At 52.0% G+C, this 71,310-nt stretch overlaps 1 protein-coding gene across 1 annotated transcript; it reads right to left on the bottom strand.

Moving 5' to 3' along the window:
- Nucleotides 1–14,146: 14,146 nt before the first annotated feature.
- On the bottom strand, nucleotides 14,147–70,655 carry LOC309806871 (death-inducer obliterator 1-like). Its single transcript, XM_082625885.1, is given in 22 exon segments — nucleotides 14,147–15,226; nucleotides 15,229–15,317; nucleotides 15,529–15,573; nucleotides 15,575–16,047; nucleotides 16,049–16,486; nucleotides 16,489–17,627; nucleotides 23,806–24,001; nucleotides 24,808–24,897; nucleotides 25,625–25,778; nucleotides 26,222–26,750; nucleotides 26,974–27,109; nucleotides 27,373–27,477; nucleotides 27,637–27,753; nucleotides 28,283–28,442; nucleotides 28,690–29,167; nucleotides 39,650–39,863; nucleotides 40,652–40,864; nucleotides 42,800–43,121; nucleotides 43,785–44,622; nucleotides 45,425–45,537; nucleotides 46,056–46,230; nucleotides 69,890–70,655. Coding segments are annotated over 19 exon segments (6,561 nt in total). The 5' UTR covers nucleotides 44,621–44,622; nucleotides 45,425–45,537; nucleotides 46,056–46,230; nucleotides 69,890–70,655; the 3' UTR covers nucleotides 14,147–14,399.
- Nucleotides 70,656–71,310: the final 655 nt, after the last annotated feature.

Below are 71,310 nucleotides of genomic sequence, written 5' to 3'. Positions count from 1 at the left end.
AACCCTCTACGGTGAAAGAATCACTTAACACACATTTCAGAATGGTGATAACTTCTCAAAAGACATAGAGAGGAATTCACAAGTATTGGTAATATTTTGGTTCCTCAGCTGAGTAGTCAGTACAGGGACTATTTTAATTTTAACCTTTATACCTTACAAATGCTCACATATACTTTCACGAGCAATGTCATAAGAACAATGGAAAATTAATCACTGGCGTGGGAGAAAGAAGGAGAGCTCCATCCCTACCCTGTCTTTATCAGCTCTTGAAAAGCTGAGTGTAAGCTGTGTTATTGTTGGATAACTCGAAAAAGAATGTTTTCCAGGAAAAACGGATTGAGGGTTAACATCAGGGGTAAGCAAAGTTTGCCTTCAGAAGTTTCTTTCTTTCTAAGACTTTCTGTATCACCTTGTGGCCTCTTGCTCCCAACTCAATCCTTTGCCCATCTGCAGATGGTCCCCTAAAGCTCTGAGCGGATTTCAGACTCCTGCCTCACTCATGAAGTATGAAATAAGAAACAAACAAACAAAAAAACCCTAAATTTGCTGTCAGTATCGAAAATGTACCTAAGTCTATCATGTTTCTGTTTAAGGAGGTTACTGTTAAGAAAAAGCAGCCCCTAAACTCAACGTTTCCAGGCCAAGGATAAAAGTGATGTTCAAACTTCGCAAGGATGTTCCAAGTGAGGTGACTGGGCAGAGGGACAGAAGGATTCCTAAGATGCAAGCAGGCTTCCCAGGTCCTTTCATTGGTTTATAAACCACCGCTCTCCCCTCCCCAACCAGTGGCCAAAAAAAAAAAAGGGGGGGGGGCAGAGACATCAGGCAGGAGGAGAAAGCACCTGCCAGCTTCTGTTTTATCGCTTACCTCCTACTTTAATCCGAACCTGCTCAGGCAAAGCTTTGTTTCTACTACCCAAAGTCTGTTTAGTGGATTCAATTTACTTCTGATAACAGAAAGAAAATGCTCTCGGCAATCCAATATCCTGATGCTTGGTAGCTTCAAGTACACAACGTGAGTTACTAGAACTCTGGAAAACAATGAAGCAACAGCAACGTTATCAACAGGTGACAATCTCCTCTCTACGCGCAAATAAAAGGCACTTAAACAGAAGTAACGTCAAAGTTATTCACATGAACTTGAAGAACTTTAGGTGCACGAAGGATTTTTAAATATCCCCGAACCACATAAATACTCTCGATTTTAACAAGTTATCGAGCTCAATGAAAGAAAGAAACATCCTTGGGACCTAACTAAAATACAATTTCTCCATTTAACACAAAAGAGCAAAGCTTCGCAAATCTTTCTCCCTACCTGTGTTTGTGAAAGATTACAATTTCCACTAGTAGAGCAACTCTTTGCAGTAAACAGAGGGCATGTAGATTGAAGAGCAGTAGCTGCAGCAGCGGTTTTGTTGTTCACTAATGTTCTACAGTTGTTTTGTGGCTGATGAAGTGGAACATTCATTAATTCGGAGGGATGGCGAGTAAGAGTTACCAAACTGCCAAGACAAGAGAAACCCAGAAACACATGAAGAGTATGTGGCAGGTAAGTTTCCTGAAACACCACAATCACTAACACTTGATTTTCTGGAATGGAACTCGAAGCTGTTACCACGAATGCCCCCCATCACGGAAATCTCTACAAAACAATTATCAGCTAGTGTTGTAGGGGACAAGTTCAAACTTTCTTCCTCACATTGGAAGGTGTGGCTGTGTGTCATCTTTTAGTTACACCTCCCTTCCCATTACACTTCTGACACCCATCTCTGCTTTTTTTTGGCCATCCTCCAAAATCTGACGACTATGGGCAAAGTGGGGAAAACTACAGGGTGGGGACACACAGAAAGCTGAGGAGACACCCTAGCAGACAGGCTCCTCCTCCCCGATAGTTGTTGCTGCGAGATCACTTATGGGCTGGCAGTCTGGCTCAAGGATGAAGCTGCATTTTACACTCAAAGCCTCACAACATGACGTCTGTCCTCCCAGGGGATGCATCTGTGCAAGATCAGGTCAGCCTCAACCTGAGTCAACAGACGGGGAAGCAGAGGTCTCTCCTGACATTTAGGTGGGTGATTTGGGGACAAAACCTTTCTTCCTCAGGAACATGTGTGCACTCACCTCAACTCCTCTCTCTTCCACATGCACACGCAGAGCGCACGCCGCAAAGGTAATGCTGCAGGCTGTGCACTTGATATCTGCTTGCTGTGCCTGCACAGAGCACACAAACTTTCAGCTCAGCCTCCAGACCCACTGAGGTCTGCTCCCTGTTAAGATGCAAGCTGCAGTGAGGCCGCTGGCCTCTGCAGAAAACCCTGGTCTACATCCACACCGAGGCTGGTGCTTCTCTGCACAGGACCCTGGTCTACACCCTGATCCAGCCGGGCTCGCTCCCTGGGGGATGCACCCACTGGTTGAGCGCCATGCCAGGCTCGGGGGGATCCGCACCGCGCGGGGCTGGCGGGGGCTCGGCTGCTATGCTGTTGAAGCCGTCCTCCAGGCGGACGCGCACCGCCGACTTGGCCCGCACCTCGGTCGCGCCCTCCACGTTCTCCTTGCCGGCGCCGTCGGGCGCCTTGGGCCGGGGTGCGCCGGCGCCCGGCCCGTCGGCGCCCGGCGTCTTCTCGGCGGCGCGGGGCGCGCCCGCCTCGCTCAGCAGCATCATGCGCAGCTCCTGGAAGTCGATGTGGCCCAGGCACTGGTTGGCGCCCGCGAAGCCACCATCGGCCAGCGCAGGCGGCACAGCACCGGGTACACGGGCGGCGCGACCCCGCCGCCGCGCCCACGGCCGCAGCGAAGCCCCCCGCCGCTGCGCCCGGCGCCGCCGCCGCCAGGAAGCAAGAGTTGACGCGCGTCTCAGGCTCGCCGGCGGCCGCCGCCGCCTCCATGTGCGAGTAGAGGATGTGCTGCAGCTGCATGTACTCGATCTCCGTCATCTCCACAAGGCTCAGGTCGCTGGTCCTGAAACTCAGCCCCGCCTCGCCGAGCGCCGCGTCCGCGCCCTCGGGGCCCGCCGGCCCGCCCGCCTGCGGCGCCTCCTGCTGCCCGGGGCCCGACAGGCCTGCGCCAAAGGCGTGTGGCGCGCGGGCGGGCCGGCTGGGCCAGGCCGGGCCAGGCCGGGCGGCCGGGTACGCAGACACCGACGGCCGCGGCGGGCCTGCGCCGCCCGCCCGCAATGGCGGACCCTCCCCGGCCCCACCTCGCCCCGCCCCGCCCCGCCCGGAGGCCCCACCCCGAGGGCGGCCCACACCCACCGCCCGCCCCGCCCCCGCCGCGGCGCCCCGTCCCGAGCTGCGCGCACATGTAGGGGGCGCGGCGTTCTGCTGGCGGGGGCGCGGCGCGCGGGTCCAGGCCGTCCAAGTCCAGTGCCTGAGGGGCCAGACCACCCGGGTCGAGTGTCCGCAGGGCCGGGCCGCCCGGATCCCAATGTCCAAGGGGCCAGACGCCCGAGTCCAGTGTCCGAGGGTCAGACACACCTGGGTCGAGTGTCCGCGGGGCCGCCCGGGGCCTGGCCGGGTATCAGGGCGCACGCAAGAGACACCTCTCTAGGTAACGCTTCACCACCAGTCCACGTATCCACGGGGTGCCCTGCGGTCCCCCCCTTCTCGGGACACGAGGCCTGCAGTAAGCCCGAACAGTAGACAGCTGAGACAGCGGCCCCAAATACAGGTGTGACAAGGCAGGCTGTACGGAGGTGAAAACTCAGGCAGGTAAATCAATACACGTGGTGCACGGTTCCTCCTAGAACCGGCAGGGCTCGTGTAATCAATGCACTGGACAAACACTGGCCACTGATGAGCTGGAATGCACGTGCCATGTGGGTTCATCCTTTTAAAGTGCGCTCTTCAGTGGTAGTGTGTTCACATGCCATCACCACAACCAGTTTTCGAACATTTTCATCACCCCAAAGAATCCCATACCCATTAGCACTCCCTAAACACTAACCTTCTTTTTGTCCCTATGGGTTTGCCAACCCTGGGTACATCCTATAAATGGTAGCATAGAAGAGGTGGTCTTTAGAAGAATTATTTTTGCAGGCTCAAAATGATGACTGTACCCACCTCTCACCCTTACCCCCATCTCAACCACTGGCTGTTTTCTGTATGGGAACCACGTGCTTTAAAGAAAGGCCTGTGATTTAGGCACAGTTTTCTTCCATCAGGCTCTGAATCGCTCATTCTGTCAGAGCTCAGACATCTATGGAGTGCTATTCATTTCTTCTGCAGTATCTTTTCTTTGAACAATGTAAGATCATCCTGCACTTCCCTGGAGGACCAGTGGTTAAGACTCCGTGCTTCCGCTGCAGGGGGTGCAGGTTCAATCCCTGGTAGGGGAACGAAGATCTCACGTGCCACGTGGCACAGCCAAAAAACTTTCAAAAAAAAAAAAGTAAAAAGACAAAATATATATAAATTTGCTTTTCTTTTTGTCGACTTAATATGTCCCCAGTAGGATAACGATGGACCACTTACTCAAGAAAAGGTATCAGGTGTGGGGGTGGAAAAAAGAGCACTTTTTCTCACACCTAACATAAAAAGTAGTTTCAGATCATCGAAATACCTACATTTAAAAAGAAAATTATACAACTACTAAATATATAGGATGATATCGATAAAATCTTTGAGAAGATTCTAAGCGTGACATCAACACAGACCGTAATGTGCACAGGCTCGCCCTGGGGATCTTGTTTAAAAGCAGATTCTAATTCAGCAGGCCTAGGTGGGACCCGGAATGCCACCTTTCTAAGGAGGCCCCAGCTGACGTGTGTGCAGCTGATCAGTTGACCCCACTTTGAGCAGCAAAATCACGCAGTATGGTGAAATTTACAATGTTTCCAAAAGAAAATAAAATCAAGATTATATGCGACTTGGTTTTTCGCTTATTGGAAATAAAGACCTTTGGCACCTACATTGTTTTCTGTGTTTCTTGATTTGGGCGGATCCCTTGCAGATAACAGTTTTTGAGCCCTCTTTTATTTAGACATGAAACGTGAGAATGATCTGGCTTTAGTGGGACTTATTTTATAAATAAAATGTGAAGAAAATATAAAACATGTTTTTTTCAAACTCTAAACGTGGCTCCAAGTGGTTCTGGTGTAGCCCTCCAGGGGTAGCCCTCCTTAGCTGAGGACCCTGGCTGTAGGGTCAGGCAGAGCCCGGCGGAGCAGGTCAGGGCGGGAGAAAGGCCCCACCGGGGCTCCCCTGAGCTAAGAACTAAACATGCAAAACAATAAATCAATGAATAAGTAAACAGCATCATGGACCGATGCGAAGGGCTGGCTTTCGAGAACAGGAGGAGCTGCTCTGTGGACAGGCCATCGTGCAGGGGGAGACCCCCAGTGGGTGGCAAAGTCAGTTTAGTGGCTCCGGACTAACGGCCAGAGACCCAAGCACAGCATCCATGTGAGCCTCAAGGAATGTGGGCAAGCATCGGACATGACACCGCTGTACAAATATATGCATTCGGTGGAACCAGCAGGGCTGGATAGCAAAACCAGATAGAGAATAGAGACATTACAGGAAATTAAAACTACAAAGCAATATTGGACATGAACAGATAGGCAGACATTCTTAACAAAAGCTTAGCAAATTGAATCCAACAAGATTTCTTAAAAGGAATAACTCATCGTAACCAAGTGGTGTTTATTCCAGGGATGCAAGTTTTGTTTACATTTGAAAATCAACCAATGTAAATTACGATATTCATAGAGCAAAGTGGAAAACCATATGATTACCTCAAAAATGCAAAAAAAAAAAGTGGCTGGCAAATCTAACATCCATTCCCGATAAAAATTCGGCAAACCAAGCATGGAGGGCAAGTTCCTCAACCTGATAAAGGGCGTACATGAAATTACCACACTTCACATCATACTTAAATGGCAAAAGACGGAATGTTTTCCCTCTCGATGAGGAAAAAGGAAAGATACCCACTGTCGCCACTTCTATTCAGCATTGTGCTGGAGGGTCTGCTCGGCGTGACAGGGCAAGAGAAAGAAGAGCATGCAGGTGGGAAGACCAGAAGTGGAACTGTCAACTTTCTCCCTAGGCAGCACGGTGACCTAGGGAGAAACTCCTACAGAACCTACACAAAAGCCAGTGAGTTCAGCGAGGTCGGAGAACATAACAACATCCTAATACCAGTCATGTTCCTATACAATAGCGGTGGACATGCAGACCCTGCAATTAAAGTACAGTAGCGCCTACCATCACTCAAGCGCACACCGAGGTGTGAGTTTCACAGAATACGTATAGGACATGCATGTTGAATAGCATACGGGGTGCTTTCACTGCCCTAAAAATCCCGTGCTCTGCCTACCCAACCCTCTGCCCCTTTGCCCCCTGGCAGCTACCGATCCTCTTACTGTCTCCATAGTTCTGCCTTTTCCAGAGTGTCATAGAGGTGGCATCATGAGGCCTTTTCTGATTGGCTTCTTTCACTTAGTTAAATGCATTTCAGGTTCCTCTGTGTCTTTTCGTGGTTTGATAGCTGATTTCACTTAGTGCTGAATCACATTCCATTGTCTGTGTGGGACACCGTTTATTTATCCGTCACCTGCTGAAGGACATCTTGGTTGCTTCCAAGTTTTGGCAACTATGAATACAGCTGCTGTAAACATCCCTGTGCAGGCTTTTGTGTGGACATGGGTTTTAGCTCCTTTGGGTAGGTACCAGGGAGTGTGCTCCTGGAGCGTATGGTAAGCGGATGCTTAGTTTTGTAAGAAATAATCAAACCATCTTCCAAAGAGGCTGCACCATTCTGAATTCCCACTGGCGTGAACGAGAGCTCCTGTCATTCCGCATCCCCAGCCCCATCTGGTGTTGTCAGGGCTGCATGCTTTGGGCAGTCTACGAGGTGTGCTTGACGGCCTTTGGAAGACTCAGTTACTGTGCCGGCTAGGTGGCAACCCCGTGCGGGCCAGGGCGGGGGCGATGTCTCCCGGGACACGGTCTGGGCTCCGCAACCAGTGGTGCTCTTGCTCCAGGATTGCTGGATCTGGAATCAAGGGGTGCGAAGGGGGTGGCCCCTCTCCCTATTACCTCTCCTGATGCCCCGCAGAATCTGTGCTTCCTGTCCTGGGACTCTCGGTTCTAGAGGGCTCAGTCCCGAGGGGAAGAGAGCTTCCTCGCGGGCACGCAGTGAGGCTTCCTGGGGCCGTTGGTGGAGGCTGTGGCCTGGCCACTTGGGACTCTTCAGGCCCAAAGCTGGGGTGGCAGGGACCGACTATGCAGGGTGAGGAGCCAGAGAACCCAGGTCCTCTTCATCCTCCAGGCCGGTGGACAGCCACAGCGATGCCCACGGGCCTGAGGGATGAGGCTCAGACCCGTTAGAAGCAAAGGTTTGGGTCACCCACCAGGCCACGAACCCCCAGCACCTGCTCGGGGCCCCAGGGAGCGTGGACGGGTTCATGGAGGAGGGTCGTTGTCGGTACCAGCGCCGCGGCTGCAACCAGGAGTGACGGCTGTGACAGCCGCCCCTCCTCCTCCTTCTGATGGAAATGTGCCTGCGTGTTTATCCACCGCACGCTTTTGTTTTCTCCTCCTTGCTCATCCGTGGTCGAGTAGGATGCGACGAGAATGGCCGGCCTTATTCCCATGGTCTGCAGGACCGGGCAGCCCACCCTGAAGTGACGGGAGGTCCGGTCCCCTCTTCTGGGGGCGGGGACAGTGGCGATGGGGGCGCCGCGTTGGGTGGGAGGTGAGTTTGTGCCTGTCTTCCTTTAGGAATTTGGCTCAAAGGGCGGCTGTAAGCAAGGCATGCAGGCGCGCGGGGGCCGAGATGATGGGCGCGGGGCGGCTAACTGGGCCCCTTTTGTGAGAAGCCCCTCTGCTGTGTGTTCGCGGTTGAGGGGATCAGCAGAGACAGTTCTGCACGAGATCTGGAGACCAGAAGGGGAGGAACAGCCACACCGATATTTCAACTCGGACGGTCGACCTGGGGTCACACGCGTAGCATTCGCCTTGTTGGGGGCAGTGTCCCCACTGGCCACGCCACCTCCCGGGCCCGCTCAGCCTCCCTCGGGCCAGGTGTGCCTGTAACCTCTATGACAGATTGTGCCAGCTTCTCAGGCCGGCTGTCTGCATCGTCCAGGCTGGAGGTAGAGAGAAACACGTGAGAGTGGCTAGTCCATCCTCGTGGGGCCCGGCCTGGCCTCACCTCGCCCTCCACGCCCTCCCCTCTGCCCATCCTTCCCGTCCAGCTCTGGCTGCAGCATCTCCCACAGCTGGGGCTAAGCCTGCAGACCAGGCCCTGATGCGTCCCCCCATCCCTGTCTCCCTCTTCTCTCCCTCACTCTCCTCTTCTCTCCCTCCCTCTCCTCTTCTCTCTGTCTCTCTCTGATCCAGATAACGAAGAGACGGTGAAACCCACGGCACCGGCGTCTCTAAACCATTTGCTGCGCATCGTGTTATTGCTGTGATTTGTGAGTTTTGTTCGCTCCTTAAGGAGTAAAAGAAACGGAGAAACCTTTGTTAGAGATGTGATTTCAATCAGCGGCTTAGGAGAATTCGATAAAATACCTTTGTGACCGATTTCTAAATATTTGGAAAAATTGTTCAGTATTTAATTTGGTGTTTAAGTGTTCGATATTGTGTTTAAATATCTCTAAAAGTATTGTTTAATAGATTTATAGGACTGAGAAATAGGACATTGAACAAAATACAAGTTTCCTGCTGCTTGCTCGAAAGTTCCTCAGCTAATAAAGTATTGATTAATCACACACACACACACTCACGCAACGCACAGAAGGAAAGACAAACTAAAGGAAAGTTTGAGCAACTGCTTTTGAACTCCAAAGGAAATTAACGTGAGTTTGAGCTCGCGGGGTCAAGAGATGAACACTCCAGCGACGAGGGGCAGGGCAGCAGGAGTCAGAGGCCAGCAGAGGCAGGGAAGGGTCGAGTCTTCAGTTAAAACTGCAAAATCACAACACAGTAAGAGCAGCAAGTGGTGGAGCCTGTGCTGGAGAGAATCGGGTCCGAATGCCCAGCAGGGTAGAGGGATTCCAGGACTGGCCTAGAATAAGGCACGATGCAGCAGGACGCCAGAGCCAGGGATGCACAGGGCCGTCCTGACGGGGGTGATAGCGTGGCTGAGAAAAGCAGCGGCAGAGGGACCCGAGGCCGCTGCATGGGGCTCCTCTCCTTCCCTCTGCCCTCCTCCTCCCTCCCCACTCCTTGTTTTCCAAACAAAAGGAAAGCTTTCCTTTACCACTTGATTACACGGGTGGGGATCTTTTCTGAAATCCAAGAGTGCGCCACTACAGACGAAAGGTGCACATCGTCCAGGGAGAGAAGCGTGACCGCGGCCGGTTCGCCTTCCACACTTGAGCTGCTTTCTTTTCGTTCCTGACACGTGTGTGCGTGTGTGCCAGTGTGTGCACACGTGTGTGCGTATCCGTGTGCATGTGTGTGCACGGGGGCTGGGGCTTATCCCTGGGAGCTGCACTTGGTCTCCGTGTGCATCTGGGTGTTGCTCACGGTCAAAGTCACAAGTGCAAACAGCTGTGCCTGCGGCGCTGCCATCGGGCAGGACGCCCCCGTCCCCCAGATGCCTCCCTTGTGCTGCCCCTTAGAGGCCCCGCCACCCCCCCCATCTGCAACCTGCCCCCTCCAGCATGTCCCTCAGGGGGTCCTGCGGCCAGTGGCCTTGGTCTGGGGCCTCTCTCACTGGATGCACTTCCCTCCTCCCCGTGGCTGGGCCACGATCCACCCCTGTGTTGACTGAAGGGCATCAGGGTGGTTTCCTGGTGTAGGCAACTGTGAATAAATCACTCTAAGTACTTGGGTTCTCATCTCCTTGGGGTGACATTGCCCTCACTGATGATGCGTGCTTTGGGGTGAATGTCTAGCGGGGGGTGGCCGGCTTGTGTGGAATTTAATGACAAGTCACGGATTGGAAACCCGCAGCTCTTCTCCAGGGCGGTGCCACCTTCCCTCCCCGCCACCCCGCATCCTCGCCAGCGCTTGCTACAGTCACTTTTCTGACCCTTTACGTAAAGGGACACCCTGGGGTGGGGTCCACAGTGGCTGTATTCCTCTTCTTTTTCTCTGGCAGACCCCGATACCCTGATTTGCTGCCTTGTAGCCAGAGGTGGCCGTGTGCCAACCTGGCCAATGAGGTCAAACCAGACATTTCAAAGGGGAACAGAGGCTCTGTCCCTCCTGCTGGCTTCCTCCTATAACACTGAGGTGATGACGTGATGGCTGCAGGGGCAGCCTCCTTGCAAACACGAGGACAAGAGTCATGAGCTGAGGTTGGCAGAGCACGGGGGACCCTCAGTGACATTGCAAGCCGCTCCAGCCACCAGGGCTGCCTGCCTCACCCTCGTGTGAAGCTCGAAGATGGAAAAAGTCTCTGTGCTTCCTTGGTGACCCCCTCACCTGAACACCAGCAACATGGGTACAGGAAAAGTGGGCCAGAAACACCATTAAGAACAGTTGTCTCCAGATGGCGGCATTTGGGAGATCTTGATTTTCTTCGTACACCTCTTTCATTTCCCACATTCTGGGAACACACAGGACCCCACAAATCTCCAGGGAGCCCACATTCTCTGGAAAGTAGAAGTTAGAAACTTTTGAACGATGTGAAAAATGTAAATGATGCCTTTTTTAATATACAAATATATTTATATATTTTTATTTTTGGCCGCGTTGGGTCTTCGTTGCTGTGCACGGGCTTTCTCTAGTTGCGGAGAGTGGGGGCTACTCTTCGTTGCGGTGCGCGGGCTTCTCATTGCGGTGGCTCCTCTTGTTGCGGAGCACGGGCTCTAGGGCTCTAGAGCGCAGCCTCAGTAGTTGTGGCTCGCGGGCTTCGTTGCTCTGCGGCACATGGGATCTTCCTGGACCAGGGCTCGAAACCGTATTCCCTACACTGGCAGGTGGATTCTTTCCTTTTTTCTTTCTTTTTGTTTTTTTTTGCGGTACGCGGGCCTCTCACTGTTGTGGCCTCTCCCGCTGCGGAGCACAGGCTCCGGACGCGCAGGCTCAGCGGCCATAGCTCACGGGCCCAGCCACTCCACGGCATGTGGGATCATCCCAGACCGGGGCACGAACCTATGTCCCCTGCATCGGCAGGCGGACTCTCAACCACTGTGCCACCGGGGAAGCCCGGCAGGGGGATTCTCAACCACTGAAACACGAAGGAAGTCCTAAATGATGCTCTTGATGAATACTTGATAACTTTGGGAATTGCCCAGGTTATAAGAAGTGAAGAAAAGATACAAGAATGTATAGAATCCCAATTTTGTAAAAGAAAAATAGAGGGGAAAAAAGATTAAGGGAAAAGATACAGATGACTGCCCTTGGTGACCGCTGGGTGGAAAGCGTGGGTGGTGTTGGAGGGCCTCCCCTGTCCTAAATGTCTGATGGGAAGCAGGCGTCAGAGCCATCCCAAGCCAGGAGCTCCCACCCCCACCCTGAGGGGCCTCCCCAAGCCTTGCTCAGGCCCCTTCAAGGGCACAGCCAGTTGGTCCCCGTCGCCGTGCCCTCGCCCTGCTGTCTCCCTGGCCCTGGCCCTGCTGGTGCGCCGGTGGGGAGGGTCCGGCCCCTGGGGTGTGATCCTCCCTTGGAGGCTGCTTTCATCCTCCCCGACCGTTGCCTCTGCGGAGCTGGATGGGATACGGGGCCCTGCCAGGCACCGCGGCCCTCGAGGCCTCCAGCGGGAGGGAGTCCTCACGCCAGGTTTCCGGACAGCCAAGCTCTGCACGGCGCACCTGATTGCGTGTGAGTGACTTTGGCTAAACGGGGTCACGGGTTGGAGCCGTCAGGGCTGGTCCTGGAGGAGAGCAGGGGAAGCTGGCAGCGTGAGGACAGAGCTGCGGGTGCCGCGGGAGTATATTCTCTGCAGCAGATAAAGCAGGGGTTGGGGAGGATGCAAATGTCCCAGCTGTACTCCAGGGATGGAGGATTTTAAAACTTGGGTATATTTTCCCCGACGTTTTGGGAAAACTGCTTGGACATCAGCCCGCAGGCCGGAGGGACTCACGCGTTTTGGAGCCGGGCACCGTGCCCAGCCCTGCTCGGCGTCTATCCTGCAGGATTCGGGATTTCCTCTTTCGCAGGACCTCGCCGTAGGGCGGTCTTCGCCAAGGTCAGGCTAGCGCGGTGGGTTCTCCGTAGATGAGCGGCCACCCTCCAGGCCTCGCCTGGCCCGACGCCTTTCTGAGATGGCAGTGATGGCGGCGTCCCCTCGCGGGACCCCTGCTTTGCGACACTTGCCCCTGGTTTGTGCGCTCAGCCGAGTAAACCAGACCGTAAGTTACTGACTCTCCAGCCCACAGGGGTAGAGCCTGTCCTGCCCGAGGGATGTTTTCTGGCTGTCTGGGCTCACGGTGGGCATTGGGTGCACAAACTTGTTGAGAAGCTAAATGCTGGCACAAGGGCCACCACGTTGGGGCCAGTCACCGGTGGCCCTGAAGTTCAAGGGCAAGGCCCACACCTTTCTTCTCTTCTCCTCCCAGCGGCGGCCGCTTCCCTGACCTGAAGGCACCGCATCTGCTGGTCCAGCCCCTGCCCCTTATTCCACCCGCCAAGGCGCCTGGGCCACCAGCTCTGCCTCACCACACGCTCGTGACCAGCCTGGTGCTCCTTTAAGGCCCGAGTCAGCGGCCGGGACTTTTGGGTGCCTGCCTACCCTGTCGGTACCTTTGTCGACCGCCAGCCCCACCCCCACCCGGGACCACGTCTCTGTCATCCCCTGACCGTGCGCTTCTCCGTCCTTCCCTTCGTGGCCTCGGGCTTCCTGCTCGACATGGGGTCCTGTGCTGGAACCATCCCGGGAACGGGGTGCATCCGGCAGGCGTCTTCAGGCCAAAGGGCACCGATGCCCACACCACGCCGACTGCCAAGAAGCGGGAGCTGAGGCATCCCTCTCCAGACCCGACTTTCCAACGCGATGCCACACGAGACAGAAAACCTTCTGTAGGTGCTTATTCTACTTCAAGTAACAAAGCTATGAAGCTCCAGGTTTTAATGTACAGTGATATAATACTTTGCAATATAAAATACAATTTACAGAAATTTCTATCAAGTAAACCTAAACAAACACACTTGATTTTTTACATTTGTTGTATTTAAATTAGAAAAATTTTGTTTTACACCTAAAAAAGCCTTCACATGTCGTTAGATGTCGGAACTCGTCGCCACTTTAACGTAACCTAATGACAGGGTCTCTAACACCAATCACTCCAAATTGCTAAGTTCTCGATGTTCTCATAACTTAAACGTTTGTGCTAGAAACTGAAAAATCTGTAGTGATGTTCAATGGAACAGACTCCAAAGAAAAAATGGAATTCTCTAATTTTATGTTTGCAAAAGTAACTTTATGAAAATATAAAAAAATTATCAAAGTTTCTTGTACAGTCAAATAAATGAGCAAGTTTTTTCTCTCTTTCGCACTTCAGAAGTACTTGGAAAATACACATGACGAGAAGCGGTATCCTGTGTCTCACAGAGAAAAGCTTTCTAGTTGGCAGTTCTTAAGCTAGTATCACTATTTTCATCTCAGGCTTTACACAAATATTGTTCCGTTTCAACGACAAACGTCGAGATTTGTCACCTGACAAGTACCACAGTGCAGAGCTCGTGCACCTTTCCCGGGACAGAGAACGAACCGCTCAGATGGTAAAGTTCAACAAACAAAAACGTTTGTTCCTCATTATCCAAATCAAAGAAACCTACTCCCTCCACCCACCCTGCCTTTTAAAGTACACTTAATTGCTTTCTTTTCTCACTTTCTTTAGGCTGGTAAAATTTACACCTTTCAAAATAAATTGTTCTTTAAAATTCCACAATTTCTATTCAGATGTTGCTTTTAATCCTGTTTGGGGCTGGGGGGAACATGTAAGGCGATACCTAAACACTGAGCAAAACCAAGAAATGTGTTTTTGTTTCCTGGTTGAAATTTGTATTTCAAATTTCTTCATGACAACAGAAAGATGCACCTGTAAGTCTGGTGTTTCTCAACATTCCAGAGACGAGCCGACACAGCCATGCACAGAAACACGCGGCCGCCTGCCCCGAACCCTGTGAAGTTAGCTTCTGGAAACAGGTATCACAGATGAGAAGATGTCAGGAAAGGTATGGCTCTGAGGTCCACTAAACTCCCTTAAAATTTACAACAGTCAAGTTATGAGAAAACATAACTTTATAATCTGAAAAGCAATATGCTCTTGTAGGTACTTTCCCATTTCAGTACATTCAAATGGACATGTTAAAGAGTTCTTAGTTTTTTGTTTTTACTTAAAAAGCGTCAGAATTGTAAAGGTGTGAAATTTGCTAAGAAATAATCACACACAAAATTACAGTAATTTCTCAAGTCCAGAAGGTTCTGTCCTGTGCGTCAGCTCCCAGCTCTTTCCAAGACCACCTACTTAGCACGTGAGCGCGGCTTCACGGGCGGCCCTAGGTCTGGGTGGCGGGGGCGGCGCCCCGCAGGGCCGCGGCCTTGGGGTCCCGGGGTCGCTCCGGGCTCCGACTGCGGTCCCTCCGGCGCTCCTGCTCGCGGACCTTGTCGCTTTCGTGGTCCCTGCTGCAGGACCTCTCCCGGTCACGTCTGCGGTCGCGGTGGCAGCTCCATCCTCGGGCCCAGTGCCACTCGCGCCGCTCGCCCCTGCCCGCGTTGCGCTCGCGGCCGCGGTCCCACTCGCGGCCAGTGTCCTTGTCGCGGGGTTGGTCCCACTCTCGGCCTCGGTCCCAGTCCTGCTCGCGGCTCCAGGTCCGGCCGCGTTCCCCCTCCCATGGCTTCCCACGCTCCCGCTCGCGCCGCCGGTCCTCGAGGGCCTGGCCCAGGCGGCTGTCGGGCGGTGGGGCCTCGGGCTCCTCCGGGGCCTTGTCCCGGGGCCGCCCCTTGCAGCCTGGGCCTCTGTACTCGTGGCCCCTGACCTCGCCGAATTCGGCCTCGGGGCCTGGGGCCGGCGCGGTGGGTGGCGCGGGCGGGTGGCTGGGCAGCTCCAGCAGCGCCCGGGGCGCCGGCTTGGCTCCGGGGGTGGCCGGGCCCTGGCAGTGGAAGTGTGGAAGCACCGATTCGCTCTTCTCGGGGAAGGGAGTGGCCCCCCGGGGACCCCCTAAGGGCAAGGGCGCCGGTGCCCTCTGGCCGGTGAACCTGGGCGGCGAGTGGACCCTCTGCTCTTCGAACCGCTGAGGCTGCCTCCCCCTGGGTCCCGGCACGGATCCAGGAGCTTGACCCCGGGGGCCTTCAAACTGCCCAGGGTGTGGCCCCCTCGGCCCACAAAGTGGCCCGCGGGGGGGCCTCTCTGACCTCTGAACTGAGGGGGAGGAGGGCCACCTCGGGGTCCTTTAAACTGGGACAGCAGGGCCTCCCTGGTGGCGCAGTGGTTGAGAGTCCGCCTGCCGATGCAGGGGATGCGGGTTCGTTCCCCGGTCTGGGAGGATCCCATATGCCGCGGAGCGGCTGGGCCCGTGAGCCATGGCCGCTGAGCCTGCGCGTCCAGAGCCTGTGCTCCGCAACGGGAAAGGCCACAACAGTGAGAGGCCCGCATACGGAAAAAAAAAAAAAAAAAAAAACTGGGACAGCAGAGGCCTCCTCTGGCCCCCGAACTGCAAAGGCGTGGTGCCCGCTTCCCAGGAACGGGGCCTGCTCGGGCCCCTCGCTCTGGCCAGGGGGGCCCGAGGCCTCACCGTACGGGGCCTCCGGGAACTCCCTCTTCTCCCCGTGGGGGTCCTTGCGGTCTCCAAATGGAGGCGGCCCTGCTCCCCTGGGCCCGTCCACGTGGGAAACGGATGGGCCCCTCCCATCCCTGTAGGGAGGTGGCCCGTGTGGCCCTGAGAACAAAGAAGGGATGGGCCCGTTTGGGGGCCCGAATCTGCCTGGTGGAGGCCCCCCTCTCGGCCCATCGTTATTAGAATTCTCTTCCGAGAACGGAGGGACTGGCCCCCGTGGGCCTGTGAAATTGGGGCCGTGAAGGCCCGACATCCCGAGAACGCGCGGTGAAGGCTCCCGCTGGCCTTGGAACTGGGGCACAGGCCCCCCTTTCTCTGCTGCGGTGGGGAACGTGCCGGCCCCCTCACCCGGCCTGGGCTGTGGCTCTCTTGTCTCCTGCGGTTTCAGCTGCCAGGGAGTCACGTTTTTCGGGAAACTGCGCATTTCTCTGATCCTCGTACTGGCAAGAGCCCAGAGGTTTTTCCTGAGAGGCGTACACTGGACCCGAGAAAGAATCCCTTCTTCCGGGAGGGTGGAAGGTCTGGCCGTCGTGCTGCCAAGGGAAGAGGGGCTGGAAGGAGGCGCCCTGCAGCGTGGGCAGCAGCACCTTCCGGGCAGGCCTGGCCGCGCCCTCCACGCCGGCCGCGCCCTCAGGCCCCGGGCTTTCTGTGGGCTCGCGCAGGGGGCCGTCCTGCTTGGCCGGCAGTGGGGCCTCTTCGCCCGGAGCCCACGGTGGAGGGGCTGACTCTGGCTCCGCCTGGGCTGGAAGTGGCCCCGGGGGAGCAGCGGCCCCTCCGGGCGCTACTCCGGCCGGCGGGGGCCTCGGGGCGCGGCCTCACTCTCGTTGCCCTCCGTGGCCAGCCGCCTGGCCTGCCGCGGGTCCCGGCTCAGCCGCGCCTCGGCGCTCGGGCCCGGGGCCTGGCTGCCAGCGGGGAGCGCGGGCTTGGGCGGCGGCGGCGACATGAGCGCGTCCGACACGGAGAAGTGGGCCATGGAGGCCCCGATGGCCGCCCTCTGCTGCCTGAGCGCCTCCTCCTGCTCCTCCACCTGCTTCTGCTGCTCCTCGATCTGCTTGGTGAGCTCCTCTATCATCTGCTGCCGCTCGGCCAGGGAGGGCGCCTGCAGGCCAGGCCCGCCGTGCGCGTCCACACACATTCTGGTGGGCAGGTCGTCGACGGTCACTTTGGCTTCTTCTAGGATCGTCTCGTCCTCCGGGTCATAGGCCACCTCCTCCCGCTCAGCTGCCTCCGCGGCCTTGTCCGTGTCCTGGCGTCTCCCGCGGTCTCCGAGCTGAGTGTCCAAGGCTCTCTCAGGACCGTACTCTTCCTCGGGGTCATACGGCCTGTCGTCTTCCTCCTCCTCCAGAGCTCTGTCTTTTGAGAGCTGACCAAACTGCTGGACAATTGGGTCCAGCAGAAGCGCCGACGGCACCCCGCCGCCGGCTTTGGCTCTCGAGTCTTGGTGGGGGGCTGGGGCCGACTCGGCAGGCTCTTTGGTGGGGGTGTCAAACGCCTTCTTCTTCCCAAAGAGAGTCTGCAGGATATATTCTAGGGGTGAAGCTGTTTTTGAAGAAGAAGTAGTGACAGAGGGAGCGGCCACCGCAACCGTCACTGACGCGGGTGATGCTGTGACAGTGTTCGTGGCTCCTGGTTTGAGCGACGACAGTATCCGTAACCCGGAAGATGAGGCCGGCGCACCTGGTGCTTCTGGAGGAGGGGATGGGGGTGGGGGAGACCCCGGGGGTGTGCTGCTGACAGCCGCGTCCCCTGGGCGCAGCGGGTACTTGCGGGGCTTCTTCTCAGGGAGCAGGGCTGCTGGCATTCTGGGGTGGACGGCATCCATTTCTTCTTGTGTCTGAATACGGGGCCGCTTCTCCTCTGTCTTGTCTGATTCGCCAGCATTTGAAGGCCGCTGTATTTTTTGGCAGATTACTAACCCCAGTATTATGTTTGGACGCGGTGACTCAAGACCTAAAAAGCAAAACAGTTGCGCAAATTTTAGAATCGAATTGTAGCTTTTGTCCTTCAGGGGTCAACTCTGGGTGTGAAGGGCAGCGGGGGGATGGTTTCCAGAGGGAGGAGGAGGGGGAAATTCTGTGGCAAAATAGAACCAAGTGTTCGAAGACCGGCTGCAAAAGATGCAGACTGCGCCGCGCACCTGCCCAGCCTGACGGGCCCACAAACCACAAAACCAAGGGCCCAATGCACACGTGCGTTTGCCCAGTGCTAAAATTATTACAGATTTTCAATTATACACAACGCTAGGGTAGAGGCGCGCTGGGGGAGGTGGGGAAGGCCAGCACGCACACACTCCAGGACGTTCACCTACTGGGAAGGAAGCCTGTATGTACCAGGATGTTTTCTAAACAAACTCTTAGCTGTGTTCCTTCATTTGCCTCTTGCTACAAATCAGGAAGGCAGCACCCCCTTTCGACTTTAACTTATGAGCTGCAATATGTAAATTAAGCTATTCATACTAAAATTAAAGGTTCAATTAAGGACCAATTCTACAACTCAATTATAATGATCAACAAAATTATACGGATCGATATAGCACACGCCCTTCGATAAATTCATGAGTCACTGGTGTCAAAATGACAATTGATGGGAAAAGTGATGCTGACCAAAATGCCTAAAACAAATGTTCTTGCAGGTTTAGAAAGACATTCAATGACCAGTAACTTCTCAAAAGCTACCGAACGCTCAGGTCTCTGTCAACACAGGACGTGCGGCTTAAAGCCCAAAGGTGTTCAGGACAGGGGCAACAGAGGTCAGATCTCGCGCACAACACGCTGGGAATTTCAGAACATTGCACAGTTCTTAAAACATCATGATTTCTTAACACATTCTTGGTCCACACATTCTGGATTGTGGTGCACTGGACCAGGAATGCTACTGTTTCTGTACGGCTCCGCCACCCTCACAGTAATAACAAACCTGGAATACCAACAGGGGAACAGAGAAGCCCACGTCACAGATCAGTAAGTTAGGGAGAAACGATAAACACGGCACCAAAATTTTGTTTCAACAGCATATTTTGAATTAATCAAATTGTATAAACTCAATTTACACATAAATCACTATTGTGTAAAAGACATTCATGCTATATATTTTTGGTTGACTCACTAAAAAAGAAAATCAGCACTGTTTTTCCTATTCTTTCTGTGATTTGAAGTTGATCACAGATCAAAGAGTTGTCCCTAGACACCCATTGTGTAGTTCTGAGCGCCTGTCACCCTTCCTAAATTCCAACAGAGATGGGGTGACATGCCGAGCACGAGGGTGGCGGATGTCCCATCCCGCCCCCGAGGAGGAGGAAGACCTGGCATGCCAGAGTGAGCTGGGCTGGCCCAGCATCCGCATGGATCGGCGAGGTACTGCTGGCCCCCCTCCCCACTGTGCTCAGCGCCTCGTTTCACAGGCTGACATTCAAGGGCTGAGGTGCCCATGAAGACACCCACTCATGATAAGAGGAATGGCTTCCAGAATGTCCTCTGCCTGCCCTTCTAATGACAGTGGTGACTCAGGGGAAGGAGGAGCTGGGCAAAGGAGGGCGTGGACACAGGAAGGCCAGGCCCACTGCACTGAGCATGGCATCCAGATGGTTCTGCTCAGATGTGAAAGATACTCTATCAAGTTCGCTTTCTAATCAAAATGAATTATTTTAACTTAAAATAGTAAATCTCTCACTCGCTGTAACAGCCACTTACTGAATAATTCACAGCTCACTAATATCCAGTCTGGGGCATAGTCAATAGCTCAACTAGCTCTCGTGGCCCTCTCTGGACCGACTCTCACCGACACGGCCCCAGAGCTGGCAGAACAGGTCCCCAGCCGAGCCACAAGCTGGAGCGTTGGCCAGCCCCGTGAGCAGGAGCAGCAGAGGAATGTGCTCGGCCACGCGGGCGGGGGCGGGGAGGGCTGGGGAGCCCTGGCCGGGGGCGTCCTCTCAGCAGCCCAGGGCCCACGACTGTCCTCACTGTCCTCAATGCAGATGGGCTATGCTACCTGTGAAGAGCTTAACCTCTAAGGTGCCAACACCAGGGCTTGCGGCATGAATCACGTTTCAGGTCAAAGATGCTGTGTGTGGAGGCTAAGGCACTGCGTTAAATCCAGGGAGATGGGGTCCTGTCCTCGGGAGGTGTGCCAGCCCTACAACTTGCAACAGCTTTATATGCCTCCTAACAAAAATGATACACCCCCGACTTGGCAAAATTCTCTAGACTCTACCCTTTGCGGTCACAGGCATCACAGGTGAGGGTAGGATTCAATTACTTAACATTTACATTTGTTTCGAAAACAGTAAACTCCCTGGAGACCAGCATCTAACTAAGCAGCTAGTATTTTTAAATGCTTTCAGCTCTCAACTACTTCATCTACACACACCCGTAAGCGATCTAATAAAGCTCCAGAGTTGGAGGAGTGTTAGTTATGCATTTCCCCACTAATCTTCCCCAGGATTTTACATTTGAATTGGGCTGTTTTTGAAGCAGTCAAACCTTCTCTACTTCACCTGTGCACGTTATGGCTGCATGGAGACCTGAAATGTAACTAGCACCGTGGAGATGACTTACTCGTGGAAGAATATGATTCACTGTGCTACCGGGGTCTCGGCAGTGACCTTTAGGGAGGTGAGGGCACGTCTGGCTCCACCCCACTCCGCAACCTCACGACAGGCGCCTGGCAACGGCACGCTGGACACAGTCAAAGGGCTACTACCACTGGGGCGGTGGCAGGGGCAGCTTTCCCCCGAAGGCCCCATTTTCTGCCTGGGGCCCCTGTGGGCGCGCCCACTGTTGAGTGTGACCCCTGGAGAGGAAAGGGCGCCCCGAGACGGCGCAGCAGCAGTGAGCACGCTGCCTGCGTGCAGAGACAGGGCTCCCTCCGGGGGCCCGGGGCGCCCCCCCGGCTCCGCACAGGGCCTCTGTCCCATGGTTACAAGGGGGGTGCTTACTTACCGACCTCCCTTTGAGGGCAGTGGTGAGGCTTATGACTCATCAAGTAGATGAGAACTAGGTGGAAGGCCACTGAACTATCATTTCCAGACAAGGGGTACTGGTCAGACTGAGCACCGGGGCGTCAGCACCCCTGCCCGACCCCCTCCAAATTGCGGGAGCAAACGTGTCCACAATGTCCCGTGTGGATGAAACGAGCCTTCCTAGCTGCATGTAGGTCCCCGAGTCTTCACGGTGAAAGAAAGGGTCAGCCCCAGACCACCCGTACAAAGAGAGAAGTGGACAAACCCAGGGACGAGGGACAGCTGAAAAGGTGTGTGTGGATTTCCTGAGCCAAGACCCAAACCAGGATCTGTGTCCGGGTGTGTCAGCAACAGGGCCGCGGGGGAAGCAGCCCCCATGCACCTTGGACGTGGCACGGCGGGAGACGAGGTTTACTTTTAATTAAGAAACCAGCTGAAAGCTGCCCAACTATCAAATGAGGCTTTTACCCCTAAATCAACCTGGCATGCTCCACTATTCAGTATTTACAGTGAACACCTTCTTATGGTCTGAGTCTGACAAGACAAAACGTCCACCTCTGCGGGGACAGAAACTGTGCTGGAGTTAGCAGCAACCATCCTCAAAGAGGACTTGGGCAGAGACCCAGCAAATACAGGGAGAAGCAGCTGCCCGCCCGCCACACTCGGCTCCCATGCAGACTTCGCCCGCTCCCACTCTTGGGTCCCTAAGACCTGAGCAAAGCCAGGGCTCCGCGTCCCAGTGAGGAGAGCGTCGTCCATCCGTCCGTCCGTCCGCCCGCCCGTGTCCAGGTGCCCCCAGCGCAGCACCGCCGCCTGCACAGCCAGAAGCACACTGGCGTCGGCTGAGGCAAAGCCAGGTGGAGACACTCCTCCGTCACAGTGCACCTGGATGGGCACCAAGAGCTACCAAATGGTTCAAATTCAGACAAACGATGGCCAGTTTCCATGAAATATTCATTGATTTCAAAGGAGAGAGAAGCACTTTCCATTCAGCACCATTTTGCCTTTGATTACAACATCTGTACACAGCTACGCAGGAAGACACGCAGAAACTGAAGACGTGCTTTTATCTGACAATACTGCAAGTCACGGAAACGGTCTGCTATTCAGGAAGCAGTTAAGAGTGAGGACAGAAGGCAGACACCACGGATGGAGCCAGCCTAAGAGAATGGCCCTCTCCCGGCAGTGCCTCGGAAGGCAGGTCCCTGTCCTCTGCTCAGGGTGGTCCACACCTTAGATGCCCGAGGGCCCTCGACAGGCGCCCCCCACCCCCTCGGGAGGGCCGGGCACCCTGGCCTAGGCCCAGCGTCCCATCTGACTGCTCTTCCTTCCGTGAATAAAGCCCTTAGAATTAAAAACATATATACTAAATTAAACAAGCTGAGATTTAGAAGCCCTTCGATTGAAAAAAAAAGTCTTTAAACGTTTATGGTAAAATTTCCCGTACAATCACGTTTCCAAAACCCCTCCTACTACTTTATTTTAATGAAACATTCGTTCTCTATTGTGGATGAACACCTGCAGGCTTTTGAGCATCCCCTTCAGGAAGTGACAGCCTTGGCAATGCAGGTGGAGGAGTGATGTCCACTCTGCTGGTCATCAAGTGTGGTCACTTAGCAGACGAGGTGGGCGCCCTGCCCAGCCTTCCTCGTCCCCGTGTCACCCCGGAACACCCAGCGCGGCCCCCTCCCTCTGCCAGCCGGGCCCCAACCCAGCACTGCACCAGCTCCCGCCGCGGCTCCGACTGGGGATTTCCTCGGTGGCCCCCGCGCCCCTGCCTCCTCACCACGCCTGACCTCATCCACCTCTGCCCCGCTCAGGGTCTGTCTGTGGCCCCGAACCTGGCAGCCCCCTGCTCGTGTGACCAGGTGCACCGGGACGGTGTCAGGCAAGACCCCATCGCGGGCTCTGCAGGTGGAGCCGTTGAGAGGGGCTCCAACACGGGTGAAACAGGGCTTCGTCACCTCCCAGGTCCCGCTGCTACAGACACGCAGAGTGTGCGTGTCACAGGATCTACGCTCACACTAGGCCCCGCACAGGCTTCCGCCCTTGTGACTGACCGGAGGCTCTTCACGGTATCGGAAAGTCGGCTTCACCACCGTCACCGCTGCGTCAGGAACACGGCGTCCAGGGAGCCGGCCGGCGTCCAGGGAGCCGGCCAGCGCCCCAGGAGCTGCCCGCCAAGAACCTCGGCCACAGCCCTCCCTGCTGCCCGTCAGGCGGCACCGCTTTAGCGCGAGGAATGGGACAGCCCCCCGGAGAGCTTGGCTTCTAACGTGTTTGGCACTGAGACAGTTCCGTGTGTTGTGTCAGGGGACACGAGCCCTGCGGTCACGGGGACCGACCAGGACGCTGGGCCCAGCCGCAGAGCCGCCGGGGCGCGTAAGTGCCTGGCCGCGGCAGGGGCGCTGGCCATGGACATGGAGGCGCCGGGCGTGGGCGTAGCTACTGCCTCTAGAAGCAGGTGCTTCAAGAGCCCTCACCGCGGGTTACACTCAGCATCTTTTAGGCTTAGCCGTTTTGGGGGCGCCATGGACAAGGAGACGCTCCCATTTAGGCGAGACTTAAGTCCCGTCAACTTCTCAGGGTTAAGGGGAGTTGGGTCCCCAGAGACCACGCCCCCCCTTGGAATCACCCTTAGCTCCCTTGAGAAGCCTGAACTTTCTTTCTGGTCAGCCTGGAAATAATTCTTTAGAAGCAGCACTTTCTAAGGAATGAGTGAACAAAACGTGGTCTGCCAAAGACAAGAATTCGAGCAGCAGATTTCAAAGTGACTATTTCTAGAACTAGCTCCTGTCTCTCAACGCTATTTTTCGTTTCTCCTCAAAACGAATGCCTGCAGCGAAGAGGCTCTGCCTGACGCCTGCAAGGAGCCAAGCCCGCAGGCCAGGCCCAGGCCCCGCCCTCCCGGCACTGCCCAGCCCCTGCCAGCAACACCCTGCTCATGCCAGGCGGGCGGGCTCCGGACAGGGTTGTCCCTCTTCACAGGACTTTTCTAAGACAATGCACACCTTCCTCAGGGGACCTCCCGTGCCACCCTCCACTATCCGCTGCTTCACCCCTGTTCCCAAGTTCCGCTGCCAAAGGCCAGGTCTAGGTGAGGCACGCAGCTCGCTGGGACGGACTCCGCAGGGCGTGGGGGGGACGTGTGGGCGGAAGCCTGGGGCCTACCTGGTCCCTCAAAGGGCAGGAGTTTGGAGGGGACGGGGTCCGCGGCGCTCAGCGGGATCAGGTAGAAGTCCTTGACGTGCCTGCTGTTGTTTACCACGACGCCAAAGCGGCCGCAGCTACTGAAATAGGAGTACAGAGAGACGTAGGCCACCTCCTCCTCCTCCGTCGCGGGGTGGAAGCGGATCAGACACAGCTCCTGCAACAAACAGAGGGCGGGGAGCATTGACCTGCGGCCACTCGGAAAGGCAGCCACTTCTCCTTGCACCTAAGCCCCAAAAGCAGGAGGGAAGCGAGGAGAGAAGCGACCAGCCCTGATTCTGACTGTCACAGCCCTGCTGCCCAACACATCAGAACAATGAGCTGCTGAAGAGGACACAGGCCCGAGTCTCAAGACTGCTGGGTTTGATCTTGGTTTCGGAGGACCTGCTTTAAAACTACTTAGCCCCACTGTCCTCAACACAGAGCCCACCTCCTGGGGCTCTCGTACTGATGGGGTACTCTGTGTGCAGGGCCAGTCTGGGGCAGCGTCTGACACAGAGCTAAGTGACCACTAAGCGTGCGATGAGCTGCCCGCACCTCCGAAACGGGAGGGCTGAACTAGACCAGGGTCGTAACCCTTCTGTGACCCCAGTGAAAACCAGAGCCCCTCCCCCAAAGAGCACTGCACACGCAGACACACAGCTGCGTCCGCATCTCAGCGGTTCAGACTCCAGCCCAGCCGCCTCCCCCGACCTCTCCTCCATCAGCTCAGACAACAAGGGACACAGCATCTGTATTTCTAACTCTGAACCGCACATGCGCTCTCACAAAGCTTCCACCGTCGTGCTACTCAGACCCCCCTTCACAGGTTAGCCAGCTGTCAACTTCAACGTCCAGCTGCAAACATCTCACCAACTACAGACAGTTTAAGTAGTAACGCGCAAGACGAGATGTCAAAGAAAGAGCCGTGTGTAAACAAACCCCTTCTCCCTTGGGTGCAGAGGTCAGACTGTGGGCAGGTACCTTAGACACCGAAGACCTGAGTTTGCCGACGTAATCCCAGACTGTCTTCGGGGCAATCCGTCCGCCGATGTGAATTGTGTCGGGCAGGTCCTAAGTGAAATGAGCTCTGATTCAATGGCCGGTGGAACCGTGGCCGTCACAGAGAGACACACCCCAAACTACCCGAGATTCACAACTAAGACAACTGCAACTATCCCAAACACAGCGGCAATAACTGTGTCAAATGTTGCTTAGTTGACTAACATCCGGGATTATGAGTGACCAAACCCAAGGGTGGTAGGAGGATAACCTTCTGCTAAATAGGATGACATTTAGCAAAGTGTGTTACTGTTGTCTTTTATGAACATACACATACAGGAAAGATCCAGGTATGTCTCAGAAGAGACTGAGCACTCTTTGTTAAGTCTGAAACGCTAGCGCTGTTTCGTTAATTTTGAAAAATAAAAGACCTGTCATGTGCACCCCTCCACACCAGGGCAGGTCACCCGTGCCTGGCCACACCTGCAGTGGGCACATGCACACCCAGCTTTTGCACAAGCTCTAGCGGAACAGAGGGAGAAGGAAGACAAGCTTCAGCTTTTTCAGAAAAGAGGGAGGGTCTGATTTCTCATTTGAATTTTCGCCACTGTCCAAACTGCGTAACCTGCTGACTCGGCCCGGCAACCCCTATTTTGCCTTCAGAGGTGCTTGTGCGTCCAGACACTCAGCAGGAAGGTGGTCACACGCCTGACTCCAGCGCGGGATCAGACTGCCTTTGGAAAACGCGCGCGTGCACGCACATGCACACACACACACTTCTCTCCCTCCTGGTTCTAACCTCACTGAGATAATCAAAATATCCAGAGACAGGAAACGCCTTAGTGACAAACTTCGCTACACTCTGCATGTTAATGAATCCTTTCCAAATGGTGCTGAGTTGAGACAAAAAGAGGGTGGTATCTCCTTCTGGAGGGGACTGGGACTCCGAGATGCTGTAAAACAAAACCACAGAAAATACGTGAATCTTTCTCTGCCCAAAGAATCCCCAAGATTTATTTATTTATTTATTCATTTAACGTGTTTATAAAAGCAAAGTGAATTCCTGCAAGTTTTGATAGCTTACTTTTTCAAATTAATTACCTTCATCATAATGATATGAACATTCTGGTCAAAGAAATATAAACTATATAGGCAATCAACTGGATGGCTGTAAATTCAAATTCCAGTTTTCAACAACTATATGTCTAAGGTGATAATTAGTCATCCTAAAACTGAAGCTTTAAAAAAATGCCTTTCTAAAATAGAAAATTGAGGAGAGTTGTATATCTGGGTGGATTTCAGAGCCAAACGACTGAATCACTCATTACTGCTCCTTTGTTCATCTGAAAGAAAGGCCACAGCTCAGCTGCTCAGACCACACACACGGGGGCAGCACCTGATGCTTGGCGACGGCGGGACCGACAGGAGGTATCTGGGCTCGGGCAACGTGGACGGCTTGACCAAGATGGACTTGGGCACCGTCACGGAGGTCGGCAGAGGCTTCGGGACATCCTGTCGGGGCTCTGCTGGGTGGGCGCTGCCTGGGCGGGCTGCCGAGGGAGCCGTGCCCGTGCTCGGCCTGCCTGGTGCAGTCCTGGGGTCTCGGCCGGACACCGTGACTGTGGTGAGCACTGCGCCGCCACCAGGGGCCGGGCAGGGGGCGCCTTCCAGGGCGGAGGGCTCGGGGTGGCCGTCCGCTGGAGGCACCGGGAGGGACTTTCCCTCCAAATGGGCGCGAGCAGCGCTTTCCAGGTCTGGCTCCAAGGTGTTTTCAGGCAGAGTTTCTGGGGCCGCATCATCGGCTGAGCTGAGAGCGGGCTCAGAGGCAGAGCTGTCACGCTTGGACCTTGAGTCCTCCTTCTTGGCAGAAGTTGACCACTTTCGTCTTTGCGGAGCTGGCTCATCTTCCGACGATGGAACCTGACCTGGAGAACAGAAGGCAGGCCTTCGTGAGAAGTCCCACACATTCGAGAGCAAAGCCTTCCCATGGGCAGACAGACGATCACTGCTTTAAACCAACAACACTATAAAGGTAGGGGCTCACTTCCTAAGCTTGAAGAAACAATTCTAGCCTTTCCACTGTGTAACTTGGTATGAATGCAGCCGTCCTGAGAAGGGTCTCCACAGTCTCCCCCCGGATCTGCTCACCTGTGCAGATCTTACAGTTCCGGTCAAAGAGGTGTGTGCGGTGCTGCCCGGTCGTGTCCTGCAGCATGCCGCCGCCAAGGCCCAGCAGCGGTACCGCGCTCCTCTCGGGGGCCGCCCGCACCGATTCTTGCTGTTCCTAAAGCACAAGAAGCAGAGGAGGTCATCTCTTTCCCACCCCCTCTCCAAATTAGCAGCACCCATGGAAAAAACATCTCACGTGATGAAGAACCACTGAAAAAAGAGGAAAAGGACTACTGAACACAAGTACTTGAGAAGCAATACAACCACACACACTTGTGTCAGCTCAGTGTCTTGCCCAGTAATTCAGGCACCTAACAACGTCTGGAACGGGATCATCTTTGTCAATTCTCGTGAGCACTGGAAATCCTAAACGCTTACATCACAATCTGATACTGGCGGAGAATCTTCCATATCGGGAATAGTTTCCGGTTTAACGGTCGGCTTCTTAGTCTCATTATGCAAGTTAGTTCCGGACTCCATCACCTAAGATGAAAAAGACAGACAAACGTGAACCCTTAGCCCTTCTTTCCCAAGGGGACTCTCTCATGCCAATAGGCTATTAATTCACTCGGGGGTGGGGTTGGGGGCAGCGTTGGTGTCAGGCTTCTGGCATCCGCAGCCGCCTCTCCCGTCGGCACACACAGGATTTGACGATCTCTCTTTCCACATGGAAAGCCCTTTGGAGACAAGTTCTTCTGGCTTCATTCTCACAAGTTTTGCCAAAGAGATTTCTTCACGCAGAACACGATGGAAGAGCCCCTGTAAACAAACATCTCTTGTTCACTCGTTCAAAACCCTCTAAGATACTGGAGAGGATGTGGGCAGCAAGGCAAGCCCCTGCCCCGCGGCAGGACGAGGGCCCAGAGCCTCCCATCGAAGCTTGGAGAACAAGGGCCCTGAATTCGGGCAGCTGATCTCCAGTATCCCACCGCACTAACCCTGCTACAAAGACCACTTCACAGAAAACACAATTGACTGAAGAAGGTACAGTGTTAGGGACAAAGGTAGAAGAAATCCCTTCTGCCAGCGGGTTAACAAGGCGAAATGGAAAGTCAGAGTATGTGCCCTGCTTCTAAACACAGGCAAGAGGTCAAGAGGACGGTCCAGACAGCGTGGGCCCCGGCAGGCACACAGGCGCGCAGGTGGCAAGAACCTCAGCTGGCGAGCGCCTGGCCCCACGGGAACAGCATGCCACTCACCCGCAGCCGCAGGGGGACCCAGTGCCCTAACCCAGGCCTGGGCAGCCCCTGGCCAGGACTGCCCCCATTCCCGACGGTCGGACACGCACCTGGTCGTTGGGGTCCTTGAGGCTGAACATGAGGCTGCGGTACTTGCTCTTGTACCGACTGTCTGTGACTCGGAACAAGTTAAACATCTCCTTCTCGAGGTGCAGTGCAATTTTTCCTACTTCATTTTCTGTCATGATTAAGTCATCGCTGTCAGTGACTCTAGATGGAATGAAAAAAGCCCCACGGTAACTGCTGCACTTACCATGCCACATGGGATCTCAGCTCCCCAACCAGGGATGGAACCCCGGTGCCCCCTGCAGTGGAAGCACGGAGTCTTAACCACTGGACGCCAGGGAAGTCCCACATGTGACATTTTTCTTAAACAGCAGGGCCATCGTGAAACAACCACCCTTTACGTGGAAAATTTTCCACTTCAACAGATAAGAAACAAAGTGGAACAGCCCACCTTTTCCACAAGATCTCCTTCAAGGAGCGTCGTACGTTTTGCCGAATTTGAGAATTTGGCTGTGACGAGGCGGGGCGCGCGGGGCCCAGGCGTCCCGGGGCTGCAGAGGCCAGGGGAACCGAGGTGGTCCCAGGCTTCCTGATGGCGCCCACCGAAGCAGCGGAGCTGGGGAACTTTCTGGAAGCAGACGTGGCAGCAACAGGCGCCAGCCTTGCCTGCTTGGCCGAGGGAGTGCTGCCCGAGGGGGAGGGGGCAGCCGAGAGCCACGGCCTCTTGGGGATGGTGCCCTTGAACCCCGGTGGCAACTTTTTGATGGCCGGTTTGGCTGCCGCCGCATTTGCAAAAGGAGGGGACTTCTTTGGAAGGAGACTTCTGGGCGAGGGTTGCTTGAGGCCCCCCGAGGAGCCTGGAGGAGCCACCTTCTTCGGCACCGCCGCCACCGCCGCCTTGGCCTCTGCGCGTCTGTCCTCCTTCACGGCTGAAAGGAGAGGGGCCGCTTAGTGAGGCAGGGGTGCAGGGGACCCCACACAGCATGTGCACCCGAAACCAGCAAAGCTAGTAACCAGGCATCACTGTGAGACAGATTTAAAGAGGATTTTTAAAGTAACTGTTAAATTCAGAAAAGGGGTGTAAACAGGGCTACCAGCAACATTTACGTTACTGAATATACTTTGTTTCAGAGAGAAATGCTTTAGTATTAAAACTTTTACTTCAACCGATAAACCAGTAAGCGATCAAAGGCTTGATCTGAACCGTTAGCTTAGCTTGGAACTCCAAGGCCAAATTTCGCTGTATCAAGAGAAGGCATAGATTTCAAAGACCACTCGCATGGAGAGTCCCAGTGCAGTTTTTGGTGAACAGGGGCTTAGAAACTCTTTCCAGGGTGGATCAGACACATTCTCTTCGAATGCATATCCAAGCCCCACCTCGGGGGCCCTTGGGGCACTGGAAGGACTAGCGAGAGTCCACCCTGGGGTTAGGGGCTCACAGGTGCTCATCGTCCTCTTGGACAAGAGTCAACTGGACACGGTTAATAAATATATAGAATGTTGGCAGAAAACTGCAACATGGGGGGAGACCAGTTACTTTTACACTAGGAGCTGGGTGGCAGGAACGCCACCTGCGGTCATTCACGTTCCCATTCACACCCCTCTAGTAGTAGCTCGCTATGGGGTAAGACAGTAGGTTAGCACTTTTAATGCAAACAAGGATTACAGCCCAAAGCTAAAATGAGAATCTTTATGCCAGTACTTCGCATGGACTGATTCCGCTTAATCCTGTATCAGACCATCAGAATTACAGTCAGAGGCAAGCAAGGAGGTTCATCCTAAGACCAGTCCCTCGGTCTTAGGGGCGAGCGGCCCAGCAGACGTCCATGGGGAGCCGTGACGGAGAGCTGGGGCGTGTTCCCAGATGGCCCCGCTCAGGCCCACCGCCCAGAACGTCTGGGACCCAGGGCAGAACGGGGTGCGGGGAGGGCAGGCAGGTCCAGGGAGCAAGCCAGGAGAGCACAGGGACACCACCTAGGGCTACGTCACACAGGACCGACGGAGAAGCCGCCTCCCCAGGCGCAGGCTTTTCTCAAACTACCCACAGCGCAATGAGCCCCCTAAACAGGAGACTTCGAGATGCTCTAGCAGCCTTCCGATTTTACGCAGGGGTTGAACACCCACCAATGCCAGTCGGCTGCCGGTGCTTCTTGCAACTGTCCTAGTGAAGCAGGGAGAAAATCTGAAGTCCGGGGACAGAGGTGAGACCCTGTCTACAAATAAGGCCTGACCCCACAAGAGCCCCCAAGGCGTTCACAGCCTACACCCTGCGTGACCATCCTGGCGAAGGGCCGAGCGCTGCCCTCAGGACTGCCTTCCTCCAGCACTGGTCAGGCCAGTTCAGCCACAGGTGTTAAAAGCCCAGGGACCGCAAGATTTTTCCATTGCATAGTACAGGTGAAATTACCTATTTTTAGAAACTTTGCAACAGCGCTACACACATCCAAAACTTAGAACCCTGTCAGAAGTACTTCATTGTCATCAAGCAACAATCCTGACTGCAAATCTCCTATTTTCATCTCACAGAGCACCCCCCCCAACCTTATGTCCCCTTGTCCACGGTGTCCCAATCACTGGCCCCACGTGTGCCGGCACCCCCGGGCTATGCTGTCCAGGCTTTCCCAAGACCACCCGCTCCCTGCTGAGCAGCACGCTTGTGCTCGACATCCACCCTGCTGGCTGTCACCCACGTCCCGTCAGCAAGTCACAGCTGTCTGACAAAGGAGGAACTGGCCACGTCATAGGAGCTAAGAACTATGTTTCTACGTATATTATTCATCAGCTCAAATCCATATTCCTAAGGCGCTACCATACCTCAGTACATGGAAACTTATCTTTACCAGCTCAGCCTCGGCTAACGGGGTCCACAGCACCTCATCTAGGCGGGGGGTGGGGGGAGAGACTGCTAGAGCTTAAGTTAAATGAAATGGACAGAGGCCCCTCTTCTTGGGGGAAGGAACGAGAGTGGAGTGGAGCGGGACGCGGTGCCAGCTGTGACTGCCAGCAGGGGATGAAGGAACAAACCCGTCAGGATTAAAATCGAGTCCTAAAACCAGCTCACTCACTGACTTTATACAAACTTTGCTGCGATTATTTTAGTAGCACACTTTTAAGCAACTCTAAAAAGCTGGCCTAAGGTGCTTCCAGAATTCTCAATGAGGCACCCATGATGGGGCCTCAAACACATCTTACCATGTGACATTTACATTGTTTCAAGTGAGAATTCCTGTTGACTCCGAACACATTCACTCCCTAAGATCAACGCTCCTACTGGTCTAACCGGTGTTTTGTCTCATTCAGGGAAAACAGAAGCCAGGAGCTTAATTTTAGGACATTCACAGTACAGGTGATTAAAGTGACCTGCTATCCAAGAGTGGTAACGGCAAATGAACGTACTCTATTTAAAAAGCAGGGGATGGCTTTCCTTAACCATTGTGCTGCTCTTCTAGAAGATTAGCTGCTTCTGGCTTTTATTTTTATTTTTTATTTTTTTGTTTTATTTTTTTTTGCGGTACGCGGGCCTCTCACTACTGTGGCCTCTCCCGTTGCGGAGCACAGGCTCCGGACGCGCAGGCTCAGCGGCCATGGCTCACGGGCCCAGACGCTCCGCGGCACGTGAGATCTTCCCGGACCGGGGCACGAACCTGTGTCCCCTGCATCGGCAGGCGGACTCTCAACCACTGCGCCACCAGGGAAGCCCCTGCTTCTGGCTTTTAAAAGTCAACTTTCATTATCCCTCACCTGCGTCTCAGAGCGTATGTGAGTATGATTACATAAATAAAAAGTTGGTAAAATGTGGAAACTGGTGGACCCCAACAAGTCAGCTCTATCCCTCTTCTACTTTGAGGAAAAATGCTCAAAACAGAAAACAGGTGCATGTGGTCCCACCGTCAGCTGGATGCGGGTTAGCTGCTGCTGGAATGGCAGTGACACCATGTCGTGCCAAAGCGTCTGACAGCGACAGAAGCATTACTTCTGAGTAGAGCTAAAATCACATCTGCAAATTCTTCATCCAAATTCCCTTTTAACTGTATTATGTGTATACATTCACAGAAGAGCAAGGCGTAACCAACCGACCTCGAAGCGCCAGTTCTAGAACAGGACAGCAGCCCACCCACCCCCGGCAGAGTGGCTCCAGCAGTGGCAGGGCCCCCAGTGCTGCCAGCTCGAGGCAGGGTGACCACCTGCCCACGTGCCGGACAGAGACGGCCTCCTCGGAATGTACACCCAGTCTGGGCCATCCCGGGGGCTGCCGATGGGGAAAAGAGTGGCCCAAGTTCCAGGCCAGGTGCTGTCTCGGGGAGCAGATACAGGAGGAAAGGCTGGCCGGTGGCCAGGCCACCGCCCCAGATGACGTCGTTTCTGCTGCGTCTGGCCATTGGTTTCTACTGGAAACGAGTTGTTTGTGGTGAAGCCCGGCAGGAACCAGGCAGGCCGGTGCGCTCAGGGACCAGCAACAATCTAATTGGCTAACTTCCCAGGAAGCATGAAACTGGGGGCCTTGCCACACGGCAAGGTGGGCCATGCTGCTATGGCATTGCTGGCCACTGGGTGGCACTGGTGGGCCTTCGAGGGGACAGGAGGAAAAGGGAGTGGAAGCTGTGTTACTGGGAGCAGCCAGTGCTGTGCAGCAGCACAAGGAACCGGCGCCTGGCAAGAGCCGAGTCGCACCGCACAGCACAGCATCGCGTGGCTCCCGCCCAGTCACAGCTCAGGGACAGCCGTTGCCGGGGTGGGCCCTCACAGGGACCAGTGAGAAACCCTGAGGGACGGTCACTGCTTTATACCTTTCGTCCTGCCCCAAAGAGGTGCCAAGTTACCCTAAAAATCCCCAGATATGAGGCTTTCAGTCACACTGACACGGTGGGGGGCAAGGGGGGAGACACTACTCAGAATGATTGGCTGTAAATGCCAAAGGAATCGAAGAGCTTCGGATGTGACCAGGTGCCAAGCAAGCCCACGTGGTGCAGGTCGGAGCGTCCCCTCCCCCCCGCCATTCCCACAGGGCCCCAGATCCACCCAGGCTCAGTGGTGAGGCCGAGGCAGCTACCGCCACAAGGCCCGGGTAACGTAACGGGACCAGCCAGGGCTCAGAGGACACAGTGGACCAGCGGCAGGGGTTGGGGGGAGTGGACTCTGCTCACTGTGACATCAGTTCTAATTTCAGCTCAGCCTGACACGTGTACGAAGACGTTTCTCATTACAACTTTGTTTCTTGGCTGTCAAGACTTTAGTGTGAAAAGTCAAGTAGCAAGAGAGAACCATTTTACTTTTGTGCCTTTGCTTAAATAGTTTGCAGTGAATTATTCCTGTAGAAGTTATGCTTACACAGAAACAGAGACAATCCCCACCGAAGACTTGGGAGGCCTGATCTCCATCTCTGGGGCCCTCACGCCAGCTGCCCTCCATCGCTAGGGGTCTGTATGTGAGTCCACAGCCAAACTGCCATGATCTGGGGCTACACAAAGCTTGTCCAGATTGACTTCTTCTTACTGATGTGCAGTATGTGAGCGACTTACACCTCAAGAGAGGTGCACAGAACTGGCCGTAACAAGCTTGCAAAAAACCAAGTACGCCTCCGGAGGCAAATGGACCCTTCCTTCTTTTCAGAGTTTCACAGATTTTGAAAACCAAAACCCAATTCACGCTGGACTGGTAATATATGAAAAAAATGGTCACATCATCCTCCAGCACGAACCACGAGAAGGAAACGGGGCCGAGGCTGTGTGTGAGGCAGGCGTTCCGCTCTCCTGTCTACGCCAACTGCACTGGCGGGGACTGGCCGCCAGACCTGACGCTCAGCTGCAAGTAGAGCTGCTGCTTTCCCTCATCTCCAAGACCCGCCAACAGGCACTGTCACCACTTTGACAAGGTTCAACTGTAACTGTTATCTGTGCCTGCGCCATCTGCTACTTCAAGCAACATGAGGGGGTCGAGGGCGTGATAAGACTCTGGGGCACAGAGCCCGCGGCACCTGCTGACCCCGGCGGGTTTAGCGGCCGTTACCTTTGTGCTCGTCTTGCTGTCGCCCCCAGGTGCATGGCAACGCCCCGACCTTCGTTGACAGAAATCAAAGTGGAAACCCTTCTTATCGATCTTCCAGGTTTACTTCTTTAACTTTCAGAAGGTAAGACTACGACTATGTGCACGGTGAGGTGCAACACGCAAAAAATCAAAAACATTACTTTACAGCTTCAAGTATACCTGAGACTCCTACACCGTGTGGGAGGGTTTACAGTTGCATCTTCAGAAAGATCCCATGGGACTCGATGCCACCTAAGGGACTCTGCCGCGGGACCGTCTGTGAATAGTGCCACAGGAGATGCAGAGCCCCAGAGGCCACATGAAGGCCAAAGGGCAGGTGAGGTGAGCAGGACCAATCCTGCTAGAAACTTCTACCCCGACCCCCCGCTAAAGCACAAGAACTAAGGGGGGCAGCCAGGATACATCTGAGGGTCTCTGTCAGAAAAAGTACATGTACATGCAAAACCTTCCCTGCACTAACTTTCTGAACAGTTGTCTATTAAAAAAAAAAAAACCTGTAAAAAGTAAAACACTTAAAAATACGAGAGAATGCCAATGACCAAGAAAATTCCAGGTATTTGGATAACATTAAAAACAGCTGTCAAGGTAAATCCTCATCAGGACAAGTTTTGGTTCTCTCTCCAAATGGGGGGAGGAAATTGGTGAGATGTACAAGGCTGCTTTGTCCCCACCCACATTTTTTTGCCACTGCAGATCTGGAAGAGACAGAGAAAAACAGCTCGTGTAGCTGATAAAACATGCCTCTCCCACCGTTCCATTCCTACCAAACACCCCTTGGTCCAGGCAGCGCCCCCCATCTATGTCACCATGGGGACCTGTCTTCTCTTACTACCTGTGAAGCGTGCTCCCGGAACTCACACCACCGATCCCTGTGAAACCCGTGCCCCCAGATCCACTTCGCCACAGCACAGGAACCGGACGTGTGGCACACGGAGACCACGGGGCAACGCTTACGTCAGGGCAGGATGCTAACACATCACTGGACCTGGGTGCACAGGTTCTGCCAGGGGTCCCCATTTCAATTCTCAAACCTACACGGAACTGCAGAAATCGGATTTTCTAGTCAAAATTTATTCAGGTCCCCAGAGTTCCAAGTCATCTCGGAGCCATTTAGGGAGCCCCAAACATGGGAACATGTACCTATGCCTAACACAATTCCACTTCCAAACCCTAAGCAACCAGGGCCACTTTAGAAGAACATCTTCAGCCCTCTTCGTGCCTGTGCCTGGACAGTAACGAGAGGCGATGAAGAGGAAATGAAGAGAAACCATGAGGAGGACTACGAGACACAGGGACCTGGGGGGAAATACAATGGCAACTGTTTCCCTAAGTTACACTGTTTTTGTTTTCAGAAAGTCTGAAAAACAATTTAAAAAACTCATCAGAGAACAAGTGGGTGTTAATCCCATCACTGTGAGGACCTTAAGATCTACTGACTGCCCCACGAGAGAAGCAGGTCAGAGCCTCTGTGTAGCAAGGTCTTGCCCACGATGCTCATGCAAGGCTGCCCTGAACCCACAACCCAAGGCCAGTGCCAATGGCCTGGGAGAAGTGGGGTGGGGGCAGAGCACCTCCAGGGGCCGCACACTGGCTGCCTAAGGATCCACCCAAGCCCTGACCCGAGTCCAGGGCAACATGGGAAACGCCCCCTCCGAAGAGCGGTCCCGGCATCACCTGCACCCAGAAACATATCACGCTCTGCAGCCAGGGAGGCGGGTGGGGGCGTGGTGGGGATGCAGGGCTCTGCTGAGTGTGTGCGGGGGGCCCTCTCCCATTGTGCCTGTGTGTGGGGACCCGCGGAAGGTCCACAGCCACTGCCACTGTCAAGTAATGGTTTGGGGAAGAGGCAGAGGCACAGCTGCTGCTCACCGAGGCTCAAGTCCGGTGTTTACCTTCGACCTTTTACACTCCTCCCAATCATCTTTTGGGAAGATGACATTTCTGGGATAACAGAAAATGATCAGAAGCAACTAGCTCAACAGCATGTCCCTTATGCAGGCTACAAGCTGTGGCTATCCATCCACGTACTTCTGAGACGTAAATGTGCTACAGTCATCAAGACAGTGTGGTACTGGCACAAAAACAGAAAGATAGATCAATGGAACAGGATAGAAAGCCCAGAGATAAACCCACGCACATATGGTCACCTTATCTTTGATAAAGGAGGCAGGAATGTACAGTGGAGAAAGGACAGCCTCTTCAGTAAGTGGTGCTGGGAAAACTGGACAGGTCCATGTAAAAGTATGAGATTAGATCACTCCCTAACACCATACACAAAAATAAGCTCAAACTGGCCTAAAGACAGAAATGTAAGGCCAGAAACTATCAAACTCTTAGAGGAAAACATAGGCAGAACACTCTATGACATAAATCACAGCAAGATCCTTTTGGACCCACCTCCTACAGAAATGGAAATAAAAACAAAAATAAACACATGGGACCTAATGAAACTTCAAAGCTTTTGCACAGCAAAGGAAACCATAAACAAGACCAAAACACAACCCTCAGAATGGGAGAAAATATTTGCAAATGAAGCAACTGACAAAGGATTCATCTCCAAAATTTATAAGCAGCTTATGCAGCTCAATAGCAAAAAAAAAAACAAACAACCCAATCCAAAAATGGGCAGAAGACCTAAATAGACATTTCTCCAAAGAAGATATACAGATTGCCAACAAACACATGAAACAATGCTCAACATCATTAATCCTTAGAGACATGCAAATCAAAACTACAATGAGATATCATCTCACACCAGTCAGAATGGCCATCATCCAAAAACCTAGAAACAATACATGCTGGAGAGGGTGTGGAGAAAAGGGAACACTCTTGCACTGCTGGTGGGAATGTGAATTGGTAGAGCCACTATGGAGAACGGTATGGAGGTTCCTTAAAAAACTACAAATAGAACTACCAGATGACCCAGCAATCCCACTACTGGGCATATACCCTGAGAAAATCATAATTCAAAAGGAGTCACGTACCAAAATGTTCATTGCAGCTCTATTTACAATAGCCCGGAGATGGAAACAACCTAAGTGTCCATCATCCAATGAATGGATAAAGAAGATGCGGCACATATATACAATGGAATACTACTCGGCCATAAAAAGAAACGAAATTGAGCTATTTGTCATGAGGTGGATGGACCTAGAGTCTGTCATACAGAGTGACGTAAGTCAGAAAGAGAAAGACAAATACCGTATGCTAACACATAGATATGGAATTTAAGAAAAGAAAACGTCATGAAGAACCTAGGGGTACAACAGGAATAAAGACACAGACCTACTTGAGAATGGAGGATATGGGGAGGGGGAAGGGTAAGCTGTGACAAGGCGAGAGAGAGGCATGGACACACATACACTACCGAACGTAAGGTAGATAGCTAGTGGGAAGCAGCCACATAGCAAAGGGAGATCAGCTCGGTGCTCTGTGACCACCTAGAGGGGAGGGATAGGGAGGGTGGGAGGGAGGGAGACGCAAGAGGGAAGGGATATGGGAACAGACGTATATGTATAACTGATTCGCTTTGTTATAAAGCAGAAACTAATTTAAAAAAATGCGCTGGGAAGGTGGTCAGTGAGGAGGTGATGTGCAGAGGAGGGGGGTGGGACAGAGGGAAGAGAAACCCGGCCTGTGAGCAGAGCCACCACCTCCTTGAGGCCGGGCTCCCCGCCCCTCCACCCCAATCTTCCCTCAAAAACCGGGAAGTCAGAACTGGGGATAAGTAAGCACCCACCCCTCCCCCAAACCCCGCCAGCTTTCCTTTCTCACTGTGCGCCCTACATCTGACTCCACACTCCGAGCCTGGGGGCAGTCTCCCGATTCTGGTCGACAGAGATGGAAATCAACTGAATTGAAATCAATCACCCAGGGTTTTGTGGCTACACCTCGGTTTCCCTTTCATTCTGTCACGTGCCTATAACCAACTGAGAACATTCAGCCCAGGATTCCAACATGACGGCTCCCCACCCATTCACAGCTGGGCGATGCTTATATTTAGGTCCACTCGTAACCCCTGTAGAGGCGCTACGGTGTAGAGGTGCTATAACTTGATGGATGTTTGCGACACGTTGTTAGCATGAAGTTCTTGGTTCAAACAACCTGAGGTGTATTGAGACTCATTTTAATATAGCAACTGGTTAATTCTATATTTAACCACTCACTCCAAAAATCCAAAAATAAATACACAAATAAATCTGTATATAGACATACACACACACAGTATTGCTTGGCAGTTTACTTGCAACGCCATTTCTTAGGTCTTGGGTCATTTACATTCTCAAAATGCATCTAGTTATGCAGTCTTCTAACCGCACTACATCCACGAGGCCTTCCCTCAGGCCACTGGCCTAAACAGCCGGCTGAGAGGAGGAAGCAGCACGTGGCTATAATCCTGGAATTTAGGGCCATTTAACCTCTTGTGCTTTTTAAAAAAGTTGCAAGAGTATAAAAGATAGCATAAATAAAAACACAAAATGACCTTAATCATAGAAAAATAAGAATAAGATGTGCCCCAGAGCAATTTAAATTTCTAAAATTTAATTTTGGAGAATGAGCTGAGAAAAAGAAGAAAGAGAAAAGATTCAAGCTGCATGATCTCATCTGGGATTGCAAAGGTCTGTCTGAACTTGAAGCCTGGGTGGCATGACCCAGCAGTGCACGCCAAGACTCCTGGTCTGGGTGCTGCTCAGAGTGGAGAGACATTGTGCTCACTTACTTTCAAGCACGGGAAGCAGGGTAAACAGCCTTCAAGGCTGGCATGTGTGTTTATGTTGTGTGTAGTATGTGAATTGGACATAAAAAAAATTCCGGTTTGGTCAAGAATAATATAACTCCTGCAAATCATGCTTCAGTTGAAAATCAGCTACAACACTACTGTGCTGATAGTAATAGGCTCCCACAATATGCAAAGAAGTGAGGGTCACGTGTGCTGGGAGCAGACTGTGTGGAAAGGCCCCCGCGTGGAGAGCCCGCGGCGGTGACGGCGCAGTGGTGAACACCTGGATGACGGCGGACCCTGAGTGCCGGGCAGCGCGCCCCCTTGTCAGATTCTGCTGAAGATACTACACATACTTACCAGAGCCTGATAATAAAGAAAAGCGATTAAAGACATCAGTCGTCGGAGGTGAGACATTCAGCAACGGGGCTGGTACAGCTTTTTGGAAACACGGACAGGAAGTCCCGACAGACTAAGGATGGGCACGCGGGGCTCAGGAGGCCTCCTGGACTTGGGCAAGGGCTTTGATCTCTGCAGGTGCAGCAGAAAACACGGCTAGAACTCCTAGCTCTGGACAGGCCCGAGTGCACGGCCGTCCAGAAAGACCGGGAAGGGTCCAGAGCTCCCCCCACCGGGTGATACATACATTTATACAACAGTGGCGGCCAGGGGGCGGCAGTCTTTTCTGGCTTTACTGCATTGTAATTGTGGTCGCTGGCCCATGACGGCGTGCTGCTCTCACAGGGCGGCTCCTTAGCGAGGACCTCACTCCTTGGAGGCACTACCGCCACCTTCCTCGCTGTGTTCTCCTTCTTGTCTGGAGCCGGTCTCTTGTGCACAGAAGAGATTTTAATGCCTGCCTGGATAATCAGTAAAGCAACAATCATGAACGAGGTCAGAAATTAACCTTTGCGCATTGCACTCTGCAGTGAGGGTCACGACTCAATCAGCTCCTGGACCATCCTAAGCCCAATGCACTGCATCTGCTCAGCAGAGGGCTTGGCTACTCCCCGACATCCAGCAGGCCCGCATCAACATCCGAACGATGAGAAGGTCCCTGACACAACAACCCGTCAACCTAGCATCCTGATGAGGCGCTAGGCCGCCAGGATATCCGAGGGGCCGTGGAGTGAGGCAGTGAAGCAAGGCGGAGAGCACGGCAGACCGGGGCCCCGTGTGAGAACGCGCCCAAGCAGCACGGACAGGCAGGAGCTGCAGACACAACAGCACGTGGAGAAAGGACAGGCGTACAAACGACATCCCTGTACCCCACCACTCAGTGCGGTGCCCCCAGAACCCACTGGCCACCCCGCTGACTGTGTGTCAACTCCCCGCACAGACTCCAGCAGGGACCACTCTCCTCCCAGCGGGGCTGGCGTGTGGGTGGAGAGCTATTCCACGCAGCAGCCGGTTCCCACGTTTCTATCAGTTAATCCCTCGGCAGGAGGCGGAGAAGGAAAACATGAGAACACGTGCCTATTTGTCATTTCGACAAGAACACTGGTGGGCAAGGCGGAGGGCAGTGTGAAGGTGCCTGCATCCCGTCCGGGCCTGTGTGCCCTACACTCTCCAAATCAACCCACCGAGCCTGTAACCTCCAGACGCTCATGGTTTGAACTACACAAATGGTTGGTTTCAGTCAACTTACCTGAACGCTCCATTTCTGAAGAATGATTTTTTCCGGCTTTGTCTTGGGTTTCTCTTTAGGTTTTGGTTTCTCCTCTTTCCCTGCACTCAGGAAGCGCATGGTGGCCGCGGCGTGTTTCCGGATACACTCGCTGCTGCAGTAGACAGAGTCGGGCTGCGCCACGCTCGAGCACCCGGGGCCAACGCATCTGGCGGCACCAGGCGCCTCTAGGACCTGCAGGATCAGACGTGGCTTCAGTGTACTCACCCACTAGGTGGGTATGGCACTTTGTAACATAACTATTTATGGTACCGAGATGACTGCTTTTAATCATGTATGAAAAAACTATGAATAAACATGTACCTTTGTTTATTCAAAACACACAAATCTACCTCCCCTGAGGAAGGCCCTCGGGTTCTTACCTGCCCTTCAGCCACGCAAGAAGGGCGGAACCCTAAGCGGACCCGGCGCTCACGCTGCGCACTTCTGAACACAATGGGGTTTCACACCACAAGTAGGTTCCCTTATCGGGCAAATGGGCAGGGATTTTACCAACGAATTAAGATCCCAAGTGAGAGGATTCTGAGTTAGTCCAAAGGGTCCAACTTCATCAACTGAAAACCCTTCAAAGAGGAACTGAGCCTCCAGAAGATAGAGGATTCCACTGCTGCCTCTGCTGAGAGGGCGCCCATGCCTAGGCTCGGCGGGCAAGGTTGGGAGATGACACCCAGGACACCCAGTTAAACGTGGCTCTCAGAAACAACAGATCACTTTTTGCTATTATCAGGCCACAAAAATTGCCCGGGATATATTTTTCATGCTAAACCAAGTCAGAGCTTTTGGAAGTGGATCTTTCCCCAGCCGAGCCTCTGATACCTCAGGCCCCACAGACACCTGGAGGGCAGTCTTGGAAGACCCAGAGCAGAGGGGGCCCAGCTAAGCCAGGCCTGGATTTCGGAGCTAATAAATGTGTGTTGTTTAAGCTGCTGAACAAGTCTGTGGTTGCCTGCCGTGCGGTAGGAACCTGGTTCACTACAAGGGCTGAACACAGCTGTCCATGATCACTAGAGCATGTTCTGGTGGTCGAGACTAATAACATACATGAACATACCCCTCCAATGTACTGGAGCAAAATCTTAAATCTCAAATTATGCACTTAATTGTTTTTCCTCCACAGAATCCAAGTTTTACTCAGAGAAATACTTAAGTTTCTGGGTAGTCTCAAACACATCAGCAATCACAGGACGTTTCCTACTGACTTCCATTTCCATTCATTCTCTTCCTTACCAGTTCTCATCATACTTCCACTCGATGCCTCCTCATACGCCCATGATAGGTAAAATTTAAACGGTCCAGCCCTCGAGGCTACCTCAGTGCAAGGGGGAGACGGCGGGAAGCTAGGACACGGCCACCGCAAGGGCGTCTGCATGCCCAACACTGGCTAGAGCACAGGCTGTGGGGGCGGCATGGGCCCCCAATTCAAGGAAGGCCTGGGGTGAAAACATGCTCTGAGTAGGACGATCATGAGAGCCTCAGACAGCTCTCAAGATCCACGGAATCCATGACAAAAAATCCTGCCCTTGGGCAGGAGACACGAGTGAACAGAGTTGGGAAAGGAGAAAACACAGCTGCACAAGCACTGGTGAGTGGGAGAACACCATAACAGAGGGCGTGCCAGCCGCAGCTGTCTTGTCAGCCTGGGGACCCGTGCGGTCACCACCGCTGGCCTTGGCATCTTGCTGCGAGGAAGGGACTAGACCACTGGTTCTCTCAAGGCGCTGACGGGTACTATAGGTGCACACGTGCCCCTGTGACTCAAAAATAATTTTGTTTGTTCACATATGTACTTCAAACTCCGGATCCATTCATGAGAAAACTTAAGGGAAGACTTACAAAAGTGAGTCCACTTATGGAAAATGTTAAGTCAGTAATAACAGCATAGGAGATAGATATGATTAACAAACATAGAGAAAGAATAGACAGGCGTGCCAGCCTTAAGCAGGTGCATGGACCTGGGAGCTCGCAGAGCCCAGCCCCGCGCCCAATGCCACTCCTGGGAAGAGCTAACTTATCTCAGGAAACAAACGCTTCTGTCTTGATGTTTCTGCCAACGGCAGCTGAGGGCTCCACAGTCACCTCTACCGCTGACCTTGGGAGACAGGTACTTACGGGCTGGAGTATCTTGAGTTTTTTCTTGCAACTTGGGTTGGCAGCTTTCTCAATTCTAACCTTAATTCCTTGGTCTTCATTCGATTTCTGCTCCACGATTCCTATACTTGTACAGTCCATGCCGTCGGCATCTGCAGGTCTCGACCTCGAGTCCTGCGTGCCTGTGGTCTCGGAGCTGGGCTCGTCCTGCACTTGCAGGATGGTGCAGTTTGGGCAGATGTAATCCTGCCCGTTCCTTTCCAAGAGCCTCCCTCGAGCCTCAGAAATGCCCACACAGTCGCCATGAAACCATTCTTCACATCGGTCACAGCAAATCATAAACCTGGAATGATAAAATAAGGAATGGAGATTATTATTAGTATTACGAATGGAAAGTGAGAGACCAACTCAATTTTAAACACAAGTCAAATTTCAACATTCTATTATGAAAAAAACAAAAATATTACAGACACGTGGACGGAACAGAATAAAGAGCATCCACGTGCCCCTCTCAATTTTACTAACATTCAATCAAATTTGCTTCCTCTTTTCTTTCAGGGGAGCACTCTGCCCTGGACACCACAGTTCTTGTCCACAGGAGGGCAGCCATGCCTTTACCCGCCCCCTCCCTGAGCTGCCCCAACGTCCACACCACAGCCCAGTCGCAGCCGCTCTGGAGCAGCGTCACCCAGCGAGCTCTCTGGGACAGCAGATCCTCTCTGGTCCAGGCCGCCCTGTCCGTGGCTGCTGGGACCGAGGCAGCCAATGTCCCACGCCAGCCCCCACCTCGGTGGAGGGTGTGGCTCTTGGCAGTGCCCACCCATGCCATATTTGTTTTTGTTTTTTGACAATGACTTGCTCGTCTTTCCCAAGAGAACAAGTCCCTCATTCAGGCCACCCTGGGACTCTCTAAACTAAGACGAATGGAAAACCCTCTCTGGCACTTTCCACACCTCGGACTCCCCCCCGGAAGCCTGGGCAGCCACTTCATCCCCCCACGACCCACCTGTTGTTGTGAGGCTGGCGGCACAGGCAGTACAGGGCATTGGGGTCGTACACCTCACATGCGGGCTTGTGTCGGACTGCGTCTCCGGGTTCCTCTGCATTCCCCCCTGGGGCCGCCCTCCCTTCCAGCTGGCTCTCTCTGTCCATTTTCGCCGCCTGGGACGCAGCCCCCAGGTCGGCCTCCGGCTCCTGCGGGACGGGCCGCGAACCCTCCATCGCATCGCCTGCCTCAGCATCCACGGTCTCCACCGGGTCCTCCTCCCGATGCTTCTTCCTCAGACGGTTCTGGATGCCCTTTGGGGGCCTGTCGGTGGGCTCCTGCTCGCGCTTTCTCCGCAGGCCATTCTGGAGTTCTTTCAAAGTCAAACCGTCACTGTGGCTATTGGAGGTGTCAATCTCGTCGCCACGCCCTCTGGCCTTTACCGAGGAGGCCGTTCGTTCCTTAGCACCCGTGCAGCCAGACCTGGGACCGCTATTCCCGTCCGAGGTGCTCTCCATGCTCCCCTCGGAGGCGCTCTCCGCTTCTGTCACTGGACAGGACGCCGGCTCCTCTGAGGCCTCTAGGGACACGGAGGTGCCCCTCCGGCCCCGGCGCCGGACCGTGGTCGGGAACTCCTCCACCCGCTCCGTACGCTTCGGCTGCCTTCCGCTGCGACGCAGCGACGGGCTCTGCTGCTGCCGGGGCAGCGGCTCCAGGGCATCCACCTCCGCATCCCCGGCGCCCTCGCGCTTGCCGATGGTGCTCCTCCGGAACCTCCACGTCTTCCTGAACACTTTGCTGGTGGGCTTGATGGCCTTGGGCGCGTCCTCACCACTCGGGTCATCCTCCTCGTCCATACCTAACAGGGAAATGCAACCAAACCACGCCAGGCGTCAGCCAGGGCCGCGGTCCAGGCCCAGGACCGGCACCCACCAGCCACGAGAGTGCACCAGAAGGGGCACCACCCACACGGAGGAAACCCAGACACAGTGAATCGCAAGAATTCTCCACCTACAAAAACCGAAGGCTTTTCCTAAAGTGCGCAGAGAGGATTCAAGGTGATCTCTGAAGAAAAGTGTAACAGTTACGGAGCTAATGTTCAGTAGAAACACACAGCTAACAAACCAAATCTGTGCATCTGTCAACTGCTGAGGACGAGGATTTGGACAAGAGGTAGCGGGGAAAGAGGAAGCGAGCAGCAGTGCTGCCAGGACAGGACAGGGTGGCGGGTGCCTCGGCCTCGCCCGCACAGAGACGCGGGGCCCACCTGGCTCTGCCCGCAGAGCTCGGTGGACAGAACGCCGTGCTGGCTCTGGGCCTAGTGCTTGGAAGCCCCGAGCTGCGTGTGAGACGTCTGACCACGTTGCTGGAGGGATCACGTGGAGATGGGGGATTCGGACCCTGAACACCCACACCCAGCCCCCGCTGAGCCCTGCCCAGATTCCCGAGCCACGACTGTGTTGACACAAGATGGGCCCATCCAGCTCTGCACGCAGGGTCTGCAGCAGCAGACGATCAGGACACTGAGAAAATTCTGACCCACGCAGCACCGGTGGTATTTATTTCTTCTCTCCTCTTTCTAACAGACTGTTTAAACGGTCGTGTTTGTGAAAACTTCACTCCTGTTTAAAATGAAAAAGCCTGAAAAAGATAGTATAGACCTTGGGAAGTTTTTCCCAAGCTGCGCGGGCTTCAATTACATTTAAATGCTAACGATGACTCAGGTTTTATGCCATGAGCCATCCCAGGGGAAGGACTAGTACAGAATGGAAACCTTCAAACAGAAAACATACAAAATTAAAAATCACACGTAACTGAACTCTCTTTTTGGTTCCCACTAAGTATGGTCACCTCCCATTTCCATGTCCAGGTCTGCAACTCCCCCACCCTGGGCCTGGACCCACACTCTCCCAGGCCACTTGGAAGCTTGCAGGAGTAGCTGTGACATCAGCACCTGTGCCACCAAGGACCACGCCACTGTCCTGGTCACCCAAGTCTTTCTGCAGGAAGGACTCTCCTCTACAAAACACAGTTCTCACCAGAGACAACATACAACGTCATCGTAAATGCACTAAAGAAACCACCCATGTAAAAATAAAGTAGTACTCCGAATCAGATTCTTAACACACAATTAGACACTCTTCAAGAAATCTTGGGCTAAAGCTTAAACCACTGCAAACAAATACTAATGTCACATCAGTTTCTTTACATATAATGCCGCTTTTGAAATAGAAAACATGACATTAAAACTTAAAATTGTGTTGCTGGCGTTTAACACTATTGCCACGTTACCTGCCCCACACGGAAGCTTGGGCGCTTCTTCCGACTTCCCAGAAACAATGAAAACCTGGCCGATGCAACTGTGGGGTCCAAGGGAAGCGCCAAGCCCCGAAACCCTGCTGCTGCCGGTCACTATTCACAGATTACAATGCAGATTATCTCGAGACAGTCACCACGGAGTAAGCTCCTAAAAGAAGACAACAAAACCGCTTAAAGATTTAAAGCAACTATAACTAAAATCATGTTTAAGAAAAAAAAGGCATGAAGCTTTCCAAACAATCTCTTATTTGAATGTACATTACATGACCCACAAAGACACTGGGCGAGTCGACAAACAATATCCACAAAACAAAGTCCCCTGCTTCCTTAAGGACTTTTAAAGAAGGGAAGATACTTTGACTACACTCTGAAAGCAGGGGGCCGGAAAGGCCTCCGCTTGCGCACTGGTGGGGAGGAAGCTGGTGGGCAGAGGGCAGAGGCCTCAGTGGGAAGGAGGGTTTCAAAACTGATCATTGGTACCAGCTGCTTTCCAATTACAATCGTACTTTTAAGACGGACCCAGGTCAGTAAAAACCCAGAGACAGAGAGAAAGGAACAAAACATGAAAAGATGAACAAAAAAATTACACATGAAAGTCATTATTTAGAAATTCTTTTCTTTTTAAATCTATTTATTTAAGTTTTGGCTGTGTTGGTCTCTGTTGCTGTGCGTGGGTTTTCTCTAGTTGCAGTGAGCGGGGGCTACTCTTCATTGTGGTGCATGGGCTTCTCATTGCGGTGGCTGCTCTTGTTGTGGAGCACGGGCTCTAGGCGCATGGCTTCAGTAGTTGTGGCACGCGGGCTCAGTAGTTGTGGCTCGTGGGCTCTAGAGCACAGGCTCAGTAGTTGTCGTACACGGGCTTAGTTGCTCTGCTGCATGTGGGATCTTAAGTTCCCTGACCAGGGATCAAACTCGTGTCCCCTGCCTCGGCAGGCGGATTCTGAACCACTGTGCCACCAGGGAAGCCCTAGAACACTATACCTATGTCAGCCTTTTAGTTAAAAATCTAAGGAAGATTTCAGAGGACTAATGTGATGATGATTGAACATCACCAGGGTACAGCTCATCTATGTGTATTGACATATTTAAAGAACGTTTCTCCTCCTGTGCCCTCATTCAATCACGAAACCTAGTTTGCTCCACAAATGTGTCTCTGTTTCTAGGTAAGTCCGCAGTGTTAACATTTTAACACATTTTGCTTTCTAGACCCAGGACTCCCTGCCCGCAACTCACCTCTTCCTCACCTCACACCAACTGCCTCCCCTGTAACTGTGGTCTCCTTGGGTGACCTCAGAGCAAACATTCCGTCCCACCTCCTTTTAAAGAGATAGCGACCATCTCACTCTGGTCACCCCCGGCCCCCCATGGCCGGCCACCACCTCTCTCACATATGGTCAACCCATCTCAAGATGAGAAACTTCTCAGGAGAAACTGTTCAAAACAGTGAACATTTATAAAAGCAAAGAAAGTACGATGGTCTCAGGAATTTACAAGTTTTTAAGGTTTGTGTTAATCTGAACCACCCACCCAAGAAAAAACCCATGCCTCTGGATTTGACTTCTGAATCGTCAGAAAAGGAAACTCCAGCTATCTCTGTTAAGTGGAACGAAGTACTTTATTCAGAATAGATCATATCATTTTAGATCATCTGGTTCGTTTTGGTTCTTTTTTTTGATTTTACATTTGCAAGATCGCTTCCATAATTTCTTCCCAGAAATTCTAAGGTAAAATTTCACGTCACGAAACAAAAACAAACCCCTATGATCAAGGCAAAAGTTAAAAGAGAAGAATTGTGTTCTGTTCCTAACACAACTTAAAATGTGGGTCCACACACAACAGCAGGTCACCAAACGGTGGTCACACCGTACTAGTAACAACTTTTCCCCAGAGGAAAAGAACGGTGGGTGGTCATCCCTGAAACTGGGAAAAAGAAAACCTGGAGGCGAACATGATGCACTGAGATAGTTTTGTATCTTTACGTTTCTAAGTGCAAATGTCCTCTCAGCTGAAAACGGCTCCACTTCCTAAGCAGACCTAGGAATACCAACACGAAACCTGAGGTTCCCCCAGGCCACCCAAGGGCAGGAAGCAGCCCACCACCTCCCAGGCAGCTCTCCAACGTTTTGCTGTCAAGGTCCCTTTATACCCTTAAAAACTGAGGACTCCAAAGAGCGGTTGGTTGCTCATGTGGGATATGTATTTGCAAAATTAAACCTGAGAAAGGCTTTCAGAATTGTGGATGTTCCCTGATACCACATCAAACCTCGACGGGCCGCAGTGCCGTGAAAACCACTTGTGACACGAATCTGCAACCACAGCCATGAATGCTCCGCACCTTCCTGCGTCGTAACGCACTCTGAAAACATCTTTTGCCTATGTGCACGGTGGCCAGTTGGACACATGCAGAGTCCACACGCTGGCACATTTCATTAGACGACGTGAGACGCATCTCTTAATGTGAGCGCCCATCTCCTGAAATGTCTTTCATTACTGGGAAGCCATCAAGCTCAGGGTGGCAGATAAAAGCTTTTCCAAATGCTAATTTTCCTTTAACACCGGAATTTTGTCATCAGTAACAAATATAGTCAGCTGATTTCCTCGAGTCTCACACTGTGCATCTTCGAGGTAAGGCCTGACACACACCACCTGAAAAATGCAGTCCATCGGCACTGCTCTGCGGCCCCTGGCTGCGGGCGCCTCTGGCCCCTCAGGGGCACTACCGGGAACCTCTGTGCCAGCAGTGCAAACGCCGACCCGGCAGGGCTGGCTCACGAGGCCGACTGTGACCCTGGACAGGGCTTCTGAGCTCTTCGCCTCCAAAGGGTTTCAAAACACCCCATTTCCGGTAGCTCAAGAACATTCTGGATACACGCCAAGCACTCACACGAATCCGCACTCCAGTGTCCGAGGAGAGGACACATTTGCTTCCACAAAACTGTTCTAAAGCCCCACTTCGTCTTCCCTTCAGACTATACAACCCTTGGAAAACGTTAAGCTGCCAGAAGTGATTTTCTTTCGAGCAAAACCCAAAATACGCTCCCCAAACAAACAACGTGGGTGCTGCCCGACTCTACAAGCACGTAAATCTGAAGGCTCCACTACTACAAAGCTCGCCACAGGTAAGTAACCGCATCTTACCCCTCTGAAGATGCTTAGTTCTATGGACTGGAGACTCATTTCTCTGAGATACTTTAAAATGTCATACAGAACCACAATGAAGCTCCTATTTTCACAGCACAACAAACACGAGAAAACAGTTGCGGCTTCTCAAACACATAACACACAAGCGTGCACCTGCCCTGCCCACCCAGCGGCAAAACAAGGTGGTCCTCCGAATCTCACACCCCGAAACAACATTCAAGGCTAACACTTTTAATTTTGAAACAATTCTAACCTGCGGGTCATAAATTATATCCAGTGCTACAACAGAACCTCATTATTTCGGTCACAAATTATATCCAATGCTACAACGTAACCTCAGTATTTCGGACTCTGCTAACTCAACTTATGGTTCTAACAGGCTGGGCCAAAGTTCACAGTTACTGATATTTCACGTTAAGAGTCTTCCGTCTCATGACGAATCCTTTGCTGGGGATGAGGAGGCATTGAGAAGGTGCTGAAAGTTCTATGAAGTACTGAAAACAGCAAGCTTTCACAATTTCACAAGCCCCTTGCACCATTCCGTTTTTATTAATGGGACAGTCACTAACGAGGCCACGCCCAGGAATTTGAGAGGACATGCGACATCCTGCCGCCCTGGCAGCGGTCCCTCTCAGCGACCCCACGCTCATCCTGACTCGACTGCCCTAGTGGCACTGCAGTCCTTTAGGTGGCCAATCCAAAGTCTGCTGCTTGCCAGGTAACACTGTCATTCAAATTCCACTGAAGCAAAAGGACCCACAGCACGATAAGCTTCTCAAGCGGTAACTACAGAGAGAAATCTAGGAACCACCTGCTGTCCAAAATTTCTTAGGTGTTTTTGCTTCACGGGTCTGTGCAGACAAAAAGTCAACCTTGTGGCTGAAAAGCTCGCCACGACTGGTGCCTCGGCAAAGCTCTGGTGAGGCCGGGACCCCAGCTCCCCCTTGGCGGGCGGGCAGCGGGCACTCTGGTTTCTCTCTATCCACTTCCTAGTGAAAACACAGGCTTGTGACCTCGGTGGGCAGCTCTCCAAAAGCGCTTCAGGAACAACCAGCAGAGCCACCTGAATGCGTCCAGGGTTAAGGTGGAGGCAACGAGGCTTTCCCTGTCCTCTACGGAACCGCTTGCTCCCTTGGATGGACTCCTGCTGGCGTCTGCACGTTTGTGTCCCCGGAGCCCTCCTGAATGGGATATCTGCCCTGGAAAAGAGGCCCCAGAGCCCGCCTGGCCCTGCCACCGGGACCCAACTGCCCCGGCATCTTGACCTCGGGCCTCCCGCCTTCAGAGCTGCAAGAAATCAAGTCCACTGTGTCAAAGCTCCTAGCCTGTGGTCCTTGCCACGGCAGCCCGAGGGCACTGAGGCAGCTCCCTCTTGTCTCTCAAGGAACAAGAAGACATGGCTTCAAACACTGGCAAGGGACTCTCTGAATCCTACACCCTGGGGGTTGGTGCTTGTAAGACAAGGCCCCCGCCAGGGTCTTAGGGACCCTCTGAACTGCACAGGCTCCTGTCCTCACCGAGTCTGCAAGATGGGGCAGGTCTGGCTAAACGCCCAGGACAACACTGGGATGGGCCCCCAAACGGGAGCCTCCCCCATCCTTCCCCAACCAAGACAGAGGGTGTGACTGTGAGGTGGGGGGGAGGGAGGGTCACAGACGGGACCTGGGCACAGTAAGTCGCTCCCCAGGACAGTCAGCCCTGCTGGGCACCTCAGGGGTTGCTTCCTAGGGACCCTGATCCTCCAGCTCCGCCCCCCTAACCACCCACCCTACCGCTTTCATGTCCGCAGTGGTCTGTCTGGGCCCCGAGTGCACCCGGGCTGGCTACTCCCTTCCAGCACCCACGGGGGCACTGCTGCCAGATCCCCGTGTCACCCGTAGCACCCAGTGCAGGCCCGGTGCACCGTGTCTCGCTGCGGCAAGAGCCGTTGCTAAGGATCCGGTGAGAGGCTGTGGGGGAGGACAGCCTACGGTAAAGGCAAAATGCCACCGTTCCCTCAGGCCCAAAGACCCCTGGGGCCTCCTCACCCACAGCGCACCCCAGCTGTACTCTGGGGCTCTGGTTCCCGCCGGTCCACTTTGAGGGGGACATGTGCACTGAACCCTCTTCACTGGGGACCACAAACTAGCCAGATAGTCCACGCTTTTCCCAAAAAGCGAGAACGTGGTGGAGGGCCCCCTGAAAACATTGCCTATCTTCTTAAAGGTAACCCATTTCCCCAGGTGTTAAAGTTCAGAGTCAACTGCCTTTTGAAATTCCCATTTCTCAACAACAAGAGCATTTCTAACCATGACCTACAGCAGAGGTTCTCAAAGTGTGGCCCCCGGGCCTTTCAGGAGGGGCCCCCCAAGGTCAAACTATTTGCACAACACTAAGGGCACAGACGTGGTGGTTTCTCAGAAGCCAAATGACAGAGATAGGACGAAGGAGACCAGAGAATCCGGCTACTGTCGCTTAAGCCAGACGTTCAGGAGGCCTGCAAAACCCTAGGACAACACTACCTTTCCCATTAAATTGTTTTTCTTTTGGAACATAGTTGCCATAAAGTGTTATTTACGTTATTATTTTTAAGTATATTTAAATGTCTCATTTTTAATGCCAAATATGGAAAATATCAATAGACACAACATAAACAAAAGCCCTCTGGGGTCCTTGTTAATTTTAGGTGTAAAGGGGTCGGTCTGAGTATGGCCAACGGCACAGACTTGACACTACTGGCTACTTCAAAGGGCTGCTCTTGATGGGCCAGTGAGACGGAAGGGCCGTGACAGTGACGCTCCAGGAGGCTGCTCTCCCAGACCCTCCCCACCTCTCCTCGGATGACTGAGAAGGCACCGGTTATGAAACGGCAGCATTCAGAGGGACGGCCACCCAAGTCCAAAGAGAAAATGGCTGGAGGAAGAAACCAAAGGCCTGCTGCTTCTCACAAGTACGTGCTTCATGAGTGGAGCTGCATCTCATGCCACAGGCCAAGGGGCAAAAGTAATGCTTGGAGACCGTGGAAATGCAAACGTCAAGAATTCAACTGTATACTTGAGCCGGAATCTTCCTTTCTTTCTCTGAGATTAGAAGAGGCCAATGTCTACCTTTGGGGGGCAGTGGGGAAGGTCCAAGCTTAAATAAAGCAGTTATTAAATAAAAACAGGATTTTACAGATCCACGCAGAGCTCAACTTGAGGCAACTTCTCCGACTCCTGCCACCACTGCCCGGGTCGCGAAAGTGCAGAAGAAAGCCACCTTACTACTAAAAACACAAATACTGTTTAAATTACAATCTAACAAACCGAAAGAGTCAATGGCTAGCACTGACCTAGCCCTGTCTCCATGGGGCACTGGGGGCATTTCAGGGGGACCACTCCTTGTGCCGGCTCAGCATGCCAAGTCCTGACCAAGGCAGCCCCCAGTGTCCTCCTCCGCTGACCACAGCATGACCACACCCACACACCAACAAGTAGGGTAAGTCCTCTGATAAGCAGAGAGGGGGCTGGGAGGCTCAAGGGGCAGCACCACGGAAGAAGGCAGGCTTCACACCAGGGTGTCCCTGCCTTCAGTCCCAACTACAAACCTATCAAACTCGTGTCCCCTGCCTCGGCAGGCGGATTCTTAACCACTGTGCCACCAGGGAAGCCCTAGAACACTATACCTATGTCAGCCTTTTAGTTAAAAATCTAAGGAAGATTTCAGAGGACTAATGTGATGATGATTGAACATCACCAGGGTACAGCTCATCTATGTGTATTTACATATTTAAAGAACGTTTCTCCTCCTGTGCCCTCATTCAATCACGATACCTAGTTTGCTCCACAAATGTGTCTCTGTTTCTAGGTAAGTCCGCAGTGTTAACATTTTAACACATTTTGCTTTCTAGACCCAGGACTCCCTGCCCGCAACTCACCTCTTCCTCACCTCACACCAACTGCCTCCCCTGTAACTGTGGTCTCCTTGGGTGACCTCAGAGCAAACATTCCGTCCCACCTCCTTTTAAAGAGATAGCGACCATCTCACTCTGGTCACCCCCGGCCCCCCATGGCCGGCCACCACCTCTCTCACATATGGTCAACCCATCTCAAAATGAGAAACTTCTCAGGAGAAACTGTTCAAAACAGTGAACATTTATAAAAGCAAAGAAAGTACGATGGTCTCAGGAATTTACAAGTTTTTAAGGTTTGTGTTAATCTGAACCACCCACCCAAGAAGAAACCCATGCCTCTGGATTTGACTTCTGAATCGTCAGAAAAGGAAACTCCAGCTATCTCTGTTAAGTGGAATGAAGTACTTTATTCAGAATAGATCATATCATTTTAGATCATCTGGTTCGTTTTGGTTCTTTTTTTTGATTTTACATTTGCAAGATCGCTTCCATAATTTCTTCCCAGAAATTCTAAGGTAAAATTTCACGTCACGAAACAAAAACAAACCCCTATGATCAAGGCAAAAGTTAAAAGAGAAGAATTGTGTTCTGTTCCTAACACAACTTAAAATGTGGGTCCACACACAACGGCAGGTCACCAAACGGTGGTCACACCGTACTAGTAACAACTTTTCCCCAGAGGAAAAGAACGGTGGGCGGTCATCCCTGAAACTGGGAAAAAGAAAACCTGGAGGCGAACATGATGCACTGAGATAGTTTTGTATCTTTACATTTCTAAGTGCAAATGTCCTCTCAGCTGAAAACGGCTCCACTTCCTAAGCAGACCTAGGAACACCAACACGAAACCTTAGGTTCCCCCAGGCCACCCAAGGGCAGGAAGCAGCCCACCACCTCCCAGGCAGCTCTCCAACGTTTTGCTGTCAAGGTCCCTTTATACCCCTAAAAACTGAGGACCCCAAAGAGCGGTTGCTCATGTGGGATATGTATGTCCAAAATTAATCCTGAGAAAGGCTTTCAGAATTGTGGATGTTCCCTGATACCACATCAAACCTCGACGGGCCGCAGTGCCATGAAAACCACTTGTGACACGAATCTGCAACCACAGCCATGAATGCTCCGCACCTTCCTGCGTCGTAACGCACTCTGAAAACATCTTTTGCCTATGTGCACGGTGGCCAGTTGGACACATGCAGAGTCCACACGCTGGCACATTTCATTAGACGACGTGAGACGCATCTCTTAATGTGAGCGCCCATCTCCTGAAATGTCTTTCATTACTGGGAAGCCATCAAGCTCAGGGTGGCAGATAAAAGCTTTTCCAAATGCTAATTTTCCTTTAACACCGGAATTTTGTCATCAGTAACAAATATAGTCAGCTGATTTCCTCGAGTCTCACACTGTGCATCTTCGAGGTAACGCCTGACACACACCACCTGAAAAATGCAGTCCATCGGCACTGCTCTGCGGCCCCTGGCTGCGGGCGCCTCTGGCCCCTCAGGGGCACTACCGGGAACCTCTGTGCCAGCAGTGCAAACGCCGACCCGGCAGGGCTGGCTCACGAGGCCGACTGTGACCCTGGACAGGGCTTCTGAGCTCTTCGCCTCCAAAGGGTTTCAAAACACCCCATTTCCGGTAGCTCAAGAACATTCTGGATACACGCCAAGCACTCACACGAATCCGCACTCCAGTGTCCGAGGAGAGGACACATTTGCTTCCACAAAACTGTTCTAAAGCCCCACTTCGTCTTCCCTTCAGACTATACAACCCTTGGAAAACGTTAAGCTGCCAGAAGTGATTTTCTTTCGAGCAAAACCCAAAATACGCTCCCCAAACAAACAACGTGGGTGCTGCCCGACTCTACAAGCACGTAAATCTGAAGGCTCCACTACTACAAAGCTCGCCACAGGTAAGTAACCGCATCTTACCCCTCTGAAGATGCTTAGTTCTATGGACTGGAGACTCATTTCTCTGAGATACTTTAAAATGTCATACAGAACCACAATGAAGCTCCTATTTTCACAGCACAACAAACACGAGAAAACAGTTGCGGCTTCTCAAAAACATAACACACAAGCGTGCACCTGCCCTGCCCACCCAGCGGCAAAACAAGGTGGTCCTCCGAATCTCACACCCCGAAACAACATTCAAGGCTAACACTTTTAATTTTGAAACAATTCTAACCTGTGGGTCACAAATTATATCCAGTGCTACAACAGAACCTCATTATTTCGGTCACAAATTATATCCAATGCTACAACGTAACCTCAGTATTTCGGACTCTGCTAACTCAACTTATGGTTCTAACAGGCTGGGCCAAAGTTCACAGTTACTGATATTTCACGTTAAGAGTCGTCCGTCTCATGACGAATCCTTTGCTGGGGATGAGGAGGCATTGAGAAGGTGCTGAAAGTTCTATGAAGTACTGAAAACAGCAAGCTTTCACAAGTTCACAAGCCTCTTGCACAATTCCGTTTTTATTAATGGGACAGTCACTAACGAGGCCACGCCCAGGAATTTGAGAGGACATGCGACATCCTGCCGCCCTGGCAGCGGTCCCTCTCAGCGACCCCACGCTCATCCTGACTCGACTGCCCTAGTGGCACTGCAGTCCTTTAGGTGGCCAATCCAAAGTCTGCTGCTTGCCAAGTAACACTGTCATTCAAATTCCACTGAAGCAAAAGGACCCACAGCACGATAAGCTTCTCAAGCGGTAACTACAGAGAGAAATCTAGGAACCACCTGCTGTCCAAAATTTCTTAGGTGTTTTTGCTTCACGGGTCTGTGCAGACAAAAAGTCAACCTTGTGGCTGAAAAGCTCGCCACGACTGGTGCCTCGGCAAAGCTCTGGTGAGGCCGGGACCCCAGCTCCCCCTTGGCGGGCGGGCAGCGGGCACTCTGGTTTCTCTCTATCCACTTCCTAGTGAAAACACAGGCTTGTGACCTCGGTGGGCAGCTCTCCAAAAGCGCTTCAGGAACAACCAGCAGAGCCACCTGAATGCGTCCAGGGTTAAGGTGGAGGCAACGAGGCTTTCCCTGTCCTCTACGGAACCGCTTGCTCCCTTGGATGGACTCCTGCTGGCGTCTGCACGTTTGTGTCCCCGGAGCCCTCCTGAATGGGATATCTGCCCTGGAAAAGAGGCCCCAGAGCCCGCCTGGCCCTGCCACCGGGACCCAACTGCCCCGGCATCTTGACCTCGGGCCTCCCGCCTTCAGAGCTGCAAGAAATCAAGTCCACTGTGTCAAAGCTCCTAGCCTGTGGTCCTTGCCACGGCAGCCCGAGGGCACTGAGGCAGCTCCCTCTTGCCTCTCAAGGAACAAGAAGACATGGCTTCAAACACTGGCAAGGGACTCTCTGAATCCTACACCCTGGGGGTTGGTGCTTGTAAGACAAGGCCCCCGCCAGGGTCTTAGGGACCCTCTGAACTGCACAGGCTCCTGTCCTCACCGAGTCTGCAAGATGGGGCAGGTCTGGCTAAATGCCCAGGACAACACTGGGATGGGCCCCCAAACGGGAGCCTCCCCCATCCTTCCCCAACCAAGACAGAGGGTGTGACTGTGAGGTGGGGGGGAGGGAGGGTCACAGACGGGACCTGGGCACAGTAAGTCGCTCCCCAGGACAGTCAGCCCTGCTGGGCACCTCAGGGGTTGCTTCCTAGGGACCCTGATCCTCCAGCTCCGCCCCCCTAACCACCCACCCTACCGCTTTCATGTCCGCAGTGGTCTGTCTGGGCCCCGAGTGCACCCGGGCTGGCTACTCCCTTCCAGCACCCACGGGGGCACTGCTGCCAGATCCCCGTGTCACCCGTAGCACCCAGTGCAGGCCTGGTGCACCGTGTCTCGCTGTGGCAAGAGCCGTTGGTAAGGATGCGGTGAGAGGCTGTGGGTGAGGACAGCCTACGGTAAAGGCAAAATGCCACCGTTCCCTCAGGCCCAAAGACCCCTGGGGCCTCCTCACCCACAGCGCACCCCGGCTGTACTCTGGGGCTCTGGTTCCCGCCGGTCCACTTTGAGGGGGACGTGTGCACTGAACCCTCTTCACTGGGGACCACAAACTAGCCAGATAGTCCACGCTTTTCCCAAAAAGCAAGAACGTGGTGGAGGGCCCCCTGAAAACATTGCCTATCTTCTTAAAGGTAACCCATTTCCCCAGGTGTTAAAATTCAGAGTCAAGTGCCTTTTGAAATTCCCATTTCTCAACAACAAGAGCATTTCTAACCATGACCTACAGCAGAGGTTCTCAAAGTGTGGCCCCCGGGCCTTTCAGGAGAGCCCCCCCAAGGTCAAACTCTTTGCACAACACTAAGGGCACAGACGTGGTGGTTTCTCAGAAGCCAAATGACAGAGATAGGACGAAGGAGACCAGAGAATCCGGCTACTGTCGCTTAAGCCAGACGTTCAGGAGACCTGCAAAACCCTAGGACAACACTACCTTTCTCATTAAATTGTTTTTCTTTTGGAACACAGTTTCCATAAAGTGTTATTTACGTTATTATTTTTAAGTATATTTAAATGTCTCATTTTTAATGCCAAATATGGAAAATATCAATAGACACAACATAAACAAAAGCCCTCTGGGGTCCTTGTTAATTTTAGGTGCAAAGGGGTCAGTCTGAGTATGGCCAACGGCACAGACTTGACACTACTGGCTACTTCAAAGGGCTGCTCTTGATGGGCCAGTGAGACGGAAGGGCCGTGACAGTGACGCTCCAGGAGGCTGCTCTCCCAGACCCTCCCCACCTCTCCTCGGATGACTGAGAAGGCACCGGTTATGAAACGGCAGCATTCAGAGGGACGGCCACTCAAGTCCAAAGAGAAAATGGCTGGAGGAAGAAACCAAAGGCCTGCTGCTTCTCACAAGTACGTGCTTCATGAGTGGAGCTGCATCTCATGCCACAGGCCAAGGGGCAAAAGTAATGCTTGGAGACCTTGGAAATGCAAACGTCAAGAATTCAACTGTATACTTGAGCCGGAATCTTCCTTTCTTTCTCTGAGATTAGAAGAGGCCAATGTCTACCTTTGGGGGGCAGTGGGGAAGGTCCAAGCTTAAATAAAGCAGTTATTAAATAAAAACAGGATTTTACAGATCCACGCAGAGCTCAACTTGAGGCAACTTCTCCGACTCCTGCCACCACTGCCCGGGTCGCGAAAGTGCAGAAGAAAGCCACCTTACTACTAAAAACACAAATACTGTTTAAATTACAATCTAACAAACCGAAAGAGTCAATGGCTAGCACTGACCTAGCCCTGTCTCCATGGGGCACTGGGGGCATTTCAGGGGGACCACTCCTTGTGCCGGCTCAGCATGCCAAGTCCTGACCAAGGCAGACCCCAGCGTCCTCCTCCGCTGACCACAGCATGACCACACCCACACACTAACAAGTAGGGTAAGTCCTCTGATAAGCAGAGAGGGGGCTGGGAGGCTCAAGGGGCAGCACCACGGAAGAAGGCAGGCTTCACACCAGGGTGTCCCTGCCTTCAACCCCAACTGCAAACCTAACAGCTAGGTGTGCTGCCCAGGGAAATGGGGACAACTGTGAAACTCCATCGTGTCAAGTGCCAGTCAGAGTATGATAAATAGCCTGTGTCATTTGTAAGGGGGCTCCCAGCATGCCTTTTTTTTTTAAAAAATTAAGGGACACAAACCAATGTCCATCACCAGGCGACCAGCTTGAGAAAAACCCAGAAACAGCCATATGATGCAATTCTTTAAGACTGTAATTAAAGGATGATGAACTCCACAGCCCCTGCCATGGAAAGAGCCCCACACCCTTGAGCAAAGCCAGCAGGTAACAGTTCCCAGCACATCTTGACCCCCACCCCCACCCTGCCCCAACCAAGTTCACAAACACATCCACAGCTGTAACTGGGCTTCCAAATGGTGCCATTTCTGGGGTTTCTGCTTTCTTTATATCCTTTCATATTTTATATCCTTTCTTTATATCCTAATTTTCTCTATATATAAAGTTATCTTTGCAACCTATACACAGTATAGCTCTCTTTACATTGGGGGAGAACCTCACTTCCCTTCCTGTAGTAAAGGTGTATTAAATACCTCTTGAGTGTCTCTATCAGCATATGAAAAACAAAACCATAGCACCTAAGTTTGACACTCAAGAGAGAAACTTCTGCTTCACAAATTACAACCAAGATAATCACACCGACTAAGTAGGTTGTACAATCACGGCTACAACAATTCTTATTAAAATGCGTACAATTACCTATTCAACTTCACGCAACTACTTACCCTCAAAATTAGAGGTGACCTTTCAACAATGCAGGAACTGGACTCCCATCCATTTCCCGTGTATAACTTATACTTGGCCTCCGTATACAGCAGACTGTGCAGTACCGTACTATTTACTATTGGAAAAAGTCCCTGTGTAAGTGCACCCGGACCGTTCAAACCCATGTTGTTCAAGGGTCAACTACACTACTCAAAAAAATAAAATGAAGAGAACAGTACGGAGGTTCCTTTAAAAACTAGAGTTGCTGTATGATCCAGCAATCCCAGTCCTGGGCATGTATCAACCTAGATGTCCACTGATGGATGCAATGGATAAAGAAGATGTGGTTAATGTATACATCAAAACATTACTCAGCTATAATGAAATGCCATTTGCAGCAACATACATGGACCCAGAGATTATTATACTAAATGAAATCCGAGAAAGACGAATATATATCACTTATATGTGGAATCTAAAAAACCTGACATAAATAAACTTACTTATTACAAAACAGAAATAGACTCAGACATAGAAAACAAAGTGTATCCCACGGCCCGCATGCTCGGGCAGGGGGATAAATTAGAGTTTGGAATTTTTTTAAAAAAAGGCCTAAGCGAGAGACTCCAGGAAGTGTGGGAGCTTAAGATCAACGGAGCTCAATGTAGACCGTTAGGCCTCCTCCTTCCCAAATAGTACATGTCCATTAGCTTTTAGTCACACAGCCTTTGCAGTGGAATTAACACACATCATTTGATGCTGGCCTTAAAGAGAGTAACATTAGGTTTCCACTGTACCTGACGCCACCATTTAAGTAAGAAGAAATGCAAAAGGGACTCTTTAAGGAAAGTGTTTCTTAAAGGACTTCCCGAAGCCACCAGTTGTATGAGAAATCAGGCCTCTACTGGACACAGTGCCAACTGCAGGGACCCAAGGACAACAGTGAACTGACCTGTAAACATTCAATCTTCGCTCTGTAAGAGCCAAATGGAAGTCACTTGGTAGCTTGCAACACGTGTATAAAAAAGGTAAAACACGTCATGTTAACAGAAATAAAAAACAATCAGTACCTGGAACATCTGGAAAACACACACAAAAAAGACCCAGTCCGCGGGCTGCCAGGGAAGGGGCTCCGCGCCAATAAGGCACCCTGTGCTCAGTCACGGAGAGACTTCCAGTGTCAACAGCAGGACCCACAACTCCACCGCCAAGAAGAAAACGGGAGCCGAGTCCCCACTCCAAACCCTCCCCGCCTCACCAAGAAGATAAACCCCACCCACACGAAGGGCCACCTGAAGCACTGGGCGTCGCCCCGTGTCCAGGTTCCAGTGACGCATTTCCTCCACAAGCCATGGTGATGCTCACACACGCATACATGCTGGGAGGGGCACTGCTCGCCAGAAAGAAATGGTGACCCCCGGTAACAGCAGACAATCAGGGGAGGGGCCCACTGCCCAACTTTTAATTCTGCCCTTTCTTATCAGAGCATAACTCGCTTCGCCTGGAACAGCCTGAGTTTAATCGAATACTAATAGAAGACAGTTCTCGGTGGAAAATCAGAAGGAAATTAAAGATACACCTTATTCCTAAACTCACTGCTAACCTAAGTCTGCAAGAACACGGGCAGCTAGCAAACAGAAGGTGCTCAGGAAATGCATTAGGCAGAACGCTTCACAACAGGGTTGGGGCTGGGCCTCCCCAGGCGACCCCTGAGACGTCTCTGCCGTGTTAAGATGGGAGAGCAGAGGACTAGACGTGGAGACGTGTATGGTCAATACACGCCACCCTCAAGTGCCAACAAGGGGCCCCAGGCTCCAGGGACATGGCTGCCGACCCTCACAGGACCCCATTACACACGTCTCCAGGGCTGGGAAGGCCACCCTTCTGGTCCCTGCTACAACCAGGGTGCTTGGCACACAGGATGCAATAAATGTTTGTTGAATACAACAAGAAATCGTTCTAAAGGTCACAGATCTTATTTCCTTAAAATCCATGACTAAGATATGGGGATATGTGCATGTGGATAGCTGATTCACTTTGTTATAAAAGAGAAACTAACAAACCATTTTAAGCAACTATACTCCAATAAAGAGGTTGGAAAAAAAAATCCAGGGCTAAAGCACCTTTCTTGGAAACATGAAGGCAGGGACTACGTAGCTCTGGGGAAATCATGGAACATTTGTTTGGGGTTGGCCCAACGGCCCAGTTAGAACCCAGCTCTGCGATCTGGATTGCTGGATCTGCAATCAAGGGGTGCGAATGCGGTGGCCCCTCTATCTATTACCTCTCCTGATGCCCCGCAGAATCTGTGTTTCCTGTTCTGTGACTCTCGGATCTAGAGGGCTCAGTCCCGAGGGGAAGAGAGCTTCCTCGCAGGGACGCAGTGAGGCTTCCTGGGGCCGTCGCGGGAGGCTGTGGCCTGGCCACTTGGGACTCTTCAGGCCCAAAGCAGGGGTGGCAGGGCCCGACTGTCCAGGGTGAGGAGCCGGAGAACCCAGGTCCTCTTCGTCCTCCAGGCCGGTGGACAGCCACAGCGATGCCCTCGGGCCCGACGGCTGAGGCTCAGACCCGGCAGAAGCAAAGGTTTGGGTCACCCACCAGGCCACGGACTCCCAGCAGCTGCTCGGGGGCCCAGGGAGCGTGGACGGGTTCATGGAGGAGGGTCGTTGTCGGTACCAGCGCAGCGGCTGCCACCAGGAGTGACGGCTGTGACAGCCGCGCCTCATCCTGCTTCTGATGGAAACATGCCTGCGTGTTTATCCACCGCACGCTTTTGTTTTCTCCTCCTTGCTCGTCCCTGGTCGCGTTGGATGCGACGGGAATGGCCGGCCTTATTCCCATGGTCTGCAGGACCGGGCAGCCCGCCCAGAAGTGATGGGAGGTCCGGTCCCCTCTCCTGGGGGCGGGGACAGTGGCGAGGTGGGCGTCGTGTTGGGTGGGAGGTGAGTTTGTGCCTGTCTTCCTTTGGGAATTTGGCTCAAAGGGCGGCTGAAAGCAAGGCATGCAGGCACGCGGGGGGCCGAGATGATGGGTCCACTCACCCACGCACAGTAAGGCCAATCTAGAGACACTGGCTTGCAGTGAAAGAAAGTGCAGCTTTTATTGCGGGTGCCAAACAAGAACTTCAGGTCTTTTGAGCAATAGCTGCCCACACTGCTTGTTTGGCACCTGCAAGAAACGCTGAACTTATTTTCACCGCAACTGGTGGCAGCAAATTGGCTTTACTGTGTGCAGGCAAGTGGACCCACAACTGGTTCAGTACCATTCAGCCTCATCAATAAACAAACAGCAAGGAAAATAGGAAAGGGGAGCCATAACAGATTAAAAGGTATTTAAGAGCTATGAACCAAATGCAGTCTTTGGATACTGATTTAAGTAAGTCAACAGTAAAAAGACACTTGTGAGCCAATCAGAGAAATCTGGACAGGGATGGAGATTAAGGAAGATGATGATGACGTGATTGTGCTTTTAAACAGCCCTTTTCTTTTTAGAGATACATTTGTGAATCAAAATGATATGACATCTGGAAATGCTTTAAAAGAACTCAGTGACGGTGGGAGGATGGCGATGTATAGGTGAAACAAAGTTATGCCTGAAGCTGAGTTATTGCACACAGGAGTTCATTATTCTAGCCTCTCCGTTTTTGTGCATGTATACATTTCTGTAAGTTTTTGTTTTTAAGCACAGCATTCCTACACAATTAAGTCTAAGTTTATATGTTTTTATTGCGGTAAAATATATATAACATAAAATTTGCCATTTTTTACCATTTGGAAGTGTACAATTCAGTGGCTTAAGTACATTCACAATGTTGTGTAAACATCACCGTTATCTATTTGCAGCACTTTCTCATCTCCCCAAACTCAAACTCTGTCCCTGTGAAACATGTTCCCTCCATCCATCTGCCTCCCCCAGTCTCTGGCCCCCCTCATTCCACTTTTTGACGTTATGAATCTGATGACTCTAGGTACTTCATGTAAGTGGAATCATACAGTATTTGTCTTTTTGTGTCTGCCTTTTCCCGGTCAGCAGCCTGTTTTGGAGGTCCATCTATATTGTGAGGCATGTGTCAGAACTTCATTCCTTTTCATGGCTGAATAGTAATCCATTGGCTGTACAGACATTCTGCTTATCCATTCGTCTGTTGATTGGATTGTTTCCACCTTTTGGTGACTATGAATAAAGCGGCTACGAACACTGGTATACAAATATCTGTTTCAGTCCCTGCTTTCTATTCTTCTGGGTAATTCCTATTCTTTTGGGTCATATGGTAATTCTGTGTTTCACTTTTTGAGGACCCACCAGCTGCACCATTTTACATTCCCACCAGCAATCCCGAGGGCTGCAATTTCTCCACATCCTCACCAACACTTGTTATTTTCTTTTCTAAGAGCCACAGCCAATGGGTGTGAACTGCTATCTCACATCCATTAACGTGCTTTTGATTTGCATTTCCCTGATCATTAGTGATGTTGAGCATCTTTTCATGTGCTTATTGGCCATGTGCTTATCTTCTGTGGGGAAATGTCTATTCAAGTCCTTTGCCCATTTTTGAATTGTGCTGCCTCTTTGTCGCTGGACTACAATAGGTTTATATTTAATTTGTGTCCAGGAAGGGAAGTATAAGCGCTCTCTCTGCTGCCACTGCACTGACTTCTGAGTCATCTGGAACGGCTGGAGCACTCCACCTGTCCACACGCTAAGTGGCATCCCAACCAAGGCCATCTGCCATTTGCAACAACTGTCTATGCTCAGAAGCTATATCTGCACATAAATACATTCTAATTTCCTTCCCCAAATTTAAAAGATTTTCAACGGGTCTTAATGCAATGTAAGATGAACCATGGTTTGATATATTGGTGTCTATATTCTGACACCCAAAGCCCAACTATAAAATATTTGCCTATATTGGAGAAGGTAGAATTTACCTTTGAGAATACCTAAATAGAAGTCCGAAGGAAGACAAGAATCATCTCTCAGATGTAAGAAAGTACTTCAAGAGATTTTCTAAACAATCGTCATAAAATGAGGTGGATAGCCCTGGGCACCCGTCTTTATTTTGAATACTTCTGCCAGCAGTGGGGTTAAGGTGTGGCTCAGTCTAGACTCTCACGAGGTCCCTGCGACTCAGTTCATGGGAACTTGGGGTGACCGTGAAAGAGGGAGACAAGTGGACACCTCCCGCCCTTGACTGCCTCAAAGGGAAGCTACTAATTGTTACTCTGCTCTCTCAAGTAGCGTCTATTTCAATGAAACTTAAGTGAAATAGCTGAGTTTGAAGGGATTTTTACAACTCATCAGACACCCTGAGATGACCTCTGGTCAAAGTTGGATATTCACATTAAATTTGTAAATAGGAGAAGGTCAATAATAAAAACTATTTTTCGTAGGAAAAAGAAAGACTGTTCCAATTACATGTCAAGAAATTATACCAGGAAGTCAGGAAGAGGAAGAAAACTGGTGTCATCTGTACAGAGAGACGAGAGACTTAAAGGAAAAGGGTTAATGAAACCAAGAGGGGTGACAAACTTCGGGGCCCAGGTGGGAGGGTGTGCCCCCGACACTCAGCCACGCTGAGAGCCCCACAGAGATGGGACAAGGCCAGTCACGGCGGGAGATGCCACGGGGGCTCTCAGAACCACAGGTCTGACAGACAAGAGAGGACAGGAAAGGCCTGAACCACAATTCGTAACCTCAACCTAATAAACATACAGAATTCGCCTAACAGAGAATGCACATCCTTTCCAAATAAACACAGAATTTTAAAAAATTGACCACATAAGAGGTCACAATGGAAGTCTCAACAAGATTTTTAAAACTGCCATCTTCACTGATCACAATGTGATAAATAAATGGGAGGAATAGATAAAATGCTGTCCTTACAAAGAACAGTCTTATCTGCAAAACGGAAACAGACTCACAGACATAGAGAACAGACTGGTGGTTGTCAAGGGGGTGGGGGTGGGGGATTGATGGAGTGGGAGCTTGGGGTTAGCAGATGCAAACTATTACATATAGGATGGATAAACAAGGTCCTAACCCTATATAGGGTTACAGTTCCCTGTATAGCACAGGGAACTATATTCAGTATCCTGTGATAGACCATAATGGAAAAGAATATGAAAAAGAATGTATGTATGTATGTATATATACATATATATATATATATATATATATACGTGTGTGTATATATATGTGTATACACATATATATACACCTGAGTCACTTGGCTCTACAGCAGAAATTAACACAACATTGTGAATCAACTATACTTCAATAAAATAAATTTAAAATAAAAAGGACAGAATTCCTACTGCACAGGAAAGGGAGAAGCAATAGTACGGCTGCACCTGGTAACTGGGGCTGGTGCGCAAGGACAAGTGGGTGCGGGGCGGCCCCCAGCCCCTCTTCAGGTGGAGGAGGGAAGACAAAGCAGGGGGGCAGCGCCACCGTCCTGCCCAATGACTCTGATGGTGACACGACAGAGGAGAGGGGAGCACTGCCCCAGAGAGTGAGAGACTGCCCCACAGCCCCAGAGCCTGGCTAGGGTTCAAGGTCATGAACCCAAAATGTCACCTCACAACAACTGTGTCACCAGTGATCCTGGATTGGGGCTGGACGGGGGAAAATGGTGTAGAGGATGTTATTGGGACACGAGGCAAAATTTGAATTACATAAGAGTATTACAGCAATGTGAAGTGTCCCGATTTGGGCCATTGTATTCTGGTTATGTAAGATAATGTAATATTCTTGAAAATCACACACTGAAGTGTTTGGGTATCAAGGGGCATGGTGCCCACAGTTTACCATCAAATGGTTGAGACTGCGAGAGACAGAACAAATGGGGCAAAATGTGAACAACTGGGGGTTCTGGGTAAAGCTGGGTGGGCACACAAGGAGCTCTTAGCACTCATCTTGGAATTTTCCTGCAAGTTTAAAATTCTATAAAAATTTTAATTACCATAAATAAATACAACGAATCATCTAAATCCTGGGTTCTACAGGCACCTGTCTGGCCCAATCTCTTCACAATCTCAGTGCCGTAGTAGAAACTGTGGGGTAGGAAGGACTGCTATAGCTTAGAGACAGAAAAACGTCACTGAAGGCAACACAGGAGCATGGCTGGGTGCTGGTTTGGAAAAACACGCAGCCATAAAAGTCACCTTTAGAACATCTGGGGGACATGGGAATACGGACTGGGTAGTAGATGGTATGAGACAATGACTATCGACCTTGTGAGGTGTGAAAACGGCACTGGCGTTACGTGGGCGACGCAGGCGTAAATATTTAGAGGTGACGGGTCATGGCATCTGTCATTGTCTTTGAAACTGTGCTGTGCGCGTGCACGTGTGTGTTAAACATGGTAAATGTTGACGGCTCAGACTAGGTGAGGGGAGGGCAGGTGTTCAGTGAACTCTGTGCTCATTAGAAAAATAAAACAAAGCGAACCACCTGCTAGCAGACTCGTTTACTCATTCTCAACTTCTCCACCTGACGCCTCCTGGGCACTGAAAACCTAGCCCGTCGGACACAGAACGTGGATTCCGCCCCACCCCATCCTGCTCGTCCACACATCCTCCCATCTCAGGAAACGGCGCCACCCGCCCACCTGCTCCAGCCACACGCCCCACCGTGATCCCCACTTCCTCCGCCCAGCAGCCCTACATCCAGCACCGCGGGCCCTGGCCAGTCTCAGCAGAGCGGCTGCGGCCTCTGACCAGGGTCTGTCTCTCCACTCCTGCCCACCCCCAACCTCTCCTCCTGGAGTCCCGTCTCCCTTTTGCACAGCAGGGAGAGCCATCTTTGCAGCCTGTCAACCAGACCCCACACCGGGATGGAGGTGGTCCATTCACCCTCGACCTCTTAGCCACTTCCCTCCAGCCCACGGGGTCTCTGTCTTATTCAAGGTGCCCCCAGTGTCTGGGACACAAGCCTGGGTAGAGTCGGAACAGACCTGTGGGATGACATGTGTACTGAAATAATTTAGGAAAATCACGGAAGACTCTTGTGTATCACATCTTTCAAAATGTTCATGCAAGGAAGAGGGGGAAAGTCACTAAGGAAACAGGAAGGACACAAGGGTTTAAGCTACCTACATTCTAATTCCCCCCCAAATTGCTACTGACGTCACTTCAGCCTGTTTCCTGATGGGTCTTGTAATCCGACCCAGAAACAATCTACAACTTCAATGTAACTAAATTTCACAAATATTCAGGAAGCCTAAGACACATAAAAATTAATGGCCGGAAGTTTTTAACCCATTTAATCTTTGAGTAGAGATAGTGACAGTTAAGTTTTTTTATTGCTGTAAACACCTTCAGCATATTTGAAGGAATCATATAAATAAGAGTTTACCACTATTACGTACACACAGCCAACCATTAAATCATTGTTTTAAAAAGAAAAGCTTTATTTTTTTACAATAAACCAAGTCTATCGCTAAAAATTAATGTTAAAGAGTAACCACACTATAAATAACCAGAAATGATCCAATCAGCACAAACTGCACACAGGGATCGCTTTCAAAGGCAACTAAATATACAAGGAAAATAAGGAACTTGACGAACTTACGAAATACACAAGATGGAAATGCCCATAGGCACAGAAAAGGGAAACGGAGAAGACAAACTCTTAGCACTCAGCCCCAGGGGCCTCACTCCAGGCGGCCTGGGCCGCTCGGCCGGCCGCTGCCCCAGGATCTAGATACGGAAGGCTCTTTTGCAAAAGGTTCCACGTTTACAGTGCCAGCCTCAGCTCGGTTCTCTAACCAGGCCCGTGCTGCGGTCAATGGCAGCGACTACACGACAGCCAGGACCAGCAGCAAAACCCGGACGCTCTTCACTAAGGCCTCATCTACAGCGGCCAGCCCCACTTCAGTGGCCCACTAAGCCCAGTTGCGCTCCCTGGAAAGTTTCCTGTTTACTTCTCCTGGGCCAGGAGCAAGGACCAGGTCCAAGTCTCTAGACCAAGGATGGACCCAAACCCCCTGAAACTGGAAGCAAAATTGTGTGTGCGTTTCTTCTGGGCAGGACATTCTTTCACTCACCTGCCCTCCAGGTGCCAAGAAAGTCACAGAAGCTAGGATTCACAGCTTTGATCCTCCAGGGGTCCCGGTTCATAAAGGACCACAGGCTACCAGCCGGTTAATATCCCCAAACCTGGTCTTTTTAGGGATGATTTACATCACAACTGGAGTCTTAGACCATCTTTAACTTTTACGTATTACCTTCAGATAATACGGCCCTTGTTTCTATTTCCCCACCTGTACGCTCAGAACTTTAGAGCAACTTTCTAAGGTAACAACAACAGCAGGAATTCACTAGATGCTCTGTAACTGCAGGCACTGGGCCAGACACTACATTTCAGCTCCTTTACTTCCTGTGTCCCATCTACGCACTAGGTAATATACCTATCTTATAGACGAGAGACTCAGGTGGAGAGGTAAAGAATGTGTAGGAAGTTGTTAAACTAGGGAAGAGCAGAGCAAGAATTTAAACTTTTACCGTCAACACGTAGTACATATAAGGCTTTTCTTCAGACGGTAGGTGCTCAGCAAATGTTTATTAAATAAATATAAACCATGCCCATTATGATTCACGGTGAGTTCAGTGATGCCCATCACTTGGCGTGTATGTGCGGACACACCCTTAGGAAAGGGATCTAGCTGCCTAGCTTTAATATATCCCTTTAAAGAAATAAATTTCCACCGCTCCACACTGTAGGTTCAGAGATGAATATTTGTCTTGCTCAATGCTCTATTTCCTGAGCCTAAAACAGAAACCGGTACAAAGTACTCAATAAATGACTAAGTTAATTAACTCTATGTTAGGGAATCATCCCGTACCCAGCTATAACAGAAAAAGTAACCACCTGTTGCTTCTACACAGAACAGCACAAATAAAATCCACAGATAAAACAACTTACATAAGCTGTAACTTCCTCCTTCAATATCCTTAAAAGAACCAAGCAAAACGGAGTAACCCAGTGTGCAGGCGGACTCCCTCCCAGGAAGGGGGCCCCGGCCAGCACCTGGGAACTTAGATTTCGGGGGGGTTCCCACCACCATTGGTCACTGGCTTATGCTAAACACCAGCTTTCCTTCTGGGCGTCTGGGATTTGGCCGCGTGCCACCTAGGGAATACCCCCCACAACCAGCCCCCAGTAGGATCCATGGCCCCGAGTCTCTAAGGAGCTTTGCTGTCCGGGAACATGTCACCAGTGCTGGGGGGTGACAGGCATCCTGAGTGGCTCCACTGAGAGGTGTTCTGGGGAGCTGGCGCCTGGGGCCCCTAGACCTCTCCCCATGCACCTCTGCTGACTTTGCTGGGTTCTTTGCCCAAAATAAATCAAAGCCATGAGTCCTCTTAACGAATCTTCAAACCTGGGGGTGGTCTTGGCTACCCCCATCCACCTAGCAAAGCAAGGTGACCACTGACTCTTGCCAGCTTTCCCTCCCTTGAACACAGAAGTGCCTGCACCATTGTTTTCTACAAAAAGGTGCCTGTTACCAGCACTGACTCTCATCAGCTTGGCGTCTAGGACAACTGTATACCACCGACAGCACGCATTACCTTCTATCTCTTTCCATGCGGTTGTGCCTCTCCCTCCGCTGGGACCTGCCCCGCGGGGGCCCGCTCTGCCTCTGCTCCCCGAGGGCGGCCTGGGGCGACTCCACCGACGGCCAAGCACCCTGCGCTGCTGTGGAGCCTTCACCCACATTCTGGAGCTCTCCAAGGGTTCTTCGTTCTATGTTTGTGTCCAACTGACGTATCCTACTCCGACTCCTCTTATTTCTTGCTTGTTTACATAGCGCTTCTTCTTTGCAAAAGAAGGAAAAAGTGGTATTTTAATTGTTCGGTTCTTCTAAACTTACCCTCGTGAATCCTGAATATATTTTTTGGTATTTTCGATCCAAGATATAAACATGAATGGGTAAGGAGCACACAGAACCAAACAAGAAGCGCTCCAAAATTCCATAGAAACATCCGGCACAAGGCTCTAGGTTTCAAACTATACAACTGAACATAAACTAAATTAAAATACCCCAGAGGGCTTTCCTGGTGGCGCAGCGGCTGAGAGTCCGCCTGCTGATGCAGGGGACACGGGTTCATGCCGCGGTCCGGGAAGATCCCACATGCCGCGGAGCGGCTGGGCCCGTGAGCCATGGCCACTGAGCCTGCACGTCCGGAGCCTGTGTTCCGCAACGGGAGAGGCCACAACAGTGAGAGGCCCACGTACCGCATAAAAAAAAACACCCCAGGTATTATGTAATCAATGCAGCTTATACAGCAATACAATCAAAAGTCCCCCTTTTAAATCAAGAGCCATTTTAACTGTCATCTATGAATAAAAAAACCAAGAAGTTGTTTGATTTTTCTGATACTCAGAATGGGAAAAAAAAAAACAAACCTAGAAATATTTTCTCCAAAAGATTTTCTTGAGATGCAATTATTCTAAGATGACAACTGATATTCTAACTGCAATGCTCAGAAGAGGACAGAACCTAAGTGGTTTAGGATTAAACACGCCCTTCGGCTTCCCTGGTGGTGCAGTGGTTGAGAGTCCGCCTGCCGATGCAGGGGACACGGGTTCGTGCCCCGGTCCGGGAAGATCCCACATGCCGCAGAGCGGCCGGGCCCGTGAGCCATGGCCGCTGAGCCTGCACGTCCGGAGCCTGTGCTCCCCAACGGGAGAGGCCACAACAGTGAAGAGGCCCGCAAAAAAAAAAAAAAAGGGAAGGGATATCTGTATGTGCATGGCTGATGCATTTTGTTGTGCAGTGGAGGCTAACACAACATTGTAAAGCAACTATACTGCAATAAAAAAAAAATATTTAAAAAAAATAAAAATAAAAAAAAATAAAATAAACACGCCCTCACCTTACAAGTGAGATTCCCCCCCACAAAAGGAGTAATCACGTCATAGCTTTGACCTGTGCTACAGAAATATGTCAAATTTCCATCACAGTACAGCAGGCGTCTAATAAGTACCT

This window comes from Mesoplodon mirus (genome assembly GCF_964341445.2).
Source record: "Mesoplodon mirus genome assembly, chromosome: 6".
Taxonomy (NCBI): Eukaryota; Metazoa; Chordata; class Mammalia; order Artiodactyla; family Ziphiidae; genus Mesoplodon; species Mesoplodon mirus.
Note: the sequence above shows the minus strand (reverse complement) of the source record. Positions and strands in the feature narration are given on the sequence as shown.